The sequence below is a fragment of the Benincasa hispida genome, chromosome 1 (assembly GCF_009727055.1).
Source record: "Benincasa hispida cultivar B227 chromosome 1, ASM972705v1, whole genome shotgun sequence".
NCBI lineage: Eukaryota > Viridiplantae > Streptophyta > Magnoliopsida > Cucurbitales > Cucurbitaceae > Benincasa > Benincasa hispida.
The window spans coordinates 2,607,358-2,679,446 of NC_052349.1; the positions used below are offsets into that span (position 1 = coordinate 2,607,358).

Below are 72,089 nucleotides of genomic sequence, written 5' to 3' on the forward strand. Positions count from 1 at the left end.
GGGTGCTTTATCCTAGCGACACTATGGATACAATCCACTTTGTAATAGTTACAAGAGTCGATCTGATCCTAATATTTCATGTGGAGACATGCGAGTGGAGGTATTCTATTCAAAGAGTTTGTTTAAGACCGGATCGTGAAATAATTAGTTTATCTTTATAACACTATTAATTGAAGAGATTAACATTTCATAGGATGACAATAGGTGACTCAACCTTAATTCCGAGTGAGTTATGAACTTCTGTTTATGAGGGTGATCCTTTATATGGGTGAGAGTGGCCAGATTCACCGATTCAATAAGCCTACCATTTTGGAGATTTGTTCGAGTAGGGAGTTGGGAACATAACTGTTGGGATTGATATCTTAAATCTAGTGTATCTTGTGGTTTGTAGTTTTTGTTAACACAAATTATTTATCTAATAAAATTAAAGATGTTTCATTTGACATTCAGACAACATTAATTCAATCCAATAAACTAAGATTCAAGGTTATATGATATTAGTTGAACAGTATGTATTTGACATACAAGTGGTTCATGTTCGAGTAATAACCTAAAAGATCTACAGTAAATAGATGAAGGTTGGGTGCCTTATCCTGGTAACACGTGATCCACTTTGTAATTGTTACATGAGATGTAAGTGTTACAAAAAATATGGACCATATTGTTCACGTAGAGACATGTGAGTGGGAGTATCATGTATAAAGGAGTTTATACATACATAGACCGGACCACGAAAAAGTCAGTTTGTTTTTTTTATAACACCATTGCTTGAAGAGACTGATATTTCACGAAGATGATCATAGGAAACTTAACCTCAATCTTGAGTGAGTTGTGAACTTCTGTTTATGATGGCAATCCTTTGATCTATATGGGTAAGAATGGCCATGATAGCCGACTCAACAAGCCTACCATTTTGAGGATTTGTTTAATTATGGAGTTAGAAACACAGCTACACAAGATGGAATCCACTCCTTCCCATTGATTGAGAAAGTAGATAAATTGCTCCCTTAATAGTTGGTTATGAGTCTTAGACAATGAGACCTCAACATCTCGTTGGCTCGAGAGGTGTTAGTTTATAGTTGGACTATAAACTGTTTGTTCATTAGAGGAATCATGGTACTTAAGGAGATAGATGTAACTGTAGGGGTCAAACGGTATTTTAACCAAGCTATAGTTATGAGCATTTGTGAAAGATCATTGCTATATTGATTGGTTATATTCATTGACATATAAATATATTTACAGTGCGAATAGTGCAACTATCGATCTTTAGTGGAGTGATTGGTAGTTAATGAATATTGATTAATTGGACTACAGAAGTTTAATCAATTAATCTCATATCATTGGAACTTCTAATCGGTGTGTCCATAAGGTCTTATTAGCTCACTAAATGATAGTAATGAGTAATAATTTAATTTGTTCAAATCAAATGAGGTAATTTTATATTAATGAGTTTGATATATAATGGTTAATTATAGATATGATCTATAATCCAAATTATGTAGGAGAGATATGTTTGAATAAGATTCAAATATTATTTTTATATAAATTGGATTCATAAATAGATGTATACATCTAAATATGTGATATTTATATGCTAATTAATTTCACATTCAATATGATTTAATATGGTTATTTAATTGATTGATTAATGATTGATTAATTGATTAATAAATTATGGAGATTGGATGTTAGTATCATTTATGACAATCAATTAAATGTATATATATTAAATAAGATTTAATATATGGTCATTTAATTAATGTGTCAATTAATTAAATAAGAATTATTTAATTAATTAGCACTAAGAGTATAAAGGAAAATACTCGGAGAAGGGGTTAACCCTTCTCCATATAAATATATCCTTAGGGCATAATTTTTATTACACAAAATCCTAGCCTCCAACATTCACTTTCTCTCTAACTTATCTCTAGAATTTCAATTCCCTTTTTCCTCCACAAAGTTCTTGGAGACCATACTTCCAAATTCTTTGAATCATAGAGAATAGCAAGGTGATTAGTGGTGTCCATCTTGATTGGAGAAGCTCGAGCTTATCGAAAACGGTGGAAGAAGAAAGCTTGAAGAATCATCGAAGGTAGGTTTTATTTCTTATTTTCTTCTTCTATTCAAGCATGCATATGTTTATTTTGAATGTTTATCCTACAAATGCATGATCATATAAGGGTTATTTTTTTGGTATTCGATCCCTTCAATTGGTATCAGAGCCAATGTTTTCTTGCATTTTGTTTTTCTATTTTTTGAAACAAAATAAAAGTTCATGAGTTGGGTTATTTTTCTGTAATTTGCTTGAAAATGTATGAGGTTTGGCTTAGTAGATCTTTTCAGTATTTGGTACATAGACTCATTTTACTTGAGTTTATCATATAAGGGCTTGTTGTATGAGTCTATAAGTTCGTGTCATTCATGGAAAAATGTTGTTGTGAAAAGAACCTAAGAAAACAAAGGCGAAACAACAAAAAACGAAGAGAAGCAGTGTAGTTCGATTTTTCAAGGACAACTTTTACTAATTTATCGATTTCCAAAGTTCTAACCGTTGGATCGTGCTAAAATTTGGTCAGTGTGTTCAGGATACCCAGGGTCTTATTTTGATTGATTAGATCGTCGTTTTGAGCTCTAGTTTATTCGTCGTCATCGTCAAACATTAGTAGTTTTTTTTATTATTTTTCTTTGTTTTTTCTTAAAATTTTCTAAAATCTAAGGTTTTAAATTTTATTTGTTTGTACTTAAATTAGTATAATTTGATTATACTAATTTAATTATTTTGTTAGGGTGCAAAATATCAGTCTATTAATGTATTTTATATAATTGAATGTGCATGAGATGTAAGTTTAAATTATATGATTTATATGTTGTGTATTGTATGCCATAAATAAATTTAAAATCCCACCATAGGATAAACATGTTCATGGATCATGTTTAAATATAAATGTTATATTTTTTTTTATGCATGATTGAATTAGCATGCTCATGCGTCTTAATATAAATGTTATATTATTTAGATGTATGGTACATTAAGCATGTTCATGCATCATACAATGTTATAATTGTTATAATGTATGATGGCATGATGGTTGACGATGCTTAATGATTGTTTAATATAAGAGACATTTTACAATGAAAAATGAATTTGCATTGAGCATGACATTACTTAGATTAATATTAACGTTATATTTGATCGATGTCACCAAGTGCAAATTTATAGATTTTATATTTAATTTTTTTATATAACGGTTATAAGGACAATGAAATTAGAATTAAAATTTACAAGAGTTGCATGCAAACATAGGTCCAAATTGATTTTAAATGGCTTAAAATTAATTAACCTAGACTTATGTTAAATACGTTTCTAATGAGATTAGAAATAGGTTAATCTTTTAATTAGTTTTAATAGGATTAAAATGAACTTGGTTAAAAGATTAAATTTATAAAATAATTTCCCATAAGAGACTTTTGTCTAAGGAACGTTTTGTCTAGGCTGAGGTTTTTAAGTTGACGGAAACGGGCACACCTCTACCTGAGAACGAACCTGGAAGGTGAATTGGGCAAATATTTTATAAGCATGCAATGAGTGATCAGTTTTGTTAAAGAGTTTAATGAATGAGATCACATATTGTTAAATATTCAATATAAGCGTTATATTGAGCAAATAACAAAGAACTTAGCTAAAAATTGATTAGTCGGATTTTACTAAGTTAGTAAACCCAAAAGGTAGAACACTTGGTGGGAGGAAAGATATGTATATAATATGTCATTTTCCACCCACGCTCTCCCTAAAAGTTCACAGGGTGAGATTCATGCTCGGCCTCGTAGCGCCCTGGACGCACCCTCCCTTAGGAAGGTATTTGCATGGGTCAATATCAAGGTGAATGGAAAAAATGTTTATAGTAAGTAGGAGAAGGACGTGTGATAACATATCCTACGGTCTCCTTTGTTAGTTCGTAAGATTTCTTTCATGCTTGATCTCATGGTGTTGTGGGCGCACCCTCCCTTAGGAAGGTATTTGCCTAGAGGAAAGGCATTACAAACTCTAGAAATAGATAAGATTGCTACAATCAATTGTTTCGATCATATTCTTCCTTGAGGCAGACTAATTAGGGTGGGGTTATAGGGTTGAAAATGAAGGGTTACACTACGATGAATCATCGAGGTAGTTAACGTTTTATCGACCAAATGGATGACAATTAAATATTATGTGAATAAGGAGTTATTTGGGATAATATTTGATTGAGAGTGTCTCACTTTAGTGTAGAAATAATTGTACACCCTGAGGTGGCATTTATTCCAAATCATTGAATGTATCATTGCAAAATAAATAATGTTGGGTTCATTATTAGTTGTTTTTGCTAAACCGATTAGATTAAAATGAAAAATAATTTTTTTACACAAGTGTCTAATATATGTAATTCGTGTTGTATCAACATGTCTAGCTCAATCGCTACTTTGCTTAGTGCCGAAAAATTAACTAGAGAAAATTATACAATATGAAAAAATACGATGAATACGGTTTTGGTAGTGGATGACCTCAAATTCGTTCTCATGGAGGAATGTCTTCCAACCCCTGGGCCCAATGCATCACGAAGTGTTCGTGATGCTTATGAGAGATGGACTAAGGCGAATGACAAGGCAAAGGTCTATATTTTGGCAGACTTATCTGAAGTCCTGGCCAAAAAACCATGATCACTCCATGCCAAATCATGAACTCATTGTGTGACATGTTTGGAAAACCTTCCTCACAAGCAATGTATGATGCTCTTATATTCATCTTCACCACACGGATGACTAAAGAATCATCTATTAGGGAACACGTCCTTAACATGATGAACCATTTCAACATCGCTGGGATGAATGGAAGTCTTATAAATGAGTCTAGTCAGGTGAGATTTATCATGCAATCACTGCCAGACAGCTTTCTGCAATTCCGTAGCAATTGTGTTATGAACAAAATTGACCACAACCTCACGATCCTCCTTAACAAGCTACAGACTTTTGAGTCTTTGATGAAAGCCAATAGAAATAATAGAGAGACAAATGTTGCTTTCTCCAAAAATAAAAAGTTCAACAGAGGTTCGACCTCTGGATCTAAATATGTGCCTCCATCTTCATATGGTGTGAAGAAACAAAAAAAGAAGAATGGTGGAAAAGGAAATAAAAGCATCATTGTTGCTGCTGTCCAAAAGGGAGGAAGTTTAATATTGCAAAATGAACCTGCTTTCACCACAACCAAGTTGGGCATTGAAAAAGGAATTGCCTAAAATATTTGGCAAAAAACAAAAAGGCAAAAGAAGGTAAATATGATTTACTGGTTCTAGAAACGTGTTTAGTGGAAAATGATAATAATGCTTGGATACTTGATTCAGAAGACACTAACTACGTTTATACTTCTTTGCAAGAAATTAGTTCCTGGAGACAACTAATAGTGGGGAGAGATTATTGGGGTTGATGCCCTAAATCTCGTGGGTCTTGTAGTTTGTAATTGTAATGTACAAACGATTTATTTATTTAATAAAATATGAGACATTTTATTCGATTTTTAATAGCATTAACCCACAAAATCAATAAACTAACATCCAAGATGATCTTTTGTAGCTTAAACATGTATGTAGAGACATACAGGTGGATCATGCTTAAGTGATAACTTAAATGGTCTGTAGTAGATGGATAAGGTTGGGTACCTTATCCTTGTGACACTGTGAATACAATCCACTTTGTAGATGTTACAAGTGTTGTAAAGTGCTACAAATGATCTGATCCTGATCATTAAATGAAATTAGAAATTAAATTCAATAATTCAGAATTGCATGCAGACTTAGGTTGAAATTATTTTTAAAATAGTTTCAAATATGATTCGCATAGATCTAAGCTCAAAATATTTCTAATGAGATTAGAAATTAGTTTAATCTTTTTAATCTTTTTAATAATTTTAATAGGATTAAATTGATTTTAACAAAAGATTAAAATTGAAGCAAATGTGTCTATAAGGGACCTTTGTCTAAGGCTAGTTATGTCTAGGTTGAGGTATTTTAGGTAGCGGAAATGGAACACCCTTACTTGGGAACTGACCTAAAAGGTAAATTAGATAGAGTTGTTGCAAGCATGCAATTGTTGATTAAAGTTTTTTAAAGTGTTTAATGAACATTAATCAAAATTGTTTTATCCAAACTGCGAGCATGCAATTTCATTTTTCCTTTTCACATTTCTTCCTCATAGTTCACAACGTGAGACCTATACTCGGCCTTGAGGCACCTTTGCTTATGTCCCCCTATGGGTGGTGTTTGTATATGTCAATACCAAGGTGAATGAAGAGAGTGTTCATAGTAAGTGGGAGCGGGACGTGTGTCAACACATCTCACGATCTCTTTCATTAATTTGTAGTAAATTTTCATGCTCGGCCTCGAGACACATTTGCTTGTGTCCCCCTACGAATGACATCTGCATGACTCTTCACTCAAACTCCATAAATGGATAAGGTTGCTTTAGTTTTTGACCAAATTGATTTTTTTCCTATGGATGACTCATTGGGGCGAAACTCTAGAATCTAAAACAAAGGGTTACACTTACAAGAAAATGTTGAGCTCGTTAAAAATTTCTAATGATGACTAATATTTACAGGAACAAGGAGTTATTCTGTATATTGGTTGAGATGGTCTCATTTCAGTGAAGGGGTACCTAATCACCATCTGGTGACTTTTACCCATCCTCATTTGAAACATCATTGCAAAATAGATGTTACATAGAGTGCATGAAATTATTTTCCTAAATTTGATTGGTTTTTTCCAATTGGGTAATGCTTGAATACTAATATAAATAAATTGTATGTTTCAACAATTTTTTCAAAATGACTTCCGCAACGTTAAATATGCTCACCACCGATAAATTAACAGGCGATAATTACATCACTTGAAAAACCACTATTAATATAGTTTTGATCATCGATGATCTAAGATTTGTCCTTGTGGAGGAATGTCCTCTAGTCCCAGGTCAAAATGCTGCTCGAAACGTTTGGGAGGCATATGAACGTTGGGTACGGGCAAATGAAAAGGCCCGAGCATATATCTGGGCAAGTCTTTCTGAAGTCTTGGGCAAGAAGCATAAGCCCATGCTCACTGCCCGTGAGATCATGAAGTCCTTACGGGAAATGTTCGAATAGCCGTCTGCTCAGCTTAGGCATGACACTCTTAAATTCATCTTCAATGCCCGTATGCAAGAAGGGCATCTGTTCGAGAACATGTTCTCAACATGATGGTCCACTTTAATGTGGCTAAGATGAATGAGTCTGTCATTGATGAGGCTAGTTAGGTTAGCTTCATCTTGGAAACTTTACTTGAAAACTTCCTATAATTCCGCAGTAATGTTGTTATGAACATGATTGACTACAACCTGACCACTTTGCTCAACGAGCTGCAGACTTTCCAATCCTTGATGAAAGTCAAGGAATAAAAAGGTGAAGCAAATGTTGCCTCGTCCTCTAAAAAGTTCTTCAGAGATTCGACCTCTAGAACTAAGTCTGTGCCTTCCTCTTCTGACACCAAAAAGTGGAAGAAGAAGAAAGGTGGAAAGGAGAAAGCTAACCCACCAACTGATGCCCAAAAGGCAAAAAGGCCAAGGCTGCAAAGGGAATCTGTTTCCATTCCAACCAGGAAGGACATTGGAAGAGGAATTGTCCCAAGTACTTGGCAGAGAAGAAGAAGGCTAATTAAGGTAAATGTCATTTACTTGTTTTGGAGACTTATTTAGTGGAGAATAATGATTTGATCTAGATAATAGATTCATGCGCCACTAACCACATTTGTTCTTCATTTCAGGAAATTACTTCCTAGCAGCAATTGGAGGTTGGGGAGATGATGATGCGTATAGAAACTGGGCACGTCATCTCAGCTACGGTAGTGGGAGGACTTCGACTTTGTTTACATAAATTATATTTTATTAGATAATGTATATGTGGTTGAAGGCTTGGAAAGGAACCCTATTTATGTAAAATGTTTGCTTGAACATAATCACTCTTTATCTTTTAATATAAATAAAGTGTTTGTTTACAAAAATTGAGTATATATTTGTTTTGCAAATCTCGAAGATCATTTTTATATGCTAAGACCGTTAGCAACTAAAGCTTTCCTTAATACTAAACTGTTTAAAACTGTAGTAACTCAAAATAAAAGACAAAAAACTTCTCTTAAAGAAAATGCCCATTTTTGGTACCTAAGATTAAGACACATAAATCTCAATAGGATCGAGAGACTAGTTAAGAATGGACTTCTAAGTGAGTTAGAAGAAAATTATTTACCTTTGTGTGAGTCATGCCTTGAAAGCAAAATGACTAATAGATATTTTACTAGAAAAGGTCATAGGACCAAATAACCCTTAGAACTTGTACATCCAGACTTTTGTGGTCCGATGAATGTTAAAGCAAGAGAAGGGTTTGAATATTTCATCACTTCTACTGATGATTATTTCAGATATGTGTATGTTTATTTAAAGCAACATAAGTCTGAAGTGATAGAGTTGACATTCAACATACGGAAGCAATTAAGGATCTAAGCACTCTAACTACATCGATTTTGGATAATTAGTATGCATGTTCATAGTTTTCTAACTATTAGGGTTTTAGAATTATACCTTTGATAAAACCACCGAATTGCTTGAAATTTCCACGTAAATCTTCTTCTACCTCTATAGTAGACCACCACCAAAGTCTTCTCTACTATCCTCAGGCCTTAGATTGAGTGGTGGAATTCAAATTGAGATGAATTTGAGGTGGTTTTAGGAGTTTTATAGAAGGGAAAAACTGTGCTATTTTTTCTTCAGAAAATCAGTTTTGCATTAACCCTTAATCGAAGACAAAATCTCAATATATGGTGAATTATCATGTAGATAGGATTGAAGGAAGATCAACCACTCAATCTTCCATTAAGGATTAAGTGGCATGGGGTGGTAATCAAATGGATTTTGTGGTAATCAAATATCAAATTAATATAATACCTCATCAATTATTTAAATCATATTTAAATATTATCAAACTCTCCAAAACCATAATGTCTAACTATCACACCCCCTCACAGACTACTCTTTGAGCCTAGGAAAGGACATGTCTGCAGCAGTTATCAACCCTTTTGCTGACACTTACTACCTAGTAACTCTAGCGGAAATAACTTTGATACCAACATGCAATCTCATACACAGTGGATGCCTCTATGTCTAAACAAAACATTAAGTGTTAAACAAAAAACATTTCCAGAGATTACATTACTAGTTTCACAAGTCCCGATACCCAAAACTTAGTCCTTATATGAACAACTGTAACATGTGCACAATATTTACAGTAACCACCTAACAGGGTTACAATAACTTTGTCCTTGAGTGGCAGAGTAGATGCAAATCTACCTTCTGAGGATTTGACCGCTACATGAGGGAAGAAAAATATTTGAAAACGGGATGATCTTACTAGCCCAGTGAGTGACTTAAGAAAGAAAACTGATTCTCATGCAAAAATATCAATGAAAAGATTAAATTGAAATATAAATTTCTACAGTAACCTTGTACTGTAATATAAACATTTTCCAAGAATAAATCATATAAAGCTGTTTTCATCGTAAAACATTAAACTGTTCCTTAATTGAGAATAACCCTGCTGTGGTTAAATCCCAACGTTAACTGCTAGTCAAGAGAGAACCCTTTTTCTCCATCTATGACTTTAACTACCTACGTGCACGTGGCCATAACTAAGTACCGTCATACCTTGGGTACTTTTGCTCAGATACCTTCTCAAACATCTATCAGTATCGAGCTGCTCAGATACCTTCTCAAATGTCCCTCGGTATTGAGTTTCAAGTAAAACTAGTCATACAATGATTTTTCTTTAAAGCATGTAAAGTATAACACATAGAAAACATGTCTTTAAAGATACTAACGCATGCTTGGTGTAATTAACACTCATAAACAGTTTTTCAATAAACTTTCATACATAGCATGCGTATAAAACATAACTCATGGTTTGCTTGGAATTTACTTTGCAAAACTAACTGGCATGAGAATAATCTTTCTTTAAAACATGGTTTCTTTAAAACATTGTAAATATTTAGTCACTCACAACTTTTAGAACTATTTCTCAAGGGTCGATATGCTTTTATCATTGGTGTCAATCCTATGGACACAAAAGCATATATTAGCTACTAGCATAAGTCTCCCTTTTGAGACTAACCTTTAAGTAAGCTTTGCGTTTAGCCTTCCCTTTTGAAGACTTTCACTCAACGCACCTTGCTCTATACCTTAATACTTAGGAATTTCTTTGAGATTTGGCTCATGCAAAGCTTCCAACCGCCCTTCACAAACGCAACACCACTTATGCAACCAACACTTTTCTCTCTAAATGTTCTTACAACTGCATATGGTTGTCCTCAAGGCTGCTTATGCATCCAAGACTCCACTGCAAGCTCTCCTCGGTCTACACAGCAGGTCCAACACACGGAAAAACTCAGCCTTTGGTCTGTCCAAGCGTTTCCTTTGAGCTGTCAACTTACTCAACTCAAGCAGCTGCCTGCTTGTTCATGAAATTCCATATTAAACTTATGAAATCAATAACTCGAATTCCATAGCTCATCTCAAGAAATTTTCTTCTACAAACTTGTTAAGAATTGTCTCAGAAATCTTCCTCAAAATTTTAGCTTCAAAATCCTCGTGATCTGTCCTAGAGACTCAATTCTTTAACGATGGCCCGAATGCACCCGAGAACATAACCTCTGGTCCTTTTTCTCCTTCTTCGGCCTTAATCTGATGAGGACTTCTTCTGGCAGTGTCACCTCTGAAAGTAGACCCTCGTAGCTTTCCAATGACACCAAGAACTTTAAATTTGAACGAAGGAAATTGTAACACCCGTTGTTCTTAATGTAATTTCAATATTTTCTAGTATTAGAGGGTATTTTTTGAAATTTGGAAGTTCAAAATGTAATTATTGTGATTTAATTGTTAAGAAAGGAGTGTTTCAATTTAATTGTTTAATCAGAGGAAAATTATGGTAATTGGACTTTATGTCGCATAAATTTAATTTGAAATTAATGTCAATAACTCGTTTTGAGTTATGTCACACAAATTTAATTGAAAATTAATGTCAAGAATTAATTTCATTTTGGAAGGGGGTTATGTCACACGAATCTAATTGAAATTAATGTCAATAATTAATTTCATTTTGGAAGGGGGTTATGTCACACAAGTTTAATTTGAAATTAATATCAAGAATTAATTTCATTTTGGAAGAAGGTTATGTCACACAAATTTAATTTGAAATTAATGTCAAGAATTAATTTCATTGTGGAAGGGAGTTAGTTAAATTCTTTGTGAATTGAAAATTTTAAGAAAGAAAGGGATTAAAAGTTGGAAGTAGGGTCTGATTGAATGAAGATTTTGGAGATTGGAATTTTGAGGGTGGTTGTTGCTTAGGCTTCGTTGGGGAATTGAATTCAAAGATTGATTATTGAAGGTTGCCGCTTGGATCGATATCTGAATCTAGTATCGAGGTAAGTAATCTTACTACTGAAAATTTCCCACGAGCCAGACACTAGATGTATGCTAGCATGACAGATTGATATTATGACAGAACGATAACATGATAGACTGATAGTATAGTATAACCGATGTATGTTCTTGTATGAGGATTTGAAAGATTAATTGTGCACATAGATACCTGAATGCTAGTGATAACTTGTAGAAATACAAGTTATTTATACCGTTTTATTTAGATTATGCGGCAAAAAGAAGGAAAAGTTGCGTCGACCTTATAGAAATTGGCTTAGAATCGCAAAAATTGTAAAGTGTCGTAAGCACACCCGCTAACACTATTGCGATGACAAAATGGAATGTCCAAGTCTTTGTTTTGCAGGAAACAGGTCACCACATGTGACAACTGCTCAAGAACAAAAATGAACAACGCATCCACATTACATGCAGCAATCGATCAAGAACGAAAAAGAACAACGCAATTGCAGTGCGTGCGACAATCAATCATAGACTCAAACGATCAACGCATTTCCACCGCATGCGGCAATCGATAAAAGATCAAAGCAATTACACCGCATGCAACGATCAATCGAAGATGTAAAGAGCAACGCATTCGCAAGGACTTTTTACATTGTATAGCTTTTCTGTTGTACAATTATGACAAATTGAACGTGGAGCAGAGCGGATGTTTCCACTATGCCATGGCAGGAATTATCAGCTTTTTTGAGCGGGATCAATAATGTAGAAAGAGCCAAGGTCTATAAATAGTTTCATCAAATTCAAAGAAAGGAGGCTGGTATGAAGAGACAATTCATAGAATTTCGGGGAGAAAGACGAGACAAGACCGAGAGGTAAGTCTCTGAAGCAAGCAATTATTTCCATTCTCGAAGAAGAAGCTCTGTGCAAAGGATCATTTCTACCTGGAAAACAAGCCTGAGAGGGAACTTTCCACTCCATTTCTACCACACGCCGGCATGAAAATCGTCTCCGATCAGGATCCATATCAAGACATTGACACTTTTTCCGTATTTGTTCTTATTTTCCATTCATCTACTGTGTTCATCTTTAAACTTTCATTCACTATCTGTAACAAACGCTTATGTTTAGATTTCAATGTCATTACCGTATTCATTATCATCTCTCTGTTCTTCACCATACATTCATCATCCATTTCTTTTACTATGTGTAATCAACCCTTCAGGGTAAAGGGGAAGGATTATGCGAGTAAGTTAATCCTTGTTGAAGAAATCGGCTGAGTTTAGCTAATGCATGCTCAACGGCATCTTCACCTGTGAGAGCAAAAGTGAAGATGTTATTCCGCCTCTCGAAAGAAGGTTGGAAGAATGCGGTAACTAAAGTGAGAAGTACTTCCAGAGATGGAAACAACCTTGTATTCATCACGTTCATCCCTGTTTCACCATAGACATATGGGAACACGACCGATCACTGAAAGGTGTAAGCCAAGGGAAAGCGGAACCTTAGTTGCGTCCTCAACAAGATTGACGAACTTGCGATGTCCTTTCCCTCAACCCATTTTCTTTCTGACTCATTTCACAAGACTTGCCACCGCATTCATCAGATACTTTTGCACATCTTCACAGCCAATCCTCAACTTGTATATTATTTGTTTATTCATTTATTTATCACCACATTCTACTTTATTATTGCAACTTATTTTATTACCGCAACTTTACTTATCACCGCAATTTATTTATCAGTGCATTTTATTTTACCGCACTTTTTTTTTTTATCATCGCATTCTATTCTTTATTGCAATTTTACTTTTCTCAAATCAATACATTATTCTTTATGTTTACTGGTCGCATATACCACATAAGTATCGCATTAATTCTCACAATGCCCATGTTCGACCTCAGATCACTCTGAGAAACTTGCGTTGGAATTATACTTGATTCTAGTGTAAGAAAACTTGTGACACGCATACACTACACGAACGCATACTACAGAAGCATCTAAACATCACCGCATACATCATTTAGAACGTAGAATTGCATATTATCATTGTCGCAAAGCGCATACGTCAAAGACGTAACAAGTTTTTAACTACACAATCAATGATCATAAATTTTTATTACAGCTAGCATGAGATGATATTCGATTCCATGAGGTTGTATTTGATCTGAGGATATTGAGGCGTATATGTATGTTGTAGAACCATGATGTTGAGGTGTATATGTATGTTATAGAACCATGTTGTGATACTTGTGATGTTGAGATTGTGATAGTGTCCTCACTAGTTAGTTAAATGCCCACTAGATGTTGTGTTTCCTTCGGGATTCACTAGAGGTGGTGTTATCCTTCGGGATTCACCAAAGGTTGTGTTTCCTTCGGGATTCACCAGATGTTATGTTTTCTTTGGGATTCATTAGAGGTTGTGTTTCCTTCGGGATCCACCAGAGGTTGTATTTCCTTTGGGATTCATTAGAGGTGGTGCTTTCTTTCGAGATTCACCAGAGGTTGTGAGTTCTATGGGGCTTACTAGTGGTAATGGTCATACTTAACTACAGTAGGATAAAGATCAGTTTTTCATGTATGTATGTGTCCCATGAGGACTAGAGAAGTTTATATGTACCACCAGAGATAGGCGTCTAGAGGACATAGATTCCTAGCCTGACCCCAGTAGTGGGGTTACTTATTGAGTATATTATACTCTTCCTTTCTCATGTCGTTGTTTCAGATAAAGGTCGAGATGCACCAACAATTGACAACTGGAATCTGTGATTGAGCCACCGGGACCAGTTCTATGCTTTCGCTTATGATATTTAGATTTCTTTTTATGTTTTTCAACTTTCAGTTTTGATGTTTGAAACTTACTATTAAGATTTGTTTTCAAGCCTATTTATTATCATTTATGATTTAAGGGTACCCTATCGTCTGTTTTTAATATTTGAATTTAATGAAGATCTTTTGAATTTACCTTATTTATTTCACTATAAAAGAGTGTCGTTTTAAGTTCCATGCATGCATGTGTTTAGTAACGGTCCAACTTGAGTCCTAGGGGGTTGGGTCATTACAGAAATGATCAAACTGATCGTTTAAAGTTTGGCTTCCCCTTTTTATACTGCTGTACACCGTTTCTCATTAGAGCATAGCACGACACTTCATTTTTCATGGAGTTAAATCTGGTGCTAAAGACATCTGATGCTTTTAATCGATGATTAATGCCGATCAATACAAATCCAATTGTTTAGCTCACCGCCCCATCATGTAGCTCATTGTTTAGTGACCTCACGCCGATGCTTGTCACTTGACGATCTCGCTCTCGCCAAACGCATAGCACATAGCCTGCTGCACAACTCTTACCCATCGTGCTGATCTCACTGATGCCCATCGTGTAGCGCAGCATGACTATTGTCTAGCGCCCACGTCCATCACATAGCACCATCACCCAACGTCATCATTTAGCGCTGATGCCAATCGTGCAGTGCCAACGCCCCATCGCTTAATGCTATCGTCCATCGCATAGCGCTAGCGCGATCCTTCGCATCGTCTAGCGCCACACCTTGCCGCATGATCACCTACCGCATCGCTCAGTGTCGTCCCTTGCTACACGATCGCCTACCTCATCGTGTAGCTCCGCGTATTTGCTACATGATCGTCCAGTGCCCACTCATTGCTACACGATTGTCCAGTGCACAACTCCAACGCCCAGGCCCACTGCTCGCGTACACTTGAGGCTGTCGCATGTTTTGCTAACCCCTCAAGACTTTGGTTGCCGCATGCTTGTCCACGCATAGCCTTTCTTTTGGCCACACCTTAACTTCCTCCTATACCCAAATAACCTCTCAAATGAGCAAGGTCAACACATGGCACAACACTTAGCCAATTTTCTAGCCTCCAACGCATGACACTTAGCCAATTTTCTCCAGCTTTACCCAAGAGTCAAGCTTTCAAACTTTTCTTTTAACTTTTCACCCTTTTCTCTATGATTACACATTAATTATCGCATCAACCTACTTACCACACTGGTCTCAGTAGGGAACATACACAAATAGAGAAATCAAGGCTCAGGATTCACATTTACCTCCCCCTTAAGAAAATTTTGTCCTCGAAATTTCGCTACAAGTTCATCAATTAAACAACTGCAAATACTTGTTTTTCATTTGCTCTTCAGCTTCCCATGTAACTTCTTCAGTGCTATGGTTTTGCCATAGTACCTTTACCAATGATATTGTCTTATTCCTTAAGACTTGCTCTTTTCTGTCAAGAATCTTCACTGGTTCCTCTTCGTAGGACAAATTCTCTTTCAACTGCACTGGTTGCTCAGGTAACACATGGGTAGGATCTAGCACATACTTTCTTAGCATTGACACATGAAACACATCATGGATACGAGATAATTCTAGAGGTAATTCCAACCTATAAGCCATTGGGTCAACCCTCTCTATTATCTCGTAAGGTCGAATGTATCTCGGGCTCAACTTCCCTTTCCTACGAAACCTGAGTATTCCTTTCCACGGAGACAACTTAAGAAATACTTTATCGCCAACTTCAAATTCCAATTCCCTTCTCCGCTTATCAGCATAACTCTTTTGTCTGTCTCCAGCTGTTTTAAGATTTTCTTTTATATTCTTAACACTGTTTAACGTCTGTTGAACAAGTCATGGGCCTAATAATTTCCTTTCATCGACTTCATTCCAACATACCGAAGTTCTACATGGTCTTCCATATAAAGCCTCATACGGTGCCATTCCAATACTTGAATGGTAACTGTTGTTATACGCAAATTCGATCAATGATAGATGCGTATCCCAACTGCCCTTAAACTGCAATACACATGCCCTCAGCATGTCCTCTAGTGTCTGAATTTTCCGCTAAGACTAACCATCCGTTTGTGGATGAAAAGCTGTACTGAAATATAGCTTGGTACCCATAACTTTCTGCAAGCTAGGCCAAAACTTCGATGTAAACCTGGAATCTCGGTCTGATACAATCGAAACTAGAGCCCCAAACTGACTCACAATTCTGTCATTATACAACTTAGCTAACTGGTCTAGGGTAGAAGTAACTTTAATAGGTAAAAACTTAGCTGTCTTTGTCAATTTTTCCACAATTACCCATATACCATCATAGCTCGCTGATGTCCTAGGTAAACCAAATAGGAAATCCATCGTAACATGCTCCCACTTTCACTCTGGTACTAGGAGTGGATTAAGCAATCCTGTTGGCCTCTGTCGTTCAGGCTTAACTTGTTGACATACTAAACATCTGTCAACATACTCTGCTATTTCTCTTTTCATACCAGGCCACAAGTACGACTTCTTTAATGTTTTGTACACCTTCGTACTGCCTGGATGCATAACATTAGCCAAACTATGTGCCTATTCCAAAATAGCTTGTTTAAGTGCTAAGGTATTAGGTGCACATACCATACCTTCTTTTGATAACACTGTGTCTGCTCTTAACTAGTAGTCCGTTCTTAGACATTTACTTACTTCTTCAGCTAACTTCTGAAGATCAGAATCTCCTAGCTGTTCACGTAGAATATCATCTACGAGAGTAGGATGTACTTGAAATGAAGCTATCAAACCTCATGTCTGACCAATTGATAATGCTGCTTTAGCTAACTATCAGTACACCTCTTACTGTAAAGATAATAGCTCTGGCTGATCTGGTCTTTCTACTAAGAGCATCAGCCACCACATTTGTTTTACCTGGGTGGTAATCAATTGTACAGTTATAATATTTGATCAACTTGATCCATCTTCTCTGTCTCAAGTTTAGCTCTTTCTGATGAAAGATATACTTTAGACTCTTATGATCAGTGAATATATGACAACGTTCACCAAACAGGTAATGTCTCCACAACTTTAGAGCCAACACAACTGCTGCTAACTCTAAATTGTGCGTAGGGTAGTTACATTCATGCTTCTTTAACTGACAAGAAGCATAGGCCACTACCTTTCCTTCCTACATCAGCACATATCCTAATCCTCATCGGAATGCATCACAATAAATCTCAAACTTTTTACCTGGTGTAGGTAGAGTTAACATTGGTGCTGACACTAACCTCTGTTTCAACTCTTTAAAACTATGCTCGCATTCTGGCGACCACTCAAACTTCACATCTTTTCTGGTCAGGTTTGTCAATGGTAGAGCTATCTTAGAAAAGCCCTCCACGAATCTCCTGTAATATCCTACTAAACCCAGAAAACTGCATACTTCTGTTATAATCATGGGTCGTTCCCAGTTAACTATCGCTTCTGTCTTTTGGAAATATACATTGACTCCGTCAGCTAAAACTATATGCCCAAGAAATACAACTTGATTTAACCAAAAATCACACTTACTAAACTTGGCATATAGTTTCTTTTCTCTTAGCATTTGCAATACTAACCTCAGATGTTCCTTGTGTTTCTCTACACTACTGGAATATACTAGTATATCGTCTATGAAAACTATCACAAACTGATCTAGGTAAGGATGAAATATCTTACTCATCAAATCCATAAATACTGCAGGAGCTTTCATAAAACCAAACGCATTACTAGGAACTCATAATGTCCATACCTGGTCTTGAAAGCAATCTTGGGAACATCTGTTTTCTTCACCTTCAACTGGTGGTAACTTGATCTCAAATCTATCTTAGAGAACACCGTGGCTCCCTTTAACTGATCGAAAAGATCATCTATACGAGGCAATGGGTACTTATTCTTAATGGTCACCTTATTCAACTGTCTATAATCCATACATAATTTGAGAGTACTATATTTCTTTTTGACAAATAAGACTGACGCTCCCTAAGGCGACACACTGGGTCTAACGTACCCCTTATCCACAAGTTCCTGTAACTGAACTTTCAACTCCTTCAGTTCGACTGGTGCCATCTTATATAGTGCCTGGGATATAGGTGCTATACCTGGGACTAACTCAATAGTAAACTCAACTTCCCTGTCAGGTGGTAAGCCTGGTAGCTCTTCAGGGAACACATCTAAGAATTCTTGTACCACGTTCATCCTCAGGTCTTAGCTTTCTATTTTGTGAAACCGCTGCATAGACTAAATAAGCTTCACATCCCTTACTCAGCAGCTTTCCAACCTTCACTGCTGATATTAGACTTCTTGGAAGTATTCTTTTACATCCTACCAGGATTATTTCTTATTCACTTAGTTTTCTAAACACTATCTCTTTCTTAAAACAATCCATAATAGCATAGTAACATGCCTAAGATAACATCAAACACTAGTAACTCTAGTTGAATCAAGTCAACCCATGAACTCTGATTCCCAAGAAGTACTTCACAATTCCTGTAGTACTCATGTACAACTAGAGTATCTCCTATATGCGTAGAGATAAACAAATCCTCATTTATACGCTTAAGCACTCTATCTATATGCAATGCAAACATGCTAGATACAAATGAGTGCGTAGCACCAGGATTAAATAACACATAAGAGGACTGATTACATAAAGTTATCGTATCAGTTACGACATTTGGGACCTCTTTTGCTTCCTGGTGTGTCACAATGTACACTCTACCCTGTTGTTGCTGCTGTTGTTATTGCTGTTAGGGTCGTCCAGCTACCCCTTTCTACTTAGTTGTGCCGGATCCCTCACCTCTGGCTCCGGTCGCTCTAGTTTGGTCTACAACCTAGGTAACACCTCTTTGTTCGACCCAAACCCTGTTGGCTCGCGCCTTCATAACTCTTCATACCTGACTGTCCAGAGAACAGGGGTCTAAAACTCTTACCTCTCGTTTCCCCTGGAGTCCTGAACTGCTCCGCACCTAGCTGGAGTATATCTACCATTGCTACACTCTGCTAAACTCTGATAGTGGTCTCAACTAACTGAGTGAAATTCACCCAATTAGCTGTAGAGGTAACGAGTGTACGTATCTTTCTTCTTAGGCCATTTTCAAATTTCCTTAATCTCTCATTCTCTTCCGCGATGATCGGAAGGGCATACTGAGATAACTCTGTAAATCTTTGCTCGTACTCAACAACCGTCATCGATCCCTGAGTCAGCCTAAGAAACTCCTCCCTTTTTGCTTTTTTAAAAGCACTAGGGTAGTATTTATCCGCAAATACTTGTCTAAACTCAGGCCAAGTCATAGCTTCAGAACTGCTTCTCTTGGCCAATATCACTTTCCACCATTTTTCAGCCCCTTTCTGCAGCAAGAATGTCGATAACCTGACCTTATGGTCTTTAGGGCATCTTATAACATTAAAACATTTCTCAATCAAGTCCAACCAGACCTTAGCATCTACTGGATCTATGGCTCCATCGAGCATCGTGGCACTTAAAGCTTTCAGTCTCTCGACATCGAATTTCTTGTCTGGATCGGTTTGAATTGATCTTACACTCGTGGCCAATCTCTGGGCGATTCTATCAAATACTCGATCCTCCATCTGGGATCTGCATCTACCCGTGGGGTACTTGGCTCATTTACAAAAGTCGTCTCTTGCCCTACTAGGTCTCTAACTCTCTTCCCCTTCGAATTTGGGTCCTGTCTAACTTCAGGGCCTCTGCTTGTAGGGTCAACATTCCTCTCCTCCGCCTGCCTGCTCAGCCTGCCACTTTTCCTTGGCATCCTTGCCTAATTAGCAAGTACACATGTTAGGGACTTAGTTATGAGACTTAATCTAATGCCTGAACTCTCTCGTTCACTTAAAATTTCATGCTTTGATACCAAATGGTATCAACTAACTCTTTAACCTTCCCAGAACTTATGCTCTGATACCAAACTGTCATACCCCCTCCCAGACTACTCTCTGAGCCTAGGGAAGGACATGACTATAGCAGTTATCAACCCTTTTGCTGACACTTACTGCCTAGTAACTCTAGCGAAAATAACTATGATACCAACATGCAATCTCATACACAACGGATGCCTCTATGGCTAAAGAAAACATTAAGTGTTAAACAAAAAAAAAAAATTACAGAGATTACATCACTAGTTTCACAAGTTCCGATACCCAAAACATAGTCTCTATATGAACAACTGTAACATGTGCACAATATTTACAGTAACCACCTAACAGATGGGTTATAATAACTTTGTCCTTGAGTGGCAGAGTAGATGCAGAGCTACCTCATGAGGATTTGACCACTACCTGAGAGAAGAAAAACATTTGAAAACGGGGTGAGCTTGCTAGCCCAGTGAGTGACTTAAGAAAGAACATTGATTCTCATGCAAAAATCTCAATAAAGAGATTAAATTGAAATATAAATTTCTGCAGTAACCTTGTACTGTAATATAAACATTTTCTAAGAATAAATCATATAAAGCTATTTTCATCGTAAAACATTAAATTGTTACTTAATTGAGAATAACCCTGCTGTAGGTAAATCCCAACATCAACTGCTCTTCAAGAGAGAACCCTTTTGCTCAATCTCTGACTTTAACTACCTACGTGCACGTGGCCATAACTAAGTACCATCGTACCTTAGGTACTTTTGCTGAGATACCTTCTCAAACGTCCCTCAGTATTGAGTTGCTCGGATACCTTCTCAAATGTCCCTCGATACCAAGTTTCAAGTAAAACTAGTCATACAATGATTTCTCTTTAAAGCACGTAAAGAATAATGCATAGAAAACATGTCTTTAAAGATACTAATGTATGCTTGGTGTAATTAACACACATAAACAATTTTTCAATAAACTTTCATACATAGCATGCGTATAAAACATAACTCATGGTTTGCTTGGAATTTACTTTGCAAAACTAGCTGGCATGATAATAATCTTTCTTTAAAACATGATTTCTTTAAAACATTGTAAATATTTAGTCACTCACAACTTTTAGAACTATTTCTCAAAGGTCGATATGCTTTTATCCCTGGTGTCAATCCTGTGGATACAAAAGCATATATTAGCTACTAACATAAGCCTCCCTTTTGAGATTAACCCTTAATTAAGCTTTGCGTTTAGCCTTCCCTTTTGAAGACTTTCAGTCAATGCACCTTGCTCTATACCTTAATAATTAGGAATTTCTTTGAGATTTGGCTCATGTAAAGCTTCCAACCGCTCTTCACAAACGCAACACCACTTATGCAACCAACACTTTTCTCTCTAAGTGTGCTTACAGCTGCATATGGTTGTCTTCAAGGCTGCTTATGCATCCAAGACTCCACTGCAAGCTCTCCTTGGCCTACACAGCAGGTCCAACACACGGAAAAACTTAGCCCTTGGTCTGTTCAAGCATTTCCTTCGAGTTGTCAGCTTACTCAACTCAAGCAGCTGCCTGCTTGTTCATGAAATTCCAGATTCAACTTACGAAATTAATAACTCAAATTTCAAAGCTCGTCTCAAGAAATTTCCTTCTAAAAACTTGTTAATAATTATCTTAGGAATCTTACCTCAAAATTTCAGCTTCATAATCCTTGCGGTCTGTCCTAGAGACTCAATTGTTTAACGATGGATCAGATTCATCCGAGAACATAATCTCTGGTCCTTTCTCTCCTTCTCCAGCCTGAATCCGTTGAGGACTTCTTCTGGCAGTGTCACCTCTTAAAGTAGACACTCAGAGCTTTCCAACAACACCAAGAACTCTAAATTTACACGGAGGAATGATCAAACTGATCGTTTGAAGTTTGGCCTCCCTTTTTTATATTGCTTTCCACCGCTTCTCATTAAAGCATAGCATGACACTTCATTTTTCATGGAGTTAAATCCGGTGCTAAGGACATATGGTGCTTTTAATCGGTGATTAATGCCGATCAATATAAGTCCAATCATTTAGCTTATCGCTTCATCATTTAGTGATCTCACGATGATGCTTGTCAACCGACGATCTCGCCCTCGCCCAATGCATAGTGTAACGGTCATGCTTGTCCAGGGCCTGTTGCCCATGGCCACATGCCCAATCCAACCCCCTTCTAGCTTACTTTCATATCATGTATTGTATTAGTTTAGTTAGCTTGCTTTCTTTACATTTTCATTGTAAGTGACCACTCGCCCTTTTGCATATGCAAGGGCGCCAGTTGGCTTTTTGTTCAGAATGCACTATATGGGGATAAGACTAACCATCATTTCCTCATACCCGGAGTAGTACTCTATAAAGCCGTTGTTGTTGCTTATTGCTTTCTAGTCTACTACAATCTTTCTTTCTTTATTCACACACACAAATCTTCTTACGAAAACCTTTTCTCTAAACCTGTTTTCTAAAACCGTTTTCCCTAAAACGGGGGTGGAGGTTGCAAGAGGCACTCGGTGTGCCATCGGCAGTCCGTAATCGAGTTGGCTGACTTGTTCGTGAGCGGGAACAAGTGCCACACAATCGCTAAGAGAAGCTTCCAAAAGAGCGATTGTGACAGTTTGTATCAGAGCCAGGTTGGCTTATAGAGGGAAGATCAGTGATCATGTCGCGACGAAGAACCTGAACAAGTCCCATGTGGACAGATTGGTAGAGATGGAAGAACAAATGCTCTACTTGAGAGAGGTCCCAGATAATGTTCGTTTCCTTGAGACTCGGCTACAAGAAGTTGCCGAGAAAGCCGATGGAATTGATGCGGTGGTAGGCCGCCTAGACGGATTACCCGTCAGAGAATTGATGATGAGGGTAGAGACCCTCGAGACACAAACAGTACGGTCCGGCAGCTTAACGAGGCGATAGCTGCTTGGGCTCTGTTGCCCACATAAGAGGAGCGTGTCGAAGAGCTGGACAGCTCCCAAAAAGTAATACTTCAGATGGTAACCGATTTATCTGAAGACTTTCGATCGGCCCTGGATGTCGTCAGAGCCGAGATAGCGGATGTGAGTGCTAGGGTGAATCTCACCATCCGAGCGGTAGGGAACCAAGCCCCCCTGGGGGAGCAATGGCAGTGAGCCGATAAAAAATCCCAGAACCGAAACCTTTCTGTGGGGTGCGAGAAGCGAAAGCCCTGGAAAATTTTATCTTTGACCTTGAGCAATACTTCAAAGCGACGAACACAGTGACTGAAGAGTCGAAAGTCACAATAGCAACGATGCATCTAGTTGAAGATGCGAAACTGTGGTGGAGATCACGGTTTACAGACATATAGGAAGGACGCTGCACTATTGATACTTGGGATAGATTGAAACAAGAACTTCGTTCGCAGTTCTTCCCTGAAAATGTCGAGATCTTGGCTCGACGAAAACTCCGAGAGCTAAAGCAAACAGGTAACATCAGGGACTATGTAAAACAATTTGCAGACTCATGTTGGACATACGAGATATGTCTGAAAAGGACAAGGTCTTTTGCTTTGTGGAAGGGCAAACCGTGGGCGAAATCAAAACTATACGAACAGAGAGTACAGGATCTCCCTCTGCCTACGCGGCAGCTGAACGGCTATATGACCTTAGCACTGACTCACAAGATGTGAGGAAGCAATCAACTTCCTCCAATGGGGGAAACAGAAATAGCCGTTCCAGTCCTCCCAGACCTGGGGGAGGAGACAAGAACACAGAGGGGACCGTAAATCGTCCCAATCGAGATCAGGAAACAACTGGCGGGGGGCCGCCACAACAGCATAACAATTACAATCGGCCCCTGTCTTGTTTCATATGTAGAGGGCCACACAGGGCGGGCGAATGTCCTAATCGAACTGCGTTCAATGCTTTTCAAGCCACATTAGCCTCTACCTCCGAAGACAAGGCTGAACTGGAGGAGACGGTAACCGAGCCAGCGGCTGATTGAGAATCTCAGGATGGGGCATTGAAATTCCTAATCTGCACTTCAGAAGAATATGGGAAAGGCGACGGAGCCACTAGAGAAAGGTCTCATGTATGTAGACGCTTGGGTCAACCAAAGATCGACCAAAACCTCTATGGTTGACTCTGGGCTACCCATAACTTCATGGCTGAAACGGAAGCTCGCCGCCTGATTGAATTGAGAAAGATATGCAGGGAAGATGAAAGCTTTGAATTCCGCAGCCCTACCAATTACGGGGATAGCGAAGAGAACTCCGGTGAAGTTAGGAGACTGGAAGGGCTTCGTTGACTTCGTAATTGTCAAAATGGATGATTTCGACTGTGGTACTGGGGATGGAATTTCTGCTTGAAACATAAATCATACCAATGCCCCTTGCCAAATGCTTGGTCATTACCGGATCTCACCGACCGTAGTCCAAAGCCAGTACAAGCAGCCAAATGGGGTGAGAATGATCTCAGCCCTCCAATTGAAGAGGGCCTGGCCCACGACGAACCCACGTTCATGGCCATCCGATAGAGTCAGTTGAGTCCACTGAAGAGGAGATCCCCCAAGACGTTCTATTTGTCTTGGAAGAGTATCGGGACGTCATGCCGAAAAGCTTGCCCAAGTCCTTACCCCCACGAAGGGGGATTGACCATGAGATTGAGTTGTTGCCAGGGGCAAAGCAGCCTGCCAAGAATGCATATCGGATGGCCCCGCCAGAATTGACTGAGCTTCGGAAACAGTTAGACGAGTTGTTAGAGGCAGGATTTATTAGACCGGCGAAGGCTCCTTTTGGAGCCCTAGTACTGTTCCGAAAAAGAAGGATGGGAGCCTCCGGTTGTGCATCGGCTATCGGGCCTTGAATAAGCTCACAGTCCGCAACAAATATCCCCTTCCTATCATCACTGACTTATTTGATCAGCTTCACGGTGCTAAGTATTTCTCGAAGCTGGACCTACGGTCTTGATATTATCAGGTTCGAATTGCTGAAGGAGACGAACCTAAGACGACCTGTGTCACGAGATACGGAGCCTTCGAATTCCTCGTGATGCCCTTTGGCCTCACTAATGCTCCAGCAACGTTCTGTACCCTAATGAACCAAGTGTTTCACGAATACCTCGACAAATTCGTCGTAGTGTATCTTGATGACATTGTGGTCTATAGTTCCTCGCTGGAGGACCATCGACATCACCTCCAACTAGTCTTTGAAAAGCTGAGGAGAAATCAGTTGTATGTAAAGAGAGAGAAGTGCTCCTTTGCCCAAGAGCGCATAAATTTCCTCGGCCACGTGATTGAGTGTGGTCGGATTGGTATGGAAGAGAGACAGGTGGCTGCAATTAGAGACTGGAGGGTACCATCATCCGTGACCGAACTACGATCCTTCCTCGGACTAACCAACTACTATAGGCGGTTCGTAGAAGGATTCTCGAGAAGAACAGGGCCATTAACCGAACTGTTGAAGAAGGATAGCCAATGGAGCTGGACTCCCGAATGTCAGGGCCGCCTTTGAGGGCCTAAAGAAAGTGATGATTGAGGGGCCGGTCCTCGGAATTGCCGACGTGACCAAGCCATTTGAAGTAGAGACTGATGCTTCTGACTTCGCGTTGGGCGGTGTTCTCCTCCAAGACGGACACCCATCGCGTATGAGAGTAGAAAACTAAATGATGCCGAACGGAGGTATGCCGCCTCCGAGAAAGAGATGTAGCAGTAGTTCACTGCTTGAGGGCCTGGAGACAGTATCTCTTGGGGCCAAGTTCTGGTCAAGACCGACAACAACTCCATTTGTCACTTCTTCAACCAACCGAAGTTGTCGTCGAAACAAGCACGGTGGCAGGAATGTCTAGCGGAGTTCGACTTCCAGTTCGAACATAGATCGGGAAAAGCAACCAAGCGGCTGATGCTCTTAGCCGAAAGAGCGAACATGCGCCTGTGCATGTTCGCCCGCCTATAAGCAAGTACGTTGAGTGCAACAGTACGAGAAACTGTCAAAGCTCACTTGACAAATGACGCAGCGGCGCAGGCCATCTTACAGTTGGCCAGAGAGGGGAAGACACGCCAGTTCTGGTGGAAGATGATCTACTATACACCAAAGGCAATGCCTCTACATCCCCAGATCCGGGGAGTTACGAAGGTCGCTGATGAAGGAGTGTCACGACACACGCTGGGCAGGACATAATGGTTGGCAGAGGACTTATGCCCTTTTGAAGCAAGGCACTATTGGCCAAGTCTTCGAGACGATGTCATGCAATTTACCAAGACTTGCCTTGTCTGCCAACAAGATAAGGTTGAAAGGGCGAAATTAGCGGGTCTGCTGGAACCCCTACCTGTGCCCTTTAGACCGTGGGAGAGTGTGTCTCTCAGCTTCATCACCCATTTGCCCAAGGTGGGAGAGTTTGAATCGATCCTTGTTATCATCGACCGGTTCTCGAAATATGCCACGTTCGTCCCAACGCCGAAAATGTGCACAGCCGTGATGATTGCTCTAGCTGTTCTTCAAACACATTGTGAAATTATGGGTGTCTCCATAGCATGTTAGCATCGGGACGAAAGATTCACTGGGACATTCTGAACAGAATTGTTCAGAATATTGGGATCATCACTGAATATCTCCTCAGCTATCATCCCCAAACTGACGGTCAGACGGAATGCTTCAACAGTATGCTCGAGGAATATCTACGTCACTTTATCGACGCTAGACAGAAGATTGGGTCCAATTGTTAGATGTGGTCAGTTCAGCTTCAATAGCCAACAAGATTCCGCGACCGGAAAAACGCCCTTCGAAGTGGTGTGCGGCAAACAGCCACTCTTGCCACACTTGGTGGACAACCCTTATGCAGGCAAAAGTCCTCAGGCACATAACTTCACTAAAATGTGGAGCAAAACCTCTGAGATCACTCGCGCCTACCTAGAAAGAGCATCGAAGAGGATGAAAAGTGGGCTGATAAGAAGCGGAGGGCCCTTGAGTTTCAAGCTGGGGACAAGGTCCTGATCAAGCTACGACCGGAACAGTTTCGTTTTCGAGGCCAGAGAGACCAACGGCTAGTAAGGAAATATGAAGGTCCAGTGGAGGTAATTGAGAAGGTCGGAGAACCTCATATAGGGTTCAGTTACCCTCATGGATGAAGATTCATCCTGTCATCCATGTGAGTATCCTGAAGCCCTATCATCCCGATCCCGAGGATGAACAGCGAAACATGCTAAGGCGCCCACCGGTCACGATGAAGAGTTCTGCTGAGAAAGAAGTTGCACAAATCCTAGATAAACGTACGCGCCGTATTGGAAGACCCAGGCGAGAACTGACAGAGTTCTTAGTGAAATGGAAGGATCTCCCCGACGAAGAGATCAGTTGGGAGTGGGCCGAAGACTTGAAGAGTGCAGCTCCAGCCATCGCAGATTTGAACAAGGTCGGTTGACGGGGATGTCAACCAATTAAGTGGGGAGAATGTAACGGTCAGCTTGTCCAGGGCCTGTTGCCCATGGCCGCATGCCCAATCCAACCCCCTTCTAGCTTACTTTCATATCCTGTATTGTATTAGTTTAGTTAGCTTGCTTTCTTTACATTTTCATTGTAAGTGACCACTCGCCCTTTTGCATATGCAAGGGCGCCAGTTGGCTTTTTGTTCAGAATGCACTATATGGGGATAAGACTAACCATCATTTCCTCATACCCGGAGTAGTACTCTATAAAGCCGTTGTTGTTGCTTATTGCTTTCTAGTCTACTACAATCTTTCTTTCTTTATTCACACTCACAAATCTTCTTACGAAAACCTTTTCTCTAAACCCGTTTTCTAAAACCGTTTTCCCTAAAACGGGGGTGGAGGTTGCAAAGAGCACTCGGTGTGCCATCGGCAGTCCGTAATCGAGTTGGCTGACTTGTTCGTGAGCGGGAACAAGTGCCGCACAATCGCTAAGAGAAGCTTCTGAAAGAGCGATTGTGACACATAGCATACAGCCGGCGACACAACTCTGCCCATCGTGTAGATCTTGCTAATGTCCATCGTGTAGCACTGACGCGCATTGTCTAGCGCAGCACGGCTATCATCTAGCGCCCATACCCATCGCATAGCGTCATTGACCAGCATCATCGTCTAGCGCCGATACCGATTGTGCAGTGCCAACGCCCCATCGCTCAACACTATCGTCCATCGCATAGCGCTATCGTTTAGCGCGACCCTTCGCATCGTCTAATGTCGCATCTTGCTGCACGATCGCCTACTGCATCGCTCAACATCGCCCCTTGTTGCACGATCGCCTACCTCATCGCTAGCTCCGCGCATTTGCTACACGATCGTCCTACACCTACTCATTGTTACACGATCGTCCAACACCCGCTCATTGCTACACGATCGTCCAGCGTATAACTCCAACGCCCAACGTCTACTGCTCGCGCACACTTGAGGCTACCTCATGCTTTGCTAACCTCTCAAGACTTTGGCTGCCGCATTGCCTTTATCTTGGCCACACCTTAACTTCCTCCTATGCCCAAATAACCTCTCAAATGAGCAAGGCCAACGCATGGCACAACACTTAGCCAATTTTCTCAAGCTTTACCCAAGAGTCAAGCTTTCAAACTCAAACTTTTCTTCTAACTTTTCACTCTTTTCTCTATAATTACACATTAATTCTCACATCAACCTACTCACCACACTGGTCTCAGTAGGGAACATACATAAGTAGAGAAATCAGTGCTCAGGGTTCACATTAATTCATTAATTAGACATCAATTATATCAAATATAATATTTCAAACCCTAAACCAAGTTTGAACATCTCAAATTCTCTCAACACGCTATTCTAAGGTTTTAGTCCTTTTACGAGCTGGTAGTGAGACCTAATGGACCTACAAACCATGAGCAGGATATCATCAACATAAAGTACTAGAAAAGCTACATTTGTGTTGACTATTTTCTTGTAAAAACAAGGTTTGTCAACATTCTGTTCAAAGTCGTAAGATTTGATCGCAGTGTCAAATCTTATATTCCAGGATGGAAATGCTTGTTTTAACCCATAAATGGATCTTTTAAGCATGCAAACTTTTTGCTCTTGACCCTATTCAATGAACCTTTCTGGTTGAGACATATAAATACTTTCTTTAAGATGACCATTTGAAAAGGTTGTCTTGACATCCATTTGCCATATTTCATCATCGTAAAAGGCAGCAATGGATAAAAGTATTCTAATAGACTTATTCATGGCAACAAAAGAGAAGGTTTCTTCATAGTTTATCCCCTCTTTTTGGGTAAAACCTTTTGCCACTGGTCTAATTTTATAGGTTTGTACCTCACCAGCTTGGTCTCGTTTTCTCTTACAGATCCATTTACAACCAATATGTTTTACCCCATCTAGTTGATATATAAGTTCTCAGACATAATTGAAGTACATTGACTCCATTTCAAGGTCCATGGTTTTTATCCATTGGTCTCTATCTACATCTTCCATTGCTTGTTTAAAGGTCAATGGATTCTTTAAGCAGGTATAACAACTTAAGTTTCTGTTAAATCCATGTATCTTCCAAACTGTTGAATACCCCTCCCATTACGTCGAGGTATTCTTAATTCATGAGAAGGATGTGATGAACCAATTTCATTCTACAACTTTTGTCAAAGGATCAACTTGATCAACAACTTTTGTTGATTTATCTGTAGATTCTTTGAACATTTCATTTAATACTAGTATACTACGAGGTTGATGATTTCTTATATGGTCATCCCCTAAGAATGTAGCATTTTTCGATACATGTACTTTTTCATCTTGAGGATCATAAAATAGACCACCTTTTGTTTCTTTGGAGTATCCTATAAATAGGCATACTTTTGAACGTAGTTCCAATTTCTTAGAGTTTTGTACTAACACACATGCTATGCATCCCTAGATTCTAAAGTGACGTAAACTACCTTTATGTCCTCTCCATAGCTCATATATGGTGTTTTTGAAACACCTTTTGAGGGAACCATGTTCAAAATATATACTGCAGTCTACACTGCATACCCCCAAAAAGACTGAGGTAACTGGGATAACTCATCATTGAACGAACTATGTCTATTTCTCCTTTCTACTACACCATTTTATTGTGGTGTACCAGGTGTAGTAAGTTGGGATTGAATTCCACGTTCTACTAAATAGTTATGAAATTACAAATCCATATACCCACCACCTCGATCTCATCGAAGAGTTGTAATCTTTTTACCTAATAAGTGCTCAACTTATGACTTATACCTTTTGAAATTTTCAAGAATGTCGGATTTACGATGCATCAAGTAGACGCAGCCATATCTTGAATAGTCATCAATAAAACTGATGAAATCCTCCTCAAGTTTTAATATTCATCGGACCATAAAGGTCTGAATGTACTAACTCTAAAGGTTATTTGGCTCTAAGACCTTTTCCTGAAAACGATCTTTTGGTCATTTTCCCCCTAAGACATGACTCACTTGAAGGTAAAGAATTGTCTTCCAACTGATTTAGTGTCTGAGTCTTAAATTACAAAGATAGGCATTGGAAGAAATCTTTCGTTTCTTATTTTGAGTATCGATTGTTTTAAAAATATCTATACTTAAAATAGCTTTTTCCCGAATTGGTTTTATAACATACAAGTTATTTTCAAGTTTAGCAGAACATATTTGATCACCTCTTGAACTAATGAACACTTCATTTACATCAAAAATAACTTTGTACATATGCTATAGTAAACAAGATACAAAGATTAAGTTCTTTTTCATATTAGGTACAAAGTATACATTTTCTAGAAAAATTAAAGCTTCTCCAAAAAATAACTTAAGATCTCCTACTACTTCAGCTAAAATGACTTCACTTGTTCCCACTTCAAAAGTCATCTCGTTCTCCGTCGGCTGTCTCCGCGAACTAGTTTCATGAATAAAAGTGCAAATATAATTAGCGGTGCTCGAATCCAATATCCAGGTTAAATGAGAACTTTCCACTAAACATGTTTCAATTACAAGTAAATCAGATTTACCTTGGTTTATCTTTTCAGCCTTCTTTTTAGCAAGATATTCAGGTAAGTTCCTAGGTAGGGGGTGTTCCATTTCCGTGAGCTTAAATACCCCAACCTAGACAAAACTGGCCGTAGACAAAGGTCCTTCATAGATACATTTGCTACAACTTTAATCTTTTATTAAAACTAATTTAATCCTATTAAACTGATTAAAAAGATTAAACTTATTCCTAATCTTATTAGAAACATTGTGAACTTAAGTCTATCTAAATCATATTTTAAACTATTTTTAAAAAATGATTCTAACCCAAGTTAGCATGCAAATCTTTATGATTGATTTTAATTTCTAATTTTATTTAATTATAACAATTACATAAAAAAAAATGAAATAAACTCAAACCAAACATTACAAGTGAAATTATACTTAGGAAAACTATAACAATTATGAAATTACCTAAAGTAATGACATGCTACATGTAATTACACTTTTAGTTTTCATTACTTAAACATACATAACCATTATATACTAAAGTAATGAAAATAAAAGGTTAACATTATATACTAATGCAAACATATACTACAACATCTATATTATATGATGTATGAGCATGCTATAATATTAAATCATGCAACTATATTCTAACAATTATGATATTCATGATGCATGATAAATAATGCATAACCTATGATGAGATTTTACTATATGACATACATTATGACACATATAAAATAAATAAATCATACATTCAATGCAGAACATAAAAAATAATTAATTAGACCGAGATTAGACTCCTAAACAACTAATTAAATTAATATAACTTATATATTAATTTAATTAATTAAATAACTATTTATTACAAAAAAAAACTTCAAAACAGGTTGAACCAGCCTAGTCCCACAAACTGCAGCTAAATCGGACCTGCGAACCGCGCGAACCACTCGAACCCCACGAACCAAACGTAAACCAGATGCAACACACACCCCTTTTCAATCTCGAAGCATCCGTTTTCTTTCATTTTTTTTGGCCTCGTTTTCTCCAGAATTTCACCAGAAAAATCACGAATGACACGTACTTAATCAAATACAAACTCTATTGCAAATTTATGCCCAAAACAATGGGCCCTTACAAACCAATTTCTAAAAAAAAAAAAAAAAAAANACATACATTATGACACATATAAAATAAATAAATCATACATTCAATGCAGAACATAAAAAATAATTAATTAGACCGAGATTAGACTCCTAAACAACAACTTAATTAAATACAGACTTTGTTGCAAATTTATGCTCAAAACAATGAGCACTTACAAACCAATTTGTAAAAACAAATCCAATAAATCTATACAGTCCAACTCCAAAAACATCCAAAAATGTAAAACCTCATTTATCAACATGAATTACAGAACAGTAAATGAATCCGACCATAAAAACTGTAAATTAATTCCGGAAACTAATAAAATTGGGGATAAGAACCCCGCTCTGATACCAATTGAAATACTGTGCTCCGATGCGAAAGTGGGATTGGTCCCAATTTTAGTTTTTCACATAATGTAAATGAAGGAAATCTAAACAGAGATATCCATAAACAACGGAAGTGGATCGTTCCAAATTCCATTCAGAATGAACACAACATTTATAGTCTTAAACAGAAACAAACAGATTATGCATAAACCAAAATTACAGCATGCTATAAGAAGATACAAGAGATAGAGTATGCGTACCTTTGAAGAACTCTTCTTCGAGTATCCCTCGATCAATGTCCAATGCGTCCAAAGCAGTACTCGAATGCATGAATAGAACACGACCTCCACGAACTTTTGGATATACCTCAAACCCAATCGAGCCCAGCTCAATCCACCAACGTATTTAGAACACCACCACAAGTGCTATCTTGGAATTCTCGATGTGAGAATCCAAGAGTTGTGGGCTCTGTATGATCTTGGATTGAGGAAGACAGGAGGTAGACGATTGAGTAGACGATCGAGTAAGTGGGAGATGAAAACTGTCTATCGTATAGACGATGTACTCGATCGTTTAGAAGATGAAGCCTATCGTATAGACTTTGCTACTCGATCGTGTAGCAACGATCAATGATAACTATTGTATAGTCAACTCGTAGCTTGATAGTGTACGCTCTTAACGCTATCACTTAGTAAAAACACTTTTTACTTGATAGCCTTTTCGTGAGATTTTCCCAAATGAATCAACTACTAAATATGGAAAACAATTTTCCTTTTATCTCACGGTTATCACAAAACTTCCAATAACCTTACACTCAATTCGGTTATTAGAGAAAAAGAATTAATTATTATATAATTAATATATTATTAATAAATATGATAACCAACTCATCATATTATATTTATAACCTATAGTTTTAATATTGCATCATATGAAACATATATACCATAGTTCTTTTTCTATTTTATGGTATTTAATATAAATATTATTTATATTAATTCCTCCAATTAATGTATCTAATACATCATATCAATTATATCACATATAATTGAATTTCCCCTTGTTAATTTGAACACTTCAAACTAACCCAAAATTTGATTCTCAACTAGAACCCATTGAGCTACCAAGGGGACCTCATGGACCTGTAATGTAAAACTCCAACGATACGTGAATAACTGACTTAAACTCTTTAGTCACGAGATTCACCATCTGTTAACTGTTGGTCACTCCACTAAAGACCGACAGCTGCACTCTTTGCACTACAGATATATTTCTGTGTCCATATAACCAATCAACAGTGCGATGACCCTTCATAAATCGCTCGTAAGTATAGCTGGGCCAATTTACCATTTTGCCCTTTAGTTACATCTAACTCCTTAAGTACCTTTGATTCCTCTAATGAATAATAAGTCCTAGTCCTACTATGGCTGAATCCTCTCTTCCAAAGAGAGGGTGTGAAGGATCTCTTACCGAAGAGTTCCATGAGCACGTTCGGATCACTCCGATCTTATAGTGACCGAAATACATATTGTACATTCAAAACATACAGTTATGCAAACAAACACTAATTATCGGCATGCTATGAACAACAAAATAACAAGGGAAAGAGTGTCATACCAGTTGAAGACGTTCTTCAAACTTGAGCATTCACAGCAACAGAAAACGTCCACGCGATCTACCAATGCCCAACGGAAGCGTCGACTATAGCAGCACGAACAACCGCAAACACGAACATCGTGGGGACGACACCACCAGAAAAGAGCCCTGGGTATTCTCACAGTGAGAACTCAAAGCATGGTCTTTGGTGAATTTAGTAGAAGAAAGAGGAATATAAGATCGTGTAGGCGATAAGCAAGTGGGAAGGAAAAAGCTGTTATCGCATAGCAGAATGCTTATCGTTTAGGAGAAGCTACACGATCGTGTAGGTTTTACTAAATGATCATTTAGGAAATGGTATATGATCTTTTAACAAAATCGGCACAGTACACGATCGTTTAGAGAAGCTATGCGATCGTGTAGGAAATAGTGTGCGATCGTTTAGGGTGAGGTAGGCGATTATTTAGGCGAAGAAGAGCTATCGTATAGGCTCTCGATTCTCTTAAGCGATCGTGTTTTTACCAGTGCGCGCTCTCTTTTTCTCTTCGGGCGTTCTATCAAAATTAAAACTATTTTCATTTTAATTCATCGGTTACAATAACCGATGCTGCCCCACTAACCCACGCCCAAACGTGAATTTTGGATTAATTATCATATAATTAACCAACTAATTAATTAAAAAAATATAATCATATTATATTTTTATTCTATAGTTTGATATCACATATCTACTATAGTATTTTCTCCTTTACTTGATATAAATCATATTTATATCTAATTTCCTTCAAAATAATGTATCTCATACATTTAGCCAGTTATATCATATATAATTAACTCGTTCAATTGTATCATATATAATCAAACTTCCTCTTGTAAATTTGAACATTTCAAATTAACCCAAACACTAGTTCTCGACTTTATCCAAGCTACCTAGGGAACCTAATGGACCTGTGGCTCGAAGCTCCAACAGTCCATGAATAGCCAACTAAACTCTTTAGCCACGAAATCCACCATCCGTTAACTGTTAGGCATTCCACTAAAGACCAACAACTGAACTCTTTTTACCACAGATATATTTCTGTGTCCATCGGATATAACCAATCATGAGTACGATGACCCTTCATAGATGCTCGTAAGTACAACTAGGCCAAATTACCGTTTTGCCCCTATAATTACATCTCACTCCTTAAGTACCACTGATTCCTCTAATGAACAATACAACATAGTCCAACTATGTTTGATCCTCCTCTAGGAACGTAGCATTTTTTGAAACAAACACCCTATTTTCCATCGGATCATAAAAATAACCCCCTCATGTACCTTTGGGGTAGCCTACAAAGAGGCATAACCTCGACCGTGGTTCCAACTTCTTGGGATTAGCCTCAAGCACATATGCAGGAAAACCCCAAATGCAGAAGTGACGTAGACTAGCTTTACACTTGTTCCACAACTCCAGAGGTGTTCTTGAAACACTCTTAGAGGGAACACGATGTATGTATACCGCAGTCTCCACTGTGAAACCCCAAAACGAGTCCGATAAGGAAGCGTAACTCATCATCGAGCGAACCATGTCCAACAAGGTTCTATTTCTCCTCTCCGCTACACCATTCTGCTGAAGTGTACCCGACGCTGAGAGTTGGGAAACAATTCCATGTTCTATCAAATAGTCCTGGAATGCTAAGTCTAAAAACTCTCCACCTCGTTCCGATCGAAGTGTTTTAATTTGTCTATCTAATGCGTTTTCAACTTCAGCCTTGAACTCTTTGAACTTTTCAAAGGATTCAAACTTCCGTTGCATAAGATAAACATACCTGTACCTTGAGTAATCATCAGTAAAACTGATAAAATACTCATAGCCACCTCGGGCTCGTACATTCATAGGACCACAAAGGTCAGAATGTACTAACTAAAGAGGCTCCTTGGCTCTATAAATTTTTTCAGTAAAAGGTTGTTTAGTCATCTTACCCTCAAGACAAGATTCGCACACTGGTAAAGAATTTTCTTCTAACTCATTTAGAAGTCCATTCTTCATCAATCTCTCAATCCTATTGAGATTGATGTGCCTTAAACGAAGATGCCAAAGTTGGGCATTTTATTTTGGAGAAATTCGCGTTTTGATTGAGTTACGACAGTTCTGAACAATTCAGTATTATGAAGGGAATTAATGGCTAACAGCCTTAACACATATAAATTCGATTCCAGATTTGTTGTGCAAATAAAAATACCATCTTTATGAATAAATGCTTTATCTACATTAAATGAGATAGTATATTTACATTGCAACAAACACTTTACACAAATAAGGTTCCTCTTTAGTTCAGGAACAATATATACATCATGTAAAACAAGAAACTTATTATGTAAAGCTAACTGGAGTCCTCCCACTGCCACAACTGAGACGACGTGCCCGGTGCCTACTCGCATCATCATCTCACCATCCTCCAACTTTCGCCAAGATCTAATCCCCTGAAAAGAAGAATAAACATGGTTAGTGGCGCCTGAATCAATTATCCAGGTAGAATCATCATTCTCCACTAAACAAGTTTCAAGAACAAGTAAATCACATTTACCTTTATCCACCTTGGCCTTAGCCTTGGCTGTTTTCTTCTCTTTCAGATACTGAGGACAGTTCCTCTTCTAGTGTCCATCTTGGTTGCAGTTAAAGCCTTTTCCCTAAGCAACCTGTGGACGCCTCCTTAGGGCGACAGGCGGTGGGTTAACGGGTGCCTTCCCTTTACCCTTACCACCATTCTTCTTCTTCCTCTTTGCAGAGTTAGAATTATAAGGTGCAGACTTCGTTCCTAAGATTGAACCTCTATGGAACGTCCTAGAGGATGAAGCAACATTTGCCTCACCCTTCTGCCTCTCCTTACTTTTCAGTAAAGATTGGTATGTCTGCAACTCGTTGAGTAGAGTTGTAAGGTTATATTTCACTTTCTTAATAATCACATTACTAACAAAGTGCAAGAAGCTCTTCGGCAAAGAATGTAGGATTATGCTAACCTGGCTACCCTCATCGATGGTAGACCCATTCAACTCCGCCACATTAAAGTGGACCATCATGTTTAGCACATGTTCACGAACAGAGGTGCCTTCTTCCATTTTTGAGTTGAATATGTATTTAAGAGCCTCATGCATAAGCTGTTCAGATGGTTGTCCAAAAATCCCTGCAGGGACTCCATGATCTCATGTGCTGAGACCATAGGCTCGTGTTTCTTGGCCAAGACTTCAGAAAGACTTGCCAAGATATAGGCTCGGGTTTTTTCATTCGCCCTTGTCCATCCCTCGTATGCCTTCCGAACATTTCGAGCGACATTAGGAACTAGAATAGGAGGACAAGCCTATGTGAGAGCGAACATGAGATTCTCGATGATCAGAACCGTCGTGATCATGTGTTTCCATGTTGCAAAATTATCGCCAGTAAGTTTTTCGGTGCTTAACAATGCGAACGTGGCTGTTGCCATTTTGAAAATGTTGCTGAAAATACAAACAAAACTTTATTAAAATTTGCTAAACCACTTTTAAACCAATCATTTTTGCAAAACAGTTTCAAGTACCCTAAGTCATAGACTTCTTTTTGCAATGATGCCCAGTGAGGCAGGACAAACGTGACCGATGGGGTGATAGTTGCCCCTTCGTTAGGATGAGACATTCCCAACCATTAAGCATAACCAACTATTGGAATTGAACCTAACAACCACTATTTTTAGGTCCAGAATCGTTAACCTTTAATTATTCCGCGTAAGTGTAACCCCTCGCTTTCGGTGCTAAAGTCCCGCCCTAATGAGCCCACCGTAGGGAAGAAGCAAATTAGGACAAGAAACTAAGTTACCTTATCTTCTTACAGGAGATCAAATAAAGAAACGTGCAAAAATGCCATCCTTTAGGGGGACATTCCCAGGGTGCCTCGAGGCGATGCGCAGTAACTTTATTCAACCTAACGAGGGAGACCGAGGGATATGCTATCGCACTTCCCGCTCCCACTTACTATGGACACTCTCTCCATCCACCTTGATATTAACCTACCGAAACACCATCCGTTAGGGGGACACGCCAAAGGTGGTGCGAGGTTGAGGGTAGATCTCACGGTGTGGAGTATTTAAGAGAAACGTGAAAAGTTTAAGTGAAGCATCTTATGCCCTAAGTACCTCCCACTGAATGTTCTACCTAGGGATTATTAACCTAGACAATCTGGCTACTGATTTTAGTCTAAGTCGTCTTTTTAAACTCTGCTCATAAACAACATTTGTCTATGAAATATAAACAAGTTCAAGTAGTCACATTTAAACACTTTAATAGATTGTCCTTAACTTGCATGCATGCATCAAATCTATCTAATTCACCTTTCCAGGTAAGTTCCCAGGTAGGGGTGTTATATTTCCGTCAACTTAAATAGCCCAGCCTAGACAGAACCCGCCTTAGACAAAAAGTCCCTTATAGATAGATTTGCTACACTTTAACCTTTTATTAGCCAATTTAATCCGATTGAACTAATTAACAGAATAAAGCCTTAGGGTTACTAATCGTATTAGAACTGTGATCTTACGTCTATGTGATCTAAGTTTTAAACACTTCAAAACCATGTATTAAACCTAAGTGAGCATGCATGTCTTTCTTATTCCTTTTAGTTCTAATTTCTCTTTAACTAAGAAACAACTAAAACCATTGCGCACAACGAGGCATTTATAGCATTTATAAAATAATCTATGTGTCATGCTTCATGCAATGTCCGGTCATTACTATACATAACTTTTATATAATGCGTAACAACCAAGCAAACATGCTATCATTCATCCTTATACTATAAATATGATGCATGTCAATGCTTTTTATGCATGCATAAATATAACTCTTATATTATATGATGCATGAGCATGATCTTACATAATTAAAATCATGTTTCTCGAAATTATAACAATTACAATAAAGAGATGATGCATGACCATTGCATAACCTAAGGTGGGATTTACTATATGTGCATACCATATGACATATAAAAAACATACATTGCATGTAATAAATAAAGGATTAATGGACCAAGATGAGCCTTTACAAAAAATTAGAATGAAATAACCCTATCTATCACATTTTTCATCGAGAAAACCGGTTCATAGGCGAACCGGGTCTTAAAACGCCAAGAGGTCTCCATCGTGTAGTAAACTCCAGCAGGTAGACGATCGTTCAGCGCGCATTAGATGATAGGAGCATAATTAAATGATCGCGTAGACAACGACGAGGCTACAAAGCCTGATCATCTATGCGATCGCGTAGCACGACGACAGGTAAATGATTTACCTTGCATTACTAAGCGATCGTTTAGTCAGTAACTAAGCGATGAAGCTTGCTAACCTAAACAATCGTCCAGTGCGCGTGCGCATTAAATGATACACGAGCATCTCATCATCTAACCGATGTGTGCAACCAGGTAAACGATTTACCTTGCGATACTCAGCGATCGTTTAGTCAGTTACTAAGCAATGAAGCTTGATGACCTAAACAATCGTCTAGCGTGCATGCGTTAAACGATCCACGAGCATCTCATCGTCTACACGACGCAATACTCAGCGATCGCATACCCAATCATCAACACGATATGATCAACTCTTGATCGCATACCCCATTGTTTAAACGATGCGTTCAACAGCGATTGCGTACTCCTTCATCTTTACGATGCGATCAACAGCGATCGCGTAGCACATCTTCTGCATGATGCGATCAACCCTAAATTGCCTCCTTCCTCGAAGAACCGCAACGTTTGTCCAGAACATCGACAAACAACTCAAAACTTCAAACAAACTTTGAATACAGACTCGATAACGATTATTAATGCCCAAAAATGCAGGGGCCTTTACAAACAATCGCAAATGCAAAAAGATGTAAATCAAATCGAGGCTAATCATCCCAAAAACATCCATTAATCCACACATCCACAACAAATTTAACCATTAAATCAGAGTAGAAATGCACCCATCAAGAACGTAAATATCATTTTGTTGCAACAGATGAAATCAGAATATTAGATAGGCTCTGATACCATTTGAAGGATCTCTTACCGAAGAGTTCCATGAGCACATTCGGATCGCTCCGATCTCACAATGACCGAAATACATATTATACATTCAAAACATATAGTTATGCAAACAAACACGAATTATCGGCATGCTATGAACAACAAAATAACAAGGGAAAGAGTGTCATACCAGTTGAAGATGTTCTTCAAATTTCAGCACTCACAGCAGCGGAAAACCTCTACGCGATCTACTAATACCTTAGCGGAAGCGTCGACTGCAGCAACACAAACAATTGCGAACACGAACGCCATAGAGATGACACCACCAAAAAAGAGCCCCGGGTATTCTCGGAGTGAGAACCGAAAGTGTGGTCTTTGATGAATTTGGTAGAGGAAGGAGGAATACAAGATCGTGTAGGCGATAAGAAAGTGGAGGGAAAAAAGCCGCTATCGCATGGCAGAATGCTTATTGTTTAGGAGAAGCTACACGATCGTGTAGGTTTTACTAAACTATCGTTTAGGAAATGGTATACAATCGTTTAACAACGACACACTACACGATCGTTTAGAGAAGCTATGCAATCGTGTAGGAAATAGTGTGCGATCGTTTAGGTAGGAGGTAGACGATCGTTTAGGCGAAGAAGAGCTATCGTATAGGCTCTCGATTCTCTTAAGCGATCGTTTAGGTTTTCACCAACGCGTACTTTCTTTTTCTATTCGGGCATTCTATCAAAATGAAAACTATTTTCATTTTAATTCATCAGTTACAATAACCGATGCTACCCCACTAACCCACGTCCGAACGTGAATTTTGGATTAATTATCATATAATTAACCAACTAATTAATTAATAAATATAATTAGATTATATTTTTATCCTATAGTTTTATATCACATATCTACTATAGTATTTTCTCCTTTACTTGATATAAATCATATTTATATTTACTTTCCTCCAAAATAATGTATCTCATACATTTAGCCAATTATATCATATATAATTAACCAGTCCAATTATATCATATATAATCAAACTTCCTCTTGTCAATTTGAACATTTCAAATTAACCCAAACACCGGTTCTCGACTTTATCTAAGCTACCCAGGGAACCTAATTGTATAAATATAAAGATGAAGTACAAAATAACAATCCAAGTATAGAATAAAGGGCCTGGTTGCTGCCCAGGCTTTTACACTGTTTTTCTACTCGTGCTCAAAAGATAATCTTGCTCTCGCAAGAGTCGGCCTGTTCTCTACTTCTTCGCCTCAAGGTTCTCTCTCGAGTTACCCTGAGTGATCTCTGGCGTCACCACTCTTCTCTTGCTCTACCTTAAGACGAAAGGAAAACTAAGAACAAAGACGTGCGAACTGAAGTATGAAATTTCGAACTACTGAACCCCTTTTTTGAAGGATACCCTTGGTATTTGTAGAGTATCCAGGGTGAAAGGCGGCTTCTCTCTCATGATTATACAGATGGGAAGGCTTTAATTCCTGACTAATGCGCCGAATAATTTTCACCGAAAATCTGAATGTACTTGTGATCGTTATCGGCTGTTAACTTAATTTGGATTCGACTGCCATAAGCTTTCTGTCCCATCACGATTAATTAGCCTTTCACTTAGATGCGCCCACCATGTTGCGCTGACCAAGTTGCGGCGATCCTTCTCGGGCAAATATTTGCAACACAATCACCACAAAGCCTTGCGGTGATGCTGCGCTCAACCAATGAATTCCTATGATCTCCATTTCCACTTTGCGTCATCATAAATTTGCACAAAAATATAAAAATCAACTGTTCTAATGCGATGAACGCATGCAACTGCAATATTATGAAAGTGATGCTTAATGGATGCAATTTAACATGTTTTATCAACGCAAGCCAACATTGTTTAAGAACTTAGCACTATGATAACGTGCATTTCTGCCCGTTATCATGGCGCCACATCGTTCAAGCCCCGGAATCAGCCCTTAAGGGAGCTATCTATCTACTTACCCCTGCCTCGAGGAAGAAGTGAATTCCATCTTGTGTAGTTGAGCTCCTATCTCCCAAATCAGACGAATCCCTAAAATGGTAAGTTGAATCAGCGACCTGGCCACTCATACCCATACAAATCAAAGAACTGCCCTCAATGGCAGGAGTTCCCAACTCATTCAGGATTGAGGTCATGTTACCTATGTCATCCTAGTGGAGTGAAGTCTCTGTCATGAACAGTGTTATATAATGAGACGTTAACATTTCGTGGTCAGGTCTTATACAAATTCTTTGTATAGGACGCCCTCGCTCGTATGTCCCCAACACGAATGATCAGGATTAGACCATTTGTGACAAGTCACAACACTTGTGACCATTCCACAAAGTGGACCGCATTTGTAGCGTTACCAGGATAAGGTTTCACTATAGAGCATTTTGGTTATCACTCAAGACATGATCCACTTGTATGTCACCACATACATACTTGAGTCACATATAGATAACCAGGGATTTTATGTTTATTGGTTTGTGGTAAAGCAAATAAAACAAGCAATTGAGCAAAAATACAAGATGTGAAGTAAATATCATATATTAACAACACAAGCATTTGTACATACTGTTTACAAACTAAGGACATGAGGCTTTAAGGCATTAACCCCAACAGTGGCTAATATGTTCAAGACCCGGAATCAACCCTTAAGGGAGCAATTTATCTCCTTACCCCTGCTTCGGGGAAGGAGTGAATTACATCTTGTGTAGTTGAGTTCCTAGCTCCTCAATCAGACGAATTCCCAAAAAGGTAGGCTTGTTGAGTTGGCAATCTAGCCACTTTCACCCATACTAATCAAAGGACCGACCTTATAGGCAGGAGTTCTCAACTCACTCAAGATTAAGATCATGTCACCTATGGTCATTTTACTGAAATGTAAGTCTTAATTATCAACAGGTTATATAAAGATACTAATCATCTTCTAGTTCGGTCTTATATAAACTTTTTATATAGGATATCTCCACTCGCATGTCTCCACATGAATGGTCAGGATCAGACCATTTGTAGCACTTTACAATACTTGTAACATTTACAAAACGGGTCGTATCCGTAGTGTCACTAGGATAAGTTATCCCTTCTTTATCCTTATACTATAGACCATTTAGGTTATTACTTAAGACATGATCCACTTGTATGTCTCACATGCATTCTTAAGTTACATGAAATACCCACAGATCTTAGTTTATTGGATATGATTGAATGCATATAAAATAACATTTATTTTATTAATAACAATATGTTTACAGAGGTGTTTACAAACTACGAGACCACCGAGAGAATTAGGACACCAATCCCAACAATCTTCCACTTGTCCTAATGCCTCGAGAGGCTAATGTACAATACATAAAAAAAACAGTACAATATACAATAAACTAGGGCTCTATACCCGGTATCATCTCCCACTTGCCCTAAACAAGGTGCCGCATGTCCCGTAGACCCAGACTCTCCAGATGACCTTTGTACACTTTAGCCGTGAGAGCCTTTGTAAACAGGTCAGTAAAGTTGTGCTTTAATGCGATCTTTATGACTATCACATCACCGCGATGCACAATCTCCCTGATCAAATGATACTTCCGTTCTATATGCTTGCCTCTTCGGTGACTCCAAGGTTCCTTAGAATTTGCCACAGCTCTACTGTTATCACAATAGAGAGTGGTCGGCAAAGACATATTTGGAACAAATTCCAAATTATAAGGAACTTTCTAAGCCAAACAGCCTCTTTAGTAGCTTCATAAATAGCTACGTATTCAACTTCCATAGTGGAGTCCGCGATGCATCCTTGCTAGATGCTTCCTCAAATTACAACCCCTCCATTCAGAGTGAACACTGACCCTGATGTTGATTTTCGAGAATCTCTATTAGTCTGAAAGTCAGAGTCTATGTATCCTATAAGGATCAAATCCTTATCTCCATACATGAGCATATAGTCCATCGTTCTTCGAAGATACTTGAGAATCATTTTGACCGCCGTCCAATGATCTAATCCCAGATTGGACTGATAATGACTGACAATCCCTACTGCATAGTAAGTGTCAGGTCCAGTACATAACATTGCATACATGAGGCTTCCAACAGCTGAAGCATAGGGAATCCATCTCATTTCTTCAGCATCTTGAGGTGTTTTAGGACACTGTTCCTTAGACAAAATAATTCCATGCCTGAAGGGTAATAAACCCCTCTTGGAATTCTACATTGAATACCTAATCAACATCTTTTCAATGTACAATGCCTGAGATGTCTTGTTCATATGATTCCGAACGATCTGGATCCCTAGAACATATTGCGCTTCTCCCAAATCTTTCATTTGGAATTGAGCGGCTAGCCACGTTTTAATGTCAGTCAGAAAACCTACATCATTCCCAATGAGTAGGATATCATCCACATAAAGCACCAGGAAAGCTACTAAATTGTTAATGATTTTTTTGTAAACACAAGGCTCATCAACATTTTGATCAAAGCCAAATGATTTGATCACACTATCAAATCTAATGTTCCACGATCTAGATGCTTGTTTCAGCCCATAAATGGACCTATTAAACTTGGAAACCCTTTGCTCTTAATCTGGAACAATGAATCCCTCTAATTGAGCCATGTAGATGGTCTTCTCAAGGTTACCATTCAGAAAGGCAGTCTTGACATCCATTTTCCATATCTCATAATCATAAAATGTGGCTATGGATAGGAGAATCCTGATAGACTCCAACATGACAACAGGTGAGAAAGTTTCCTCATAGTCCACTCCCTCGACCTAGGTATAACCCTTTGCCACGAGTCTAGCCTTAAAGGTCTATACCTTTCCATCTACACCTTGTTTTCTCTTGTAGATCCACTTACACCCTATAGGTTTTATCCCATCAGGCTGATCCACAAGTTCCCAGACATAATTGAAGTACATAGACTTCATTTCCTGATTCATGGCTTTAATCCACCCATCTTTGTCAACATCCTTCATTACTTGCTTATAAGACAATGGATCCTCAACTCCATCATCAGACATGATGTTTTGGGCTTCAGTGAAACCCATGTGGCATTTCGGTGAGTTCACAACCCTCCCACTACGTCGAAGTAGTCTCAACTCTTAAGATGGATGATGAGATGAACTGATATCAACAACTCTTGTTGATCTATCAGTCTGTTCAACAACTCTTGTTGAACACTCAGTAGTCTCACTAGAAATCTCATTTAAAACAAGCTTACTTTGTGGTTTATGATCCCTGATGTGATCTTCTTCCAAGAAGATAACATTTGTCGACACAAACACTTTATTCTCACTCAGATCATAGAAGTATCCACCCCTCACTTCTTTGGGGTAGCGTACAAAGAGGGAAACTTTCAAATGCGGTTCCAACTTTTTAGGGTTAGTCACTAGCACGTGGGTCGAACATCCCCAAATCCTGAAGTGGCATAAACTACCTTTACAACATCTCCACAGCTCAAAAGGTGTTTTAGAAACACTTTTTGAGGGAACGTTGTTCAAAATATAACATGCAGTCTCCACAACAAATCCCCAAAATAAGTCTAGAAGATGAGCATAACTCATCATAGACCGAACCATGTCCAACAGGGTTCTGTTTCTTCTTTCTGATACACCATTCTGCTGAGGTGTACCTGGGGCCGAGAGTTGGGATGTGATTTCATGTTCTATCATGTAATCCTGGAATTCTAAGTCCATATACTCTCCACCATGATCATATCGTAGTGTTTTTATCTTCTTACCTAACAAGTTTTCAACTTCAGCCTTATACTTCTTGAACTTTTTAAGGGCGTCAGACTTATGTTGTATTAGGTATAGATACCCATATCTTGAATAATCATCTACGAAAAAGATGAAATATTCATACCCACCTCGAGCCCTAATAGTCATCGGACTACAGAGGTCTGAATGTATAAGCTCCAAAATCTCCTTGGCTCTATAACCTTTTCCAAAAAAAGGTCGTTTGGTAATCTTGCCTTCAAAGTATGATTCACATACCGGCAACGAGTTTTCTTATAAACCTTTTAGAAGTCCACATTTCACCAACTTCTCTATCCTATTGAGGTTGATGTGATCTAACCATAGATGCCAAAGATGGGCGTTCTCCTCAGGAGAAACCTTTGGTCTTTTTGCAGTTGTCGCTGTTTTCAACATTTCGTATTAAGCAAGGCTTTTATGACTAACAACCTTAGTATATACAAGTTATTTTCCATTGAACCAAAACCAATCTCCATGCCATTCTTGAAAATAAACACTTTATTCTCAGAAAAATAGACGGTATAACCTTGTTCAATCAGACAAGAAATTGAGATTAAGTTCCTCTCTATATGAGGAACTACATAAACATTATCCAGTAACAAATAATGTGTCTTGTCCAAAAATAACTTTAGCCTGCCTACAGCAACAGTTGAAACAACCTTACCAGTACCGACTCGAAGAGTCAACTCTCCATCTTCCAACGTTTTTCGGGAACTAAATCCTTGGTAAGTAGAACTTATGTGGTTAGTAGCACTTGAATCAAGTATCCAAGCAGAATCATCATTCTCTACCAAACACATCTCTAAGACAAATAAATCATATTTATTGTCTTTAGACTTCTTCCTCTTCTGGAGAGTAGTGGGATCAGTATTAGAACCTACTGTATGTCTCCACATACATGTTTAAGCTACAGAAGATAACCTTGGATGTTTGTTTATTGGTTTTGTGGGTTAATGCTACTAAATGTCAAATAAAATCCATAAGATTTTATTAAATAAATAAATTGTTTTTACAATATAATTACAAACTACATGACCCACTAGATTTTGGGCATAAACTTCAACCAACTTTCATTTGACGAAGTAAAGCCATATGTTTGTCTCTGGGATGAGGCTATGAGATGACAGTGTTTTGATCCCTTTTGCTGAGACTGTCAACTTTGTCCCAGGCATGGATCGTTCTGAACACTTCTTTCATTTCTTCTCGCTTGGTTCCTTAATGATTCGATTGCCTTCGACCGTGGGGTCTGTTGTTAGGTTGAAGAGTGTCTCGATTCGTTTGACATCAAATCCAATCTTTTCATCTCCAATCTTGGAGACATATTTGCAATCATAGGGGTTCCCTTCATAGAATGCATAGATCACTTGTGGTTTCAGCTTCTACGGTCCTTCACAAAATTTTGCCACCTCATGTTGTTTATTACATTCGTTATGAAGGCAGGCAGTGGAGCATACTTGGGGAAGAACCCCATATCCAATAATAATGGTGATCGCTTCTTTGGTGCTTTCCTCTCTGTCGCCTCAATGGTTTCTTTGCCCTTATCTTTTCTTTTCTCATCAGAGTCAGCAGATACCCTGCTTCCTTCGCCTCTTTCTTTTGTCGATTCAATCCCCTCCTTCACCACTTTGTTTTTATATTGCTTAGGCTGCTTTTTCCTTGCTGCCTCCCTTTTTTCACCTTTCTTTTCTGATCACCACAATTTTTGGCAATGCGGTGATCCTTTGTCTTCTTGGCTTCTTTTGCCACATCGCTACTCTCCTCTATTTCATTTTCAAATCCGATCGTGGATCCATTCGCTATCCAGTTCCTTAAGCTCATGGGACCTGCATCTCGTCGCATCAGCAACGTCATCTAATTGCTCATCACATACTTCTCTGTCAAACTCAGCCACCGCGATGACGCTATGAACTTCCTTTCTCGGATCTTGGAAGTTTTCCTTCATCTTCTTTAATTTTTTGATTGCTTAAGCCGCTAACCTCTCCACAGAGGATGCAGAGAGACATATTTCATCTTCAACCACCACTATAGTGGTATGACACCTTCATTGTAGTGGTGTTTCCTCTTTGCTGTCTTCTTCCTTATCAAGATCTATTCTAAGTACGGCCACCTTGCTCGGCTGGTTTACAATGCCTTCATTTTCCAAACTTTTCAATAGTCGCATCAAGATTTCGCCAAACACCTCCATTTCATCTCTTCTCCTTGCCTCACTGGCGCCCATCAGCTCGCTAGTATCAGACTGATCTGAACGCATCCCTAATTCAGATATATTGGGGCGAACTTCTTTATCGTATGGTCTGGTGATCGCTACACTAGTCTCGGTTTTCCTTTCCAATGGCGATGACGATTGTGAAAATGTTGAGGCTTGAGCGAAGACCATGGCCGACAGCGTGGGGTAGTGTGTCAAGTGGCATCACGTGATGTATGTCTTTTCAAATCCCACAAACGATTGAAATTTCACTTGGTACCCTCACATGGATTGAGTGTATTGGATGTGTTGAAATATTTTTCAACACATCCTACACTCAACATAACACTCCTTCCATTTTTCGGGAATCCCATTTTCATACAATCTATATTTCAGCCAATCACCATGAAACTTCAAGTAATATCCAAAAAGAGAAAAAGACAAAAGAATTATAGAACTAAGAAAGCAATAAAGACAAAAAGTTAGGTTGTATCCCTGTTAAGATGTCATCATTTCACCGTATGGACCATTTGCATATTCTTCACTTGGGCTTTCCAAGATTAATGGAGACTTTATTGTGATCAATCTTGCCTCCATAATAGGGTTTAATGTGTTGTTCGTTTACTTTAAATACATTAGCTCCATCATCATTGGTTAACTCCATAACGCCATGCAGAAAGATTTCTTTGATTATGAATGGGTTAGACCAAAGAGATTACAATTACCTAGAAATAAACACAATCATGAGTTAAACAAGAGAACCTTTTTATCAATAAATAAAGAGATACATTGTGAAGGAAATCAGACATGAGGATTTTCATGAGCAGCGGAAGGATCATTCCAAATTTCATTCGAAATTGAACATAAACAATTGCAATATAAGAACAGAAACTAACTGGTCATGCACAAAACGAAATTGCAAGCTTACTAAGAAAATCAAGGGATAGAGTATGCGTACCTTTGAAGAACCATTCTTCAAAGTCCCTCGATTAAACTCCAAGCACCCAAGAACAGCAATACAACCCTCGAACGCAACGACTGGTGCACGAACACAACGATCACGAACCCAACGAATGGCCTCCAAAACCTCGAAACCAATCGAGTTGAGTGAGGACACAACCACAATGGTTACCTTGGTATTCTCGTTGTGAGAATCCAGAAGTTGTGGGCTCTATATGATCTTGGTTAGAGGAAGAGACTAGAGGACAACAATTGTGTAAACGATCGAGCAAGTGGGAGATAGGATGATGTCTATCTCATAGACGATATACTCGATCGTGTATTAAATGCCAGCCTATCATATAGACTTGCCACACGATTGTTTACCTATGATTAGCTGAATGAACTATCGTATAATCAATGCTCCATGATCGTTTAGTCACTCTGTTGCTATCGCTTAGTGAAACACTTTCACATGATAACTTCTCTGTGAGTTATTTCCGAAAGTGGCAACTCTTCAAAATTAGGAAAACCTTTTTCCTTTTATGTCACGGTTACCATAAAACCATCAATAACCTCCCACTCAATTGGTTATTAGAGAAAAAGATATAATTATCAAATAAATAATATTATTATAAATAAATATGATAACCAACTTACCAAATTATATTTATAACCTATAGTTTTAATATTTCATCTCATGAAACATACAAACCATAGTTCTTTTTCTATTTTATGGTATTTAATGTAAATCATATTTACATTAATCCTTCAGTTGATGTATCTCATAATCATGCCAGTTATATCATATATAATTGAATTTCCTTTAGTCAATTTGAACATTTCAAATCAACCCCAAGAACTGATTCTCAACTTGAATCCATTGAGCTACCAAAAAGACCTTATGAACTTGAAGCTTGAAGCTCCAACGGTACATGAATAACTAACTAAACTCTTTAGTCATGGGATCCACCATTCGTTAACTGCCAGGCACTCCACTAAAGACCGACAGCTGCACTCTCCTCACTACATATATATTTTGTGTTCATATCAACCAATCAACAGTGTTACAGATCGCTAGTAAGTACAGCTGGGCTAATTTACTGTTTTTCCTCTATAGTTACATCTAACTCCTTAAGTACCACTGATCCCTCTAATGAATATAAGTCATGGTCCTACTATGGCTGAGTCCTCTCTTCCAAAGAGAGGCTGTGGCCACTATGTTTAAGACCGGAATCAGCCTTTAAGCGAGCAATCTATCTACTTACCCTTACGTCGAGGAAAGAGTGAATTCCATCTTGTGTAATTAAGTTCCCAGCTCCCCAATCAGACAAATCCTCAAAAAGGTAGGCTTGTTGAGTTGACAATCTGGCCACTCTCACCCATACTAATCAAAGGACCGCCCTCAAAGGTAGGAGTTCCCAAAACAATCAGGATTAAGGTCATGTCACCTATGGTCATTTAAGTGAGATATAAGTCTCAAGTATCAATGACGTTATATAAAGAGATGAATCATCTCGTGGTCTGGTCTTATACAAACTCTTTGTATAGGACACCCCCGCTCGCATGTCTCCACATGAATGGTCAGGGTCAAACCATCTGCAGTAGTTCACAACATTTGTAAACCTCTACAAAGCGAGCCGTATCCGTAGTGTCACCAGGATAAGGTATCCCTCCTTAATCCTTATACTACAGACCTTTTTAGGTCATTACTTAAGGCATGATCCACTTGTATATCTCATATACACGCTTAAGTTTACATACAATAACCACAGATCTTTGTTTATTGGATATGAGTAAATGCAAATAAAATAACTCTTATTTTATTAATAACAATGTGCACAAAGTTTACAAACTACGAGACTCCAGGAGAATTAGGACACCAATCCTAACAATCTCCCACTTGTCCTAATGTCTCGAGAGACTAATGTACAATATGTGAAAAATACAAGTACAATATACAATAAACTGGGGCATACTCTATACCCCAGTATCATCTCCCACTTTCCCAAGACAAGAGGCTGCATGTCCCGTAGACCCAGACTCTCCAAATGACCCTCGAACACTTTAGCCGTGAGAGCCTTTGTAAACGGATAAGCAACGTTGTGCTCCAACGCGATCTTCGTGACTATTACATCACCGCGATGCACAATCTCCCTGATCAAATGATATTTCCGTTTTATATGCTTGCCTTTAAGATGACTCCAAGGTTCCTTCGAATTTTCCACAGCCCTTCTGTTATCACAATAGAGAGTGATCGACAAATACATATTTGGAACAACTTTCAAATCTATAAGGAATTTTCTCAGCCAAACAGCCTTCTTAGCAGCTTCACTAGCGACTACATATTCGGTTTCCATAGTGGAGTCCGCGATGCATCCTTGCTTGATGCTTCGCCCTACTACAGCCCCTCCATTCAGAGTGAACACTGACCCTGATGTCGATTTACGAGAATCTCTATTAGTCTGAAAGTTAAAGTCTGTGTATCTTATAAGGATCAAATCCTTATCTCCATATACGAGCACGAGTCCCTCATTCTCCGAATATACTTGAGGATCGTTTTGACCATCGTCCAGTGATCTAATCTTGGATTGGACTGATAACGACTGACAATCCCTACTGCATAGCAAATGTCAGGTCGAGTACATAAATTGCATACATTAAGCTTCCAATAGCTGAAGCATAAGGAATCAGTCTCATCTCCTCAACCTCTTGAGATGTCTTAGGACATTGATCCTTACACAATACAATTTTATGCCTGAAGGGTAATAAACCCTTCTTGGAATATTACATCCTGAACCTGATCAACATTTGATCTATGTACGATGCCTAAGACAAGGCCAACCTCTTGTTCTTACGATCCCAAATGATTTGGATCCCTAGAACATACTGTGTCTCTCCCAAATCTTTCATTTGAAATTGGGCGGCTAGCCACTTTTTAATGTCAGTCAGAAACCCTATATCATTCCTAATGAGTAGGATATCATCCACATACAGTACCAGGAAAGCTACTGAGTTATTGACGATTTTCATGTAAACACAAGGCTCATCAACGTTTTGATCAAAGCCAAATGATTTGGCTGCACTGTCAAATCTAATGTTCCACGATTTAGACGTTTGTTTCAGCCCATAAATGGACCTATTAGGCTTGCAAACTCTTTGCTCTTGATCTGGAACAATGAACCCCTCTTGTTGAGCCATGTAGATGGTCTCTTCAAGATTATCATTAAGAAAGGCAGTCTTGACGTCCATTTGCCATATCTCATAATCATAAAATGTGGTTATGGATAAGAGTATCCTAATAGACTTCAGCATGACAACAGGTGACAAAGTTTCCTCATAGTCCACTTCCTCGACCTGGGTATAACTCTATACCACGAGTCTATCCTTAAAGGTTTGCACCTTTCCATCTACACCTCATTTTCGCTTGTAGATCAGCTTACATCCTATAGGTTTTATCCCATCAGGCTGATCCATAAGTTCTCAGACATTATTGAAGTACATAGACTCCATCTCCTGGTTTATGGCTTTAATCCACTCATGTTTGTTAACGTCCTCCATTACTTGCTTATAAAATAATGGACCCTCGACCCCATCATCAGAAAAGATGTTCTAGGCTTCAGTCAAACCCATGTAGCGTTCCAGTGGGTTCATAACCCTCCCACTATATCGAGGCAGTCTCAACTCTTGAGATGGTTGACTAGATGAACCGACCTTAACAACTCTTGTTGATTTATCGGTCTATTCAACAACTCTTGTTGAACCCTCAGTAGCCTCACTAGAAATCTCACGTAAATCAAGCTTACTTCGTGGTTTATGATCCCTAATGCGGTCTTCTTTCAAAAAGATAGCATTTGTCGACACAAACTCTTTGTTCTCACTCAGATCATAAAAGTATCCACCCCTCGTTTCCCTGGGATAACCTATAAAGATGCAAACTTTCGAATGCGGTTCCAACTTCTTTGGGTTAGCAACAAGCACATGGGCTGGACATCCCCAAATTCTGAAGTGGCATAAACTACCTTTATGACCTCTCCACAACTCAAAAGGTGTTTCAAAAACACTTTTCGAGGGAACGTTGTTAATAATGTAACATGCAATCACCACTACAAATCCCCAAAACAAGTCTAGAAGATGAGCATAATTCATCATAGATCGAACCATGTTCAACAATGTTCTGTTTCTCCTTTCTGATACACCATTCTGTTGAGGTGTACCTGGGGCTAAGAGTTGGGACGTAATTCCATGTTCTATTATATAATTCTAGAATTAGAGGTCCATATACTCTCCACCACGATTAGATCATAGTATTTTCATTTTCTTACCTAACAAGTTTTCAACTTCAACCTTATATTTCTTGAACTTATCAAGAGCTTCAGAATTACGTTGCATTAGGTAGAGATACTCGTACCTTGAATAATCATCTATGAATGAGATGAAATATTCATACCCACCTCGAGCTCTAACACTCATCGGACCACAGAGGTCTGAACCTTCATGGTTTCCTTGGCTCTATAACCTTTTCCAGTAAAAGGTCGTTTGGTCATCTTGCCTTTGTGGCATGATTCACACACCGACAAGGAGTTTTCTTCTAAACTCTTTAGACGTCCACATTTCACCAACCGCTCAATCCTATTAAAGTTGATGTGACCTAACCTTAGATGCGAAAAATGGGCGTTTTCCTTAGGAGAAACCTTTGGTCTTTTAGCTGTTGTCACCGTACTGAACATTTCAGTATTAAGCAAGAATTTGATATCTAACAACCTTAGTACATATAAGTTATTTTCCATTGAACCAAAACCAATCTCCATACCATTCTTGAAAATAAACATTTTACTCTCAGAAAAGGAGATGGTATAACCTTGTTAAATGAGACAAGAAACCGAGATTAAGTTCCTCTTGATATGAGGAACTACAAAAACATTATCCAGTAACAGATAACATATCTTGTCCAAAAATAACTTCAGCCTACCTACAGCAACAGTTGAAACAACCTCACCCGTACCGACTCGAAGAGTCAACTCTCTCTGTGGCAACGTTTGCCAGGAACTAAATCCTTGTTAAGAATAACTTACATGGTTGGTAGCACCCGAATCAAGGATCCAGGTAGAATCATCATTCTCTACCAATATGTCTCTAAGACCAATAAATCATATTTACTGTCTTTAGACTTCCTCCTCTTTTGGAGAGTAGTGGGATCAATATCAAAACCTAAATAAGCTCTAAGTTCCATTTCAAAGAACACTTCTCGTCTATGAACTTTAACAGAGTCAGCAACACTTGCTTTCTCTTCCTAGAGGTTAACTTAGGAACTGACACTACTGGTTTCTTTGTCATCCATCCCTTAGTGCTTGAAAGGTAAGAACTGACGTTCAAACAAATCTTGCAACGAGTCCATGATCTTACGTGCAATGACCATGTTCTTAACCCTTTTGGCCAGAGCATAAGGTATGCTAGCCAATATGTGAAGTCGGGCCAATGAATTAGCCTTCTCCACGCCTCATATGCATTACGAACACTTCGTGGTGCATCAAAGGTCGGAACTTGAGAACACTCCTCGACCATGACAAACTCGAGGTCGTTTACCATGAAATGGACTCTTTCCACTGTATAAAATCGGTCAAACTAGAGGCATTTAATAGAAATCAAACATGTTGCTAAAAAAAACAAACATATTAACCTACGTTAGGTTTTAAGCAAATACTCGTTGAAAAACATACAACATCTAAAATGGTCTAGCAAAACTGAAATGAACCCCGTGTGACATCTAGTTTCGCAATGACGCTTCAAAAGTTTAGGACAAACGCCACCAAGGGGTGGTCAATTTATCCCTCCTCTAAATTTAGACATTCTCAACCAACCATTAATACCAGAACAACTCTTGCTCCTATAAAAACTAGCCATTATTGATTTGGTCAAGAAATTATTAACTTGCTTAACAATTTTCCGTAAGTGTGACCCATCATTTTAGGCCCTATAGTTCCACCCCAAGCAGCCAATCCAAAGGGAAAAAATTTGACTGGGGCAAAAACTAAAGTGACCATATCCATTTCTGGAGTTCACCTTGATAATTGATATTGACCAACTGCAAAAAACCCGTCCGAAGGGGGGGCGCTCCCAAGGCGCCACGAGGGAGTGCAAGAATGATCTCATGGTTCGAACCAATGAAGGAGACCGCAGGACGTGTTGACACACACCCTTCACCCGCTTACTATAAATACTCTCTCCGTCCACCTTGATATTGACTCATGAAAACACCATCCAAAGGGGGATGCTCCTAGGGCACCACGAGGCCAAACATGAATCTCACGGCATGAACATTCAGGGAGAAACGTGAGTGAAATCATTGACATATCATAAATATCTCTTCCTCCCACTGAGTATTTTATAACCTAGGATTTAGTTTACTTAGAAAAAACACAACTAAGACTTTTGACTAAGTGACTTTTTAGATTTGCCCAAGAGTAACTTTTACCTTGGAAAGTTGAACACTTTTGATCATCATTCATTAAACTCTTTAACGAAGTCTTTGATCAACTGTCGCATGCTTGCAGAAAATCTATCTACACCTTTCCAATTAGGTTCCCAAGTAAGGGTGTTCCATTTCCGTCAACTTAAGTACCCTAGCCTAGACAGAACCCACCTTAAAAAAAAGGTTATAGATAGATTTTAATATAATTTTAATCTTTTATGCCAATCAATTTAATCCTATTAAACCGATTTAAAAAGATTAAACTTGGTTTGCTAATCTCATTAGAACCTTGAACTTAGGTCTATCTCGATCCAATTTCAAAACCCTTTTAAAACATGAGTTTGCCTAAGTTTGCATGCAACTCTTTCTTATCGATTTTAGTTCTAATTTCCATTATAACGCTTATAACAGAACAACCAAAACCATCCACAACGCAAAGCAAACACATACAAGGCATTCATAACTTTTATAAATTAGCCTAAGTGTCATGCTCCAGGCATTGTTCATTTCATTGCTACTTTTATATAACAATTATACAACCAAGCAATGAACCAAGCACACATGCGTCCATTCATCCTTATACTATAACTCTTATAATATAAATATGATGCATAAATATGCTTACTGCATGCATAAATATAACTCTTATATTTCATGATGCATGCGCATGCTCTCTTGTAATTTCATCATGCCAGAAAAATATTATAACACTTATAATATATGATGCATGAATAATTGCACAACCTAAGGTGGGTTTCAAATTTATATGTCATACATTATGGCATATAAAAAACATACATCACATGTACATTAAATAAAAGTTGATGAATCAGGATAATTGGCCTCAAAACCTCAAAAACCAAAGCTAACTATTACAAATAGAAAAGAGTTTCTGATTCAAACAGGCGAAACGGGACTTGAACCGTCCGGGCGAAGGAACGCATCTCCTTGATTGTGCACCAACTCCAAGTGATCACCTACACGAAAGAGTGAATGCTTTACTCAATCGTTTACCAACACTTCCTGAGCTAAATGATCGTGTATCTTTACTATGCGATGAAGCATAAGGTACGCGATCGTGCAACGTGCAATCTACAACGCAAGCCTTAAACGATCATCTAAACGACAACAATGCGATGAAGAACAATCATCTAAACGATCGCTGAGCAAGTGTGAGGTATCGTATATCGGGTGATCGTGTAGTTAGTGACTATGCAATGAGGCATGCTAACTACACGATCGTTTAGTGCGCGCACCTTTTATTAAACGATGAGCATCAAATGCTCTACGCGATCGTCTACCTCCAGCGTCCATGCGATAGAGTAAACACTTAACCCCCATCGTTTAGCATTAGCTAAACGATCGTTTAGTAAATATTACACGATCGGGCAGAACTTTTCTACATGATCGTTTAGTAAAAACTAAACTATCGTTTACCTTAGGCTACACGATACGACCAACCTTTGGTCTTCTTCCTTGATGAGATCTGCATCTCCATACTTCGAAACTTCATCACGAATGACTCAACAAACTCAAACACTTTGAATTACAAACTCGAATGCTTGTTAATTATGCCAAAAAATGTAGGGGCCCTTACAAATTAACACTTTGTAATTGAAAAGAAAGCTTTAAACAGAGGCAATTAACCCGTAAACATTCATCAACACATCCAAAAACGCATTTAACACTTAAACACAATGCAGAAACCTAAAACCCACCACGACTGTAAAAGAAGTTCCAAACAGAAGTGAAATTTTGAATATCAGAACAACCTGACTCTGATACTAATTGAAGAAAAGCAGACATAAGGATTTCCACGAGCAGCAGAAGGATCATTCCAAATTCCATTCAAAATTGAACATAAACAATTACAGTACAAGAACGGAAACTAACTGATCATGCACAAAACGAAATTATAGCATGCTTACTAAGAGAATCAAGGGATAGAGTATGCGACCTTTGGAGAACCATTCTTCAAACTCCCTAAATCAAACACCAAGTGCCCAAGAACAGTAACACAGCCCTCGAACGCAACGACCGGTGCACAACACAAGCACAATGATCACGAACTCAACGAATGGCCTCCAAAACCTTGAAATCAATCGAGTTGAGTGAGGACACCACCACAATGGTTACCTTGGTATTCTCGATGTGAGAATTCAGGAGTTATGGGCTCTGTATGATCTTGGTTAGAGGAAGAGACTGGAGGACAACAATCGTGTAAACGATCGAGCAAGTGGGAGATAGGATGATGTCTATCGTATAGACGATATGCTCGATCGTGTAGTATATGTTAGCCTATCGTATAGACTTACCACACGATCGTTTAGCTACGATCAGCTGAAGAAACTATCATATAGTCAATGCTCCATGATCGTTTAGTCTCTCTATTGCTATCACTTAGTGAAACACTTTCACTTGATAGCTTCTCTGTGAGTTATTTCCGAAAGTGGCAACTCTTCAAAATTAGGAAAACCCTTTTTCTTTTATCTCACGGTTACCATAAAACCACCAATAACCACCCACTTAATTGGTTATTAGAGAAAAAGATATAATTATCAAATAATTAATATTATTATAAATAAATATGATAACCAACTTACCATATTATATTTATAACCTATAGTTTTAATATTTCATCTCATGAAACATACAAACCATAGTTCTTTTTCTATTTTATGGTATTTAATGTAAATCATATTTACATTAATCCTCCAGTTGATGTATCTCATAATCACACCAGTTATATCATATATAATTGAATTTCCTCTTGTCAATTTGAACATTTCAAATCAACCCCAAGAACTGATTCTCAACTTGAATCCATTGAGCTACCAAGGGGACCTTATGGACCTGTAGCTTGAAGCTCCAACGATACATGAATAATTAACTAAACTCTCTAATCACGAGATCCACCATCTGTTAACTACTAGGCACTCCACTAAAGACTGACGACTGCACTCTCCTCACTACATATATATTTTGTGTTCATATCAACCAATCAACAGTGTTACAGATCGCTCATAAGTACAGTTGGGCCAATTTACTGTTTTTCCTCAGTAGTTACATCTAACTTCTTAAGTACCACCGATCCCTCTAATGAACATAAGTCATGGTTCTACTATGACTGAGTCCTCTCTTCCAAAGAGAGGTTCTGGCCACTATGTTCAAGACCCGGAATCAGCCTTTAAGGGAGAAATCTATTTAAATACCCCTACTTCGAGGAAAGAGTGAATTCCATCTTGTGTAATTAAGTTCCCAGCTCCTCAATCAGACAAATCCTCAAAAAGGTAGGCTTGTTGAGTTGACAATCTGGCCACTCTCACCCATACTAATCAAAGAATCGCCCTCAAAGGTAGGAGTTCCCAAAACAATCAGGATTAAGGTCATGTCACCTATGGTCGTCTAAGTGAGATGTAAGTCTCAAGTATCAATGACGTTATATAAAGAGACGAATCATCTCGTGGTCCAGTCTTATATAAACTCTTTGTATAGGACACACCCGCTCGCATGTCTCAACATAAATAGTCAGGATCAAACCATCTGTAGTAGTTCACAACACTTGTAAACCTATACAAAGCGGGCCGTATTCATAGTGTCACCAGGATAAGGTGTCCCTCCTTAATCCTTATACTATAGACCTTTTTAGGTTATTATTTAAAGCATGATCCACTTGTATATCTCATATACGTGCTTAAGTTTACATACAATTACCTCGGATCTTTGTTTATTAGATATGAGTAAATGCAAATAAAATAACTCTTATTTTATTAATAAAAATGTGTACAAAGTTTACAAACTACGAGACTCCGCGAGAATTAGGACACCAATTCCAACACATTGGTCATGCCAACACATAGTTTTTTCTTTAAATTTTTTTACATTTTCATAGGCCTGAAGTCTCCATTCGTCAAGCTCATTTAATTATAGTTTCCTCACCTCGCCAGCAGCTTACAAATCCAGGCTTAACTTCTTTGTTGCCCAATGAGCTTTGTGCTCCAACTCCAAGGGTAGATGGCATGTCTTACCAAATACCAACGCATATGGAGACATCCCAAGAGGTGTCTAATATGCGGTGCGATAGGCCCATAAATCTTCATGGAGTTTCATCACCCATTCTTTATTAGTAGTGTTTACCACCTTCTCCAAGATGGACTTGATCTCTCGTTTTGCAACTTCGGCTTGCCCATTGGTCTGTTAATGGTACGTCGTGGCAATCCTGTGGTGAACATTATATTTAATTAGCAACTTACAAATGATGCAATTAATGAAATGTGTACCTTTATCGCTAATGACCACCCTTGGGGTGCCAAACCGCGTGAAGATGTGCTTTTGACTAAATTTGGATACTGTTGCCGCATCATTCTTAGCACAAGAAATAGCATCAACCCATACATAATAACCAACTACCATGATGTAGCTACAAGGCCAAAACGGTAATTTTAATCAAAATAACTAAAATAGAATCAACATAAAACTACAGTGACCAAAATGGTATTTTAACCAAATTTAATTAATTAATCTTTAATTTTATTTCTAATGAGATTAGATTTAAAATAAACTTTTTATTTTGTTTTAATATAATTAAAATGAGCAACAAAATAATAATAATAAAATATGGCAAAGGAACCTTTTCTAGAAGGTTCTGTCTAGGATTGGGGTATTTAAACTGACCATAAGGGAACACCTCTATCTGAGAATCGACCTGGAGGTTGAATTAGTCAATATTTTATTAAGCATGCAATAATGTATTAATAAACATATAGTAAAATTATCTAATATAAATGTTATATTGGGAAAATAATATTCACTTAAATAAATGTTTTAGCCTAATTTACCTAAGTTTTGAACTCTCAATTTTAAAATACTTAGTGAATGTCATTTTTCTCTCATGCTATCTGTGATAGTTCACATCGCGAGATTCATGCTCGGCCTCATGGCACTCTAAGAACGTCTCCCTTAAAAAGGTGTTTGCATGGATCAATATCAAGGTGAATGGAGAAAGTATTTATAGTAAGTGAAAGAATGACATGTATCAACATATCCTACGGTCTTCTTCATTGGTGGACAATGTGCGGCTTCATGTTCGGCCTCATGTTGTGTTGAGTGCGGCCTCCCTTAGGAAGGCATTGTGCATGGAGTCAATATCATGGTAAACTCTAGAAATGGATAGGGTCGCTATAGTTTTTCACCAAGTCCTTCTCTAAGGCAGGCTTGTTGGGGTGGGAATATAAGATCTAAAATGAAGGGTTACACTTACATAAAAAGCATTAAGCAAGTTGATGGTTTCTTGATGGAAAAAAGGTAATGGGATGATATAGGAATAAAAGTTATTTTGATGTAGTATCTAGTAGAGGTGTTCAAATAACCCGACACCCAAAACAACTCGGACTACCCAACCCAAATTGTAAGGTTGGGTGGGTTAGTTTTAATTTTGGGTAGGGTTGGGTTGATTTTTTTTTTTTTTAATGTTTTCTTCGGGTCGGGTTGGGTTTAGGTTACACTTTTAAAAATTTAGGTTGACCCAACCCAATCCAAATTTCTAATATATATACATACATACATATATATATATATATATTATAACTCACATATATTTTTATGATGTTTGTATAAAGTTTGTGATAGATATCTTGGATTTTGATATCTAATATTTGAATTCTATGAAATTTTAATTATTTAGTCAATACATAACCTGAGTGTGCCATATTTCTTCTTCAGAAACAGGACCGGTGCTCCCCAAGGTGATATACTAGACCTGATACAGGCCTTATCCACTAATTCCTGCAACTGGGTCTTCAATTTCTTAACTCAGCAGGTGTCATTCTATAGGGCGTTTGAGAAATAGGTGTCATCTCGAGAATCAAATCTATAGTAAACTCCACCTCTATATCAGGTGGTAATCCTGATAACTCCTCAGGAAATACATCAACAAACTCCTATACTATTGGAACATCCTTTGGTCCTGACTTCTTTACTTGCAAAACTGTCGAATGAGCCAAATTGGCTTTACACCCTTTACTCAACAACTTTCTGCCCTTTACTGCTAATGTCAAACAAGTAGGAAAGAATTTCCTTTCTCTTGCAAATACTATCTCTGCTCTATCCGGTAATCTAAATGTCATGTTTTTCTTATGACAGTCAACAGATGTATGGTATTTAAATAAGAAATCCATCCCTAGAATAACATAAAATTCTAACAATTCTAAGGGAATTAAATCAATCATCATGCACTATTTCTCAATCATAATCACATAGTTTCTATAACAATCATTAACTATCAACACATCACCAACATAAATAGAAATAACTAACTCTTCAGGCATAGTTTCTATCATTCTATCAATATTGAGTGCAAACATGCTAGAAATAAAAGAATGGATTGCCCCTAGATCAAATAATTCATCAGCAGACCTGTTATGAATAAATATTGTACCAGTCACAACATTTGGTGCATCCTCAGCATTTTGTTGTGTCATAGCATAAACCTTACCCTGCTGACAAGGTCGTCCTACTACATTCTTCTATTTGGCACCGTTGTGCCCTCATCCCCTATTGTACATGCCTTGGGTTGACTCACTGTCTGTGATGTTGCCCTTTGTTCGACCCGTGTCCTTAAAACTAACTGAGGACACTTCTTCGATAATGCCCTGGCTATCTGCACTGATAGCAGACATTCTGCCCCTTATAACATTATCCTGTGTGGTTTCTACCACAATTTGAACATTGAGGCTTCCTAACTAAACTGGTGATAGATTCACCTTACGCCCTAGCCTCGATCTCCCACTGGCTTATTGGATCCCCACTTGCTTCGCCTCTACTGAATTCCTGCTATGTTGGCCTGGGAAGTCACTTGCACACCGAAACGGGGCTTAAAATCTCTCTTTCTTGAAACTCCCAGAGTGAACCTCCGTTTGTCACTTCTAGAAATATCTCAATCTGACCTATCCTCTGCTAGGCTTTCATCAACTCTCATTGTTGATTTGACTAGCAGAGATAAACCCGTCCAGTTGGCTATAGTGGTCACAAGAGTTCGAATCTTATTTCTCAGTCCACTCTAAAACTGTTTACATCTATCCTTCTCATAACTATAGAAGAATACCTGGATAGCTCTGTATACTTCTGTTCATATTCAACAACTGTCATGTCGCCTTGAACAAGTCTCAGGAACTCATTCCTTTTTGCCTCACGAAAGAAAGCGGGATAGTGTTTATCTTTACAAATTTTCTTGAACTCATCCAAGGTCATCACCTCTTACCTGTTTCTTATGGAGTCTATCACTCTCCACCACTGTTCTACTCTTTTGTGTAATAGAAATACAATTAGCTTGACCTTACATGAAGGAAATCAAACACGAGGATTTCCATGAGTAATAGAAGGGATCATTCCAAATTCGATTCGAATTGAACACAAATAAATACAGTCTAACCGGAAACTAACAACTTATGCATCAATAGAAATTACAGCATGCTATATGATAATACAAAGGATAGAAGATGCGTAACTTTGAAGAACCATTCTTCAAGTATCCCTCGAATAGTCTATAATGCGTCCATAGCAATAGCACTCGAACGTAACGACCGAAACAACACGACCATAAACACAACGATCGTTTGAATGATTTTTTGACTCCAATCGAGTCCAACTCAATTAACGAACTAAGTAAAGATACTATCACAAGTGTTACCTTGGTATTCTCGGTGTGAGAATCTAAAAGTTGTGGGCTCTGTATGATCTTGGCTTGAGGAAGAGACTGGAGGTATGCGATCGAGTAGACGATCGAGCAAGTGGGAGATAAGAACACAGTTTATCGCATAAACGATGTGCTCGATCATTTAGTAAACGGCAATCTATTGCATAGACTTTGCTACTCGATCGTGTAGCTACGATCAGTTGAATGACTATCGTATAGTCAACTCTAAACGATCGCTTAGCTGATCATATAGTCTCTCAACGCTATTGCTTAGTAAAACTCTTTTACTTGATAGCTTATACCGTGAGTACTTTCCGAATGAAGCAACTACTAAATTTAGGGAAACAATTTTCCTTTTATCTCACGGTTATCATAAAACTTCCAATAACTTCCCACTTAATCGGTTATTAGAGAAAAAGAATTAATTATCATATAATTAATATATTATAAATAAATATGATAACCAACTTATCATATTATATTTATAACCTATAGTTTTAATATTTCATCTTATGAAACATATAAACCATAGTTCTTTTTCTATTTTATAGTACTTCATATTTACATTAATTCATCCAAATAATGTATCTCATACATCATACCAATTATATCACATATAATTGAAATTCCTCTTTTTAATTTGAACACTTCAAATCAACCCCAAAATATGATTCTCAGCTTGAACCCATTGAGCTACCAAGGGGACCTTATGGACCTGTAGCTTGAAGCTCTAACGGTACGTGAATAATTGACTAAACTCTTTAGTCACGAGATCCACCATCCGGTAACTTCGGGCATTTCACTAAAGACCGATAGCTGCACTCTTCCCACTAAAGATATATTTCTGTTTCCATATTAACCAATCAATGGTGCAATAACCCTTCACAAATCGCTGCTAAGTACAACTGAGCCAACTTAACGTTTACTCCTGTAGTTACATCTAAGTCCTTAAGTACCATTGATTCCTCTAATGAACAATAAGTTATAGTCCTACTATGACTAGGTCCTCTCTTCCAAAGAGAGGATGTGGCCACTATGTTCAAGACCCGCAATCAGCCCTTAAGGGAGCAATTTATCTACTTACCCCTACTTTGGGGAAGGAGTGAATTTCGTTTTGTGTAACTAAGTTCCTAGCTCCCCAATCAGACAAATCCTCAAAAAGGTTGGCTTGTTGAGTTGGCAATCTAGCCACTCTCACCCATACTAATCAAACGACCGCCCTTATAGGCAGGAGTTCCCAAAACACTCAAGATTAAGATCATGCCACCTATGGTCGTTTTAGTGAGATATAAGTCTCAATTATCAACGGTGTTATATAAAGAGACTAATAATCTTGTGGTCCAGTATTATACAAACTCTTTGTATAGGACACCCCCGCTCGCATGTCCAACAGGGTTCTGTTTCTCGTTTCTGATACTCCATTCTGCTGAGGTGTACCTGGGACCGAGAGTTGAGACGTGATTCCATGTTCTATCATATAGTTCTGGAATTTGAGGTCCATATACTCTCCACCACGATCAGATCGTAATGTATTTATCTTCTTACCTAACAAGTTTTCAACTTCAGCCTTATACTCCTTGAACTAGTCAAGGCCTTCAGACTTACGTTGCATTAGGTATAGATACCCGTATCTTGAATAATCATCTATGAAAGAGATGAAATATTCATACCCACCTCGAGCTCTAACACTCATCGGACCACAGAGGTCTGAATGTATAAGCTCCAAGGTTTCCTCGGCTCTATAACCTTTTCCAATAAAAGGTCATTTGGTCATCTTGCCTTCAAGGCATGATTCACATACCGGTAAAGAGTTTTCTTTTAAACTCTTTAGAAGTTCACATCTCACCAAATTTTCAATCCTATTGAGGTTGATGTGACCTAACCTTAGATGCCAAAGATGGGCATTTTCATTAGGAGAAACCTTTGGTCTTTTTGCAGTTGTCACCGTTCTGAACATTTCAGTATTAAGCAAGGCTTTTACGACTAATGACCTTAGTTTATTTTCCATTGAACCAAAACTAATCTCCATGACATTCTTGAAAATAAACACTTTATTCTTAGAAAAGGAGACGGTATAACCTTGTTCAATCAGACAAGAAATCGAGATTAAGTTTCTCTTGATATGAGGAACCCAAAAAATATTATCCAATAATAGATAATGTTTCTTGTCCAAAAATAACTTCAGCCTGCCTACAAGAATAGCTGAAACAACCTCACCAGTACCGACTCAAAGAGTCAACTCTTCTTCTTCCAACGTTTTCCAGGAACTAAATCCTTGGTAAGAAGAACTAACGTGATTAGTAGCATATGAATCAAGTATCCAGGCAGAATCATCATTCTCTACCAAACACGTCTCCAAGACCAATAAATCACATTTATTGTCTTTAGACTTCTTCCTCTTTTGAAAAGTAGTGGGATCAGTATCATAACCTAAATAAGCTCCAAGTTCCATTTCAAAGAACACTTCTCGTTGATGAACTTCATCAGAGTCAGCAACACTTGCTTTCTCTTTTAGTCCCTTGACATTCAAGAAAGACTGGAGACTATCTTGGGAACTGACAATACTGGTTTCTTTGTCATCCATCCCTTTGTGCTCAAAAAGTGAGAATTGACGTTCAAACAATTTTTGCAACGAGTCCATGGTCTCACGTGTAATGACCATGTTCTCAACCTTTTTGGCCAAAGCATCAGGTATGCTAGCCAAAATGTGAAGTCGGGCCAACGAGTTAGCCTTCATCCACACCTCATATGCATTATGAACATTTTGTAATGCATCAAGGGTCGGTACTTGAGGACATTCCTCAACCATGAAAAACTCGAGGTTGTTTACCACGAAATATGTTTTAAGAGACTCTTTCCAATGTATGTAATCGGTCAAACTAAAAGAGGCAACTACGAAAAACATTCATGTTGCTAAAAAACAAATACATTGATCTACATTAGATTTTAGCAAATACTCTTGAAAAACAACATCCAATACGGTTTAGCAAAACCGAAATGAACCTTATATGACATCTAGTTTTGCAATGACGCTTCAGTGGTTTAGGACAAAAGCCACCAAAGGGTGGTCAATTTATCCTTCCTCTGAACTGAGACACTCTCAACCAGTCATTAATACCAAAACAACTCTTTCTCCTATAACGACTAGTCATCGTTGATTTAGTTAAGAAATCATTAACTTGCTTAACAATTTCCCGTAAGTGTGACCCTTCATTTTAGATCGTCGAGTTTCGCCCCAAGCAGCCAATCCGAAGGGAAAAAATCTGATTGGGACAAAAACTAAAGCAACTCTATCCATTTTTGGAGTTCACCTTGATATTGACCAACCACACAAAAGCCATCCGAAGGGGGACATTCCCAGGGCGCCACGAGGCAGTGCAAAAAGATCTCACGGTGCAAACCAATGAAGGAGACTGCAGGACATGTTGACACACATCCTTCACCCACTTACTATAAACACTCTCTCCGTCTACCTTGATATTAACTCATGCAAACACCATCCAAAGAGGGATGCTCCCAGGGCACCATGAGGCCAAGCATGAATCTCACAGCGTGAACATTTAGGGAGAAGCGTGAGTGATCATTAACATATCATATATATCTCTTCCTCCCACTGAGTATTTTATAACTTAAGGTTTAGTTTACTTAGAAAAAATACGACTAAGGATTTTAACTAAGTGACTTTTTAGGTTTGCCCAAAAGTAACTCTTACTTTGGAAAGTTTCAACAACTTTTGATCATCATTCATTAAACTCTTTAACGAAGTCTTTGACCAACTGTTGCATGCTTGTAGAAAATCTATCTAATTCACCTTTCCAGGTAGGTTCCCAAGTAGGGGTGTTCTATTTCCGTCAGCTTAAGTACCTCACCCTAGACAAAACCCGCCTCAAACAAAAGGTCCCTTATAGATGGATTTAATACAAATTTAATCTTTTATTCTAATCAATTTAATCCTATTAAACCGATATAAAAGATTAAACTTAGGTATTTAATCTCATTAGAACCATGAACTTAGGTCTATCTCAATCCAATTTTAAAACCCTTTTAAAACATGAATTCGCCTAAGTTTGCATGCAACTCTTTCTTATTGATTTTAGTTCTAATTTCCATTATAACGCTTATAACAGGAAACAACTAAAACCAATATAATGCGAAGCTACACATTCAAAGCATTCATAACTCTTATAAATAAGCCTAAGTGTTATGCTCCATGCATTGTTCATTCATTGCTACTTTTATACAACACTTATATAACAAAGCAATGAACCAAACATACATGCTTCTATACACCCTTATACTATAACTCTTATAATATAAAGATGAAGCATGAATATGCTTAATGCATGCATAAATATAATTCTTATATTTCATGATGCATGCGTATGCTTTCTTGTAATTTCATCATGCCAATAATTATATTATAACACTTATAATATATGATGCATGAATAAAATGCATAACCTAAGGTGGGTTTTAAATCTATATGTCATACACCATGGCATATAAACCAACATACATCCCATGTACATTAAATAAAAGTTGATGAACTGGGATAATTAGCCTTAAATTCTCAAAAAACAAAGCTAACTATTACAAAGCATAAAGAGTCCATCGGTTCAAACAAGCGAACCGGGTCTTGAACTGTTCAGGCGAAACTCGCGTCTCCTTGATCGTGTACTAACTCCTTATGATCGCCTACACGATAGAGTAAACTCTTTACTTAATCATTTAGCAACGCTGTGTATGCATAAACGATCGTTTAGCAACGATCGTGTACTTTTGACTATGTGATGAAGCAAGGCCACGTGATCGTGCAGCGCGCATTGTGCAACGCAAGCCTTAAACGATCAAGTAAACGACAATGATGCGGTGAAGCATAATCGTCTAAATTATCACTGAGCAAGCGCCAAGGTATCATATATCGGGTGATCGTGTAGTCAGTGACCATATGATGAAGCATGCTAACTACACGATCGTTTAGTGTGCGCGCCTTTTATTAAACGATGAGCGTTAAAACTCTATGCAATTTTTTACCTCCAGCGTCCATGCGATCGAGCGACCAACGCTACATGATAGAGTAAACAGTTTACTATGCTAAACGATCGTTTAGTAAATACTACACGATCGCGTAAAACTTTTCTACATGATCGTTTACCTTGGGCTACACGATACGACCAACCTTTGGTCTTCTTCCTCGATGAGAACTGCATCTTCATGCTTCGAAACTTCATCCCGAACGACTCAACAAACTTCAAACACTTTGAATACAAACTCGATTGCTTGTTAATTATGCCAAAAAATGCAAGGGCCCTTACAAATTAACACTTTGTAAACTTAAAGAAAGCTTTAAATAAAGGCTACTATCCCATAAACATTTATCAACACATCCACAAACGTATTTAACTCTTAAACGCAATGTAGAACAAACTTAAAACCCACCACGGTTGTAAAAGAAGTTCAATACAGAAATGGTATTTGGAATATCATAATAACTTGGCTCTAATACCAATTGAAGGAAATCAAACACAAGGATTTCCATGAGCAGCGGAAGGGATCATTCCAAATTCTATTTGAATTGAACACAAACAAATACAGTCTAATTGGAAACTAACAAGTTATGTATCAATAGAAATTACAGCATGTTATACGATAATACAAGGGATAGAGGATGTGTATCTTTGAAGAACCATTGTTCAAGTATCCCTCGAACAGTCTACAATGCGTCCACAACAACAGCACTCAAACGCAACGATCGGAACAACACGACCACGAACACAACAATCGTCTGAATGCTCCTTTGACTTCAATCGACTCCAACTCGATTCACAAACTGAGTAAAGACACTACCACAAATGTTACCTTAGTATTCTCATATGAGAATCTATGAGTTGTGGGCTCTGTATGATCTTGGCTTGAGGGAGAGACTGGAGGTATGCGATCGAGTAGACGATCGAGCAAGTGGGAGATAAGAACACAGTATATCTTATAGACGATGTGCTCAATCGTTTAGTAAACGACAGTCTATCGCATAGATTTTACTACTCGATCGTGTAGATACGATTAGCTGAATGACTATCGTTTAGTCACCTCTAAGCGATCGCTTAGCTAATCGTGTAGTCTCTCAACGCTATCGCTTAGTAAAACTCTTTTACTTGATAGCTTATACTGTGAGTACTTTTCGAATGAAGCAACTACTAAATTTAAGGAAACAATTTTTCTTTCATCTCACGGTTACCATAAAACTTTCAATTAATATATTATAAAATAAATATGATAACCAACTTATCATATTATATTTATAACCTATAGTTTTAATATTTCATCTCATGAAACATATAAACCATAGTTCTTTTTCAATTTTATGGTACTTAATGTAAATCATATTTACATTAATTCCTCCAAATAATGTATCTCATACATCACACCAATTATATCACATATAATTGAAATTCCTCTTGTTAATTTGAACACTTTAAATCAACCCCAAAATCTGATTTTTCAACTTGAACCTATTGAGCTACTAAGGAGACCTTATGGACCTGTAGCTTGAAGCTCCAACGATACATGAATAACTGACTAAACTCTTTAGTCGCGAGATCTACCATTCGTTAACTACTGAGTACTCCACTAAATACTGACAGCTGCATTCTTCTCACTACAGATATATTTCTGTGTCCACATTAACCAATCAACAGTGCGATAACTCTTCACAAATCGCTCGTAAGTACAGCTGGTCTAATTTACCATTTTGCTCCTGTAGTTACATCTAACTCCTTAAGTACCACTGATTCCTCTAATGAACAATAAGTGTTCTCTCTTCCGAATAGAGTGTGTGGCCACTATGTTTAAGACCCAGAATCAACCCTTAAAGGAGAAATTTATCTACTTACCCCTACTTCGGGGAAGGAGTAAATTCCATTTTGTGTAATTGAGTTCCCAGCTCCCCAATCAGAAAAATCCCCAAAAAGGTAGGCTTGTTAAGTTGGCAATCTGGCCACTCTCACCCATACTAATCAAAGAACCGCCCTCATAGGCAGGAGTTTCCAAAACACTCAAGATTAAGTTCATGTCACCTATGGTCATTTTAGTGAGATTTAAGTCTCAATTATCAATGGTGTTATATAAAGAGACTAATCATCTTGTGGTCCGGTCTTATACAAACTCTTTGTATAGGACACTCCCACTCACATGTCTCCACATGAATGGTCAGGATCAAACTATTTGTAGCACATCACAACACTTGTAACCATCTACAAACCAGGTTGTATCCATAGTGTCTCTAAGATAAGGTATCCCTCTTTTATCCTTATACTACTGACCATTTAGGTTATTACTTAAGGCATGATCCACTTGTTTGTCTCACATACATGTTTAAGTTTACATAAAATAACCATGGATCTTAGTTTATTGGATATGAGTAAATGCAAATAAAATAAATCTTATTTTATTAATAAAAATGTGTGTACAATGTTTACAAACTACGAGACTCCGGGAGAATTAGAACATCAATCCCAATATTACGGTCCTTAGGACATTTAGTGACTTGAAAACATTTCTCCATTTGAATCAACTATGCTTATGCATCTACTGGGACAGTCGTACCCTCAAATGCATTGACATCTAGTGCCTTCATCCTCTCAATGCCATACATCTTCTCTGGATCTGTCTCTATAGACCCTACACTGGCTGCTAACCTTTGGGCAATCCTGTCAAAAACCTTGTCCTCCATTTAGGGATCAGGTCTAACCTGAAGGGTGCTAGACTCTCTCTCAGATGTAGCTTTTTGTGCCATTGGTTCTCTAACTGTATATCAATCCCCTCAAACACAGGATCTCAGATAGGGTCACGATCCCTGTCAGTCGTCTGTCGAGTCAATCCATCACTTCCTCGAGGTATGTTTCCTATAATATTCACTTTTTTTTGGTTTACAACATCATTTATATGCCCCTAGTCTAATGCATGACTCTAATTCCCCAAAACCTTATGCTTTGTTACCAACTTATCACACTCCTCCCCAAATTACCCTCTTAATCCGAGAAGGGATGTCAAGACAGTAGTTGTTAATCCTCTTATGACAACTACTACTCAACATACTCCTGTGAACTTATATCCTTAGTACCTGATAAATAGTTTATATCTAATTACATATCAATAACCTATTCCCATAACAGTTTAACACATAGAAATTCTATATCACAAAACATTCACATCCATATGTATATATCAATTCAAAAAATACAGGTGTTTATATTTACAAAAGTTTGACTCGAAGTTCCACACTGAACCCCCTAATATGTATAGACAAAACTAGGGTTTAAGCAGAACATAGTGGACCATCTAAACTTCAAATTCCTAAAAATTCTGAGTAGTGACTAACTGGCAGATTTGCTAGGCCTCGGGACGCCGACCACTACCTGTGAAAGAAAACATTTGAAAATATGAACTTTAAATGCTCAGTGAGTGATTACTTTAAAAGAAACATGCTTAGATAGGTTACTTTTAAAAGAACCATGCTTAGACAAGCTTATCATAAAATATTTCCATTCTCATTTTCAGGGTTTGAAAATAAAAACTGAAAACATGAAATCATAGCATATAAAATTCCTAAATTAAATTAACTCATCATTATTTCCTGTAAAGCACCTCTACTCCTCTGCCTGAACATAGAGCTTTTTTTCTCAATCCTTAATAAACTTAGTTGAGAGAGAGTTCTTTTGCTTGATATCATCAACATCAAGAATATAGGTCGTATGTGCACATAGAGCTGAATTGGAACCTGATCACCTTACCATACCTTTGGTATCAAGGAATCCTAACATAACTTAAATCTGGGTACCTTACCATACCTTCGGTACCAACATTGGGGTGGGGTTTTATAAGGCACAAAACATTTAAAAACA

At 38.2% G+C, this 72,089-nt stretch overlaps 1 protein-coding gene across 1 annotated transcript; it reads right to left on the bottom strand.

Annotated features, from left to right (window-relative positions):
* Positions 1-15,599: 15,599 nt before the first annotated feature.
* On the bottom strand, positions 15,600-19,877 carry LOC120074858. Its single transcript, XM_039028031.1, has 8 exons — positions 19,435-19,877; positions 18,694-18,776; positions 17,109-17,183; positions 16,965-17,020; positions 16,671-16,850; positions 16,355-16,562; positions 16,176-16,239; positions 15,600-16,107 (listed from the first exon to the last, which is right to left on the bottom strand). The coding sequence occupies exons 1-8, from the start codon at positions 19,875-19,877 to the stop codon at positions 15,600-15,602; spliced, it is 1,617 nt and encodes a 538-aa protein (XP_038883959.1).
* Between the last annotated feature and the right edge of the window lie 52,212 nt (positions 19,878-72,089).

Excerpts from the sequence above, each read along its gene's own strand:
- LOC120074858 (XM_039028031.1), bottom strand. The coding sequence starts at position 19,877 with ATGGAGGATCGAGTATTTGATAGAATCGCCCAGAGATTGGCCACGAGT. Across the intron at positions 18,777-19,434 it reads AGATTTACAGAGTTATCTCA|GAATTGTGAAGTACTTCTTG; the intron begins GTATGCCCTTCC and ends TGAGTACTACAG. Across the intron at positions 16,563-16,670 it reads GATTGCTTAATCCACTCCTA|ACAGCTAAGTTTTTACCTAT; the intron begins GTACCAGAGTGA and ends AAATTGACAAAG.